Below are 72,089 nucleotides of genomic sequence, written 5' to 3'. Positions count from 1 at the left end.
AATTTAACATTAAAGATGATAGACAAGGGGACAAGACCCAGGGCAGGATTTGTTGGAGTATCCTTGTGATGTAGCATACAAGCCAAGAAAACCCTAATTATGTGTCTAGTAATAGAACCACAATCATGGATAATAAATAAAAAAATCGCTCGTAAACAACACATTGTATACAAGATTAGCAACCGAGCGAGCTGCAAATAGTTAACAATCAACAACTTTTTTTTTTAAAGGCAAGTTGGGGTTAGGCAGACCCCATCAGTTACTATTCAAACGTACCACTGGGTTTTGAACCTGCAACATCCCACCACAAAGAAACGTGCACTAACAGCTCCTACCAACTGCATGCGCTTTCTCTATTCGAGGCTTATGAAGCTTCTTGGAGGATTCTGGCACTAGCTTTATAAGAGGCAAAGAGAAAGTCCCAATCAAGAAACCTGTTTGGATGGCAGGAGCTACAAAACATTCTGCGTTGTAGAGGGGGAGCTAGGAATCAAGCGTGTATAACATGGTGATTATAATACGCGATTAAAAATTAATGGTTCAGGCTGTTTGATTTGGAAACCCCATGGTCCACATGGTAGGTATCATCAACCTTATGTCCAACTTAACAACAGGGGCTCAGCTTGTCTGGTAGGATCAGCTAGTGCACGTCACCTTGTGTTGAGACATTGCAGGTTCAAAACCCAATGGTATAGTTATATAACTGGTACCGCCCAGGTGGTATCTCATGTGGGTAAGTGGGGTCCTGTGCCAAACTGAAGGCCCAGGTTTGAATCCCTCTGCCACGTGGGGCTTAAGAGATATCTGGTAGGGGTCTGCCTAACACCAGCTTGCCTTTAAAAAAAAAACTTATGTCTAATTTGTGGACCATGGGGTTCCAAATCAAACAGCCTACAACATTCATTTTTAAGTCAGGTATTGTAGTTGTCATTATACACTAACCAATACGGCTTGCTTACCATTTTTATATACTGTATGGATAGTGTGATCAGGAGGAACAAGCACAAGTCAACCCCGCCAACGGGGGCTCAGCTTGTCTGACCGGAGCAGCTAGTGCATGTCACCTTGTGTTGGGGCGTTGCAGGTTCCAATACCAATGGTATCATTGTATAACTGGTAGGGGTCAGTCTAACCCAGCTTGCCTTTAAAAAATAATACAAGTACTTTGTATATATGTTGTGTAGGGGTGGTTGATGTGCCCTCCACAACCAAAGGATAAGTATGAGTGAAGCTACATGTGATGTTTCCAAACACCAATTTTTCAAAACTAACAAAGCCTACTTGACTTCCCTTACTCTTGTTTGGTGTAATTTCTTAGCAACTTGTCAATTTCTCTTGAGGAATGGACTCATGTTGTCATCAATGACACATTCAACACTTTCAATTCGATCCCCTCCTGCAAAATTTGTCTAATGCCAATATGTGCAGACACTTGGGAGACAAGCCAATGGACCAAGTAGCACGTAAAGGGACCAACGGGTCTCTGCGTGGTTGATAGGAGCTGTTAGTGCACGTCTCATTGTGGTGGGACGTTGTAGGTTCAAAACCCAATGGTACGTTGAATAATAACTGATGGGGTCTGCCTAACACCAACTTGCCTTTTAAAAAAAAAACAGTAGCACATAAAGGGCCCGTTTGTGTAGCATGGAAACCTTCGGGCCTTCGTTGAAACACATGCAACCTCATGCATTTTTTGTGCGGCCCACCGTCATCATGTAAACGCGAGCGAGCTCCTCCTACCTCGCAAAAAGAGGAGCTCGTTTTCAAACGTCTACCCCTACTTTCCAGGGGTAATGGTTACGTCCATGCAGGGTACGTAGGATAGCTAGCTTTACAGAAAGGCTGCCATGGAGCTCTCTTTCACAGTACACAAACACTCCCAAAAGGTTAATCTTACACTCAAACTTATGGCAGTGGGATGCCCCCACAAGCATCATAGAGTCACTTTGGCTTTGCGTCTTTGTCTTAAGGATGTGATTTGGATGAGTTTGTTTTTTTCAGAATATATATATAAAGATTTGCTACAACCGTTTGTATGTGTAAATGACCTAGCAAATAGTGTTTTTCGTTTTTGAAAGAACACATCTAATACCTAAGATGTGATCTACATGTTTTGTTTAATGGGTACTGACATTTGGATCGCCAGAGTTCGACATGCATGTATACAGGTTTTTCCAGTGACCCAAAAATCAATGGCCGCGAAGGCATCAATTATTTTCAACTCATAAAAACATGATTTTTTGTCGAAAAAACATGATGCAAGAGTAGATTCATACTAAATTGAGCATGATGAACACATATATATGGTTAGATTGTGTCCAAAACAACTTTTATGGTGACATTCAAACTAGATTGTAGGTAAGCGATTGTACCAAATATACACCCTATATATATATATATATAGAGAGAGAGAGAGTAGGGTTTATCATCAAACACCTAATTTGTCTAATGCGAATCAGACGAATTTGTACCATTCATCAAACGCCTAGTTTTTTCATCCAAAATGCATGATACAAGTGTTGATGTCTAGTAAATCAATCCTGTTGAACATATGTAAGGTCGGAATTTTGAAAAAAATATCAAAATCTGATAAATGTTTCTTAGTGGGTAGGTTTGGGAGTTTTTCTATTGGGTAGGCTTTTATTTCCCTATATATATATATGTATATATATGTATATATATGTATATATATGTATATATATATATTTATGTATATATATATAGAGAGAGAGAGAGAACTGCCTACCACCAGCGAATGTATGTTTCCTGGCTGTTGTTTGCAAATCTGACCTTGCAAATGTGTTGGGTATGGTCGGTTTCTAGGAAATGACACTTGGATCTTTGTTTTTTCAATAAAAACATAATTTTTTAAGGATTGAATATTTATGAAAATTGTAGACCATCACTTTTTAAATGTTATAAAATTTTACTTGTGTTTCGCAACCAGATTCAAAAGTCGATTCCTATAAAATCAAGCATGTAGATCACATATGTATGGTCAGATTAAAAAAAAAAATTAGAAAAGACCCCTTCAAATAGCCTGCTAAACTAGTGATAGGCTAGAAAATTGATAGGCAGCTACCACCTCTCTCTCTCTCTCTCTCTCTCTCTCTCTATATATATATATATATATATATATATATATATATATATATATATATAAAGAGTAGAGCGTAGGTGCTTAATGATACATGCTTAATGGGTTATTTTCTGCTCTTTCGGTATTTTTTTTTCGTAGTTTCGACCCCATAAAGGTGTTGGGCATGGTCGATTTACGAGGAATCCACACCTGTATCATGCGTTTTTGATGAAAAAAATGATATTTGGAGCATTCAAATTTTACAAAGATTTTGGATCGTTGATTTTTGAATCTTATAAAAACCTACTCATGTGTTGGAATCGAACACTTCAATAGCTGATCCCTATAAAATCAAGTGTATAGATCACATATATACGGTCAGAATTTAAAAATAAAACAAAAAAACCTGAAAAACCCATTAAACATGTATCATTAAGCACCTAATCTCTACTCTTTATATATACTATATATATTATATATATATGTGTGTGTGTGTGCATGAGAACTAGAGTGTGAATTGAGATTTTCTTGATTTTTTTGTTATTTTTCTTAAATTTAACCGTATGAATGTGATCGGAACACTTGGTTGTATAAGGGCCAACTCTTGAATCGTCCCATTTATAAACATGACTTTTTAAGGTTTGTCATTCAAAATTTTTATAAATATTCAAGCATTCCAAAAATCACGTTTTTTTTGTGGAAAAGCATGATTCAGTAGGCGATTCCTAAGCAAATGAAGCGTGTTGAACACCTATGCAGGGTGGGATTTGCCAAAAAAAAAAAAAGCGTTTGTAAATCACTACATCACGCCAGTTTTCATATTTGTTGTTCTCATATTCTGGTGAAATGGGACCCACAACTGCACTTCTAGTAAAGTCCACAGACATGCTTACTAGACGTCTGAAAGTTTGAGGGCCCCCCCAAACTTTAGAACCTCTCCCCTTTCCAAAACGACGCGACTTGGATCTCATGTTTGTCAAACTCGATTTGACAATTGCTAGATTATGACAATTTGTCCAATAAACCTTTGTGAATGCCTTTACAATCTCTCTCTCTCTCTCTCTCTCTGGGAAGAAAAAGCAACTGCGATATTTCATAATAAGTAATTATTCTAATTGCCTATGTTTTGTTTTCTGTTGGGTTCAAGGAAAATTATCAGGTCTAGTATATATATATATATATATATATATATATATATATATATGGAAAAACTTGCCTATGTTTTGTTTTCTGTTGGGTTCAAGGAAAATTATCAGGTCTAGTATATATATATGGAAAAACTTAGTATAAGTTACCACGTATAGAGTTAATTATTGCAAGAAAGTAAAAAGTAAATTCAGGGTCCTAGTCAAAATGACAATAAATACAAATTGCTGTTTTTTTATTGTTGGCTGCCAATTTCAGCAGGGCCTTAAAAGTTTACGGCCAGATAAGCCGTGTCTGGCCACCTTGACAGGATGTCATAAGTTCAAAACCCATGAGTGGCGTCCTTTGCCGCAACGTTGAAACTGGGTGTACTCCCCGCTGGGCAGGAGAGACTTCAATGCTTTTGCCAACCAGAAACCAAACAACGGTTTTCCTTTGTTAAATGCGAAAAAAATCTGCCAACTGCCTCTTTTCCCGTATATTTAAAAGGCCGTTGTGGGAGACTCACATAGTATGAAGGGTAAATATTTTGTAAATTTGATAGTATATATATATATATATTTATTTATTTATTGATGATGAAAAATCCTCACTGAGAACCATGTCACTTAATGAGTTGGATGCTGAGTGGAATCACAGACACCCAAGCCTTTATAGACCCCACAGGTTAAAAGCATGCAGCAAAAATGATGTCTTAATTACACATCAAGAGATGAACTTTTTCATACTTGTTTTGACTCTACAAATAGGGAGGAAAACGGGTCAGACTTTTGACTAGGACCCGAACCAGATTCAACCTGGGTGGTTATGATGGGGGTGGGACAACAGCCTGCTTGATACATACGTTTCAAAAGACATGATATTTTTAGAGAACTAGCTACAAGTAAAACTTGAGGTTTTCTTTAAAAAAATTTGAAATGTCTCTTTTAAAAATTAAATGATCATCTTAATATAAAGTCGAGAAAGTGGATTCTTTTTTTTTTTGTCAATTTATGTCACACAACACTTGTGATTCTTCTGATTTCACACAATAGTCATCCTTTGAAAATGCCTTCATGAAACAGTCTCCCCCACCTTCCTTTCCCGTTTTGGAGTCTTACAAAAGTAAACCCCAAAAAGTCGGTCAACTCTTTCACTTGTTGCTTTTGTTTATGTTGTTTTCATGGTGTCGTTACATGCCATTGTGTGAAAGTGATGAATAAAAAAGTAGTTGGTAGGCCTGCAAGGAGAAAAAGTAATACTCATGCATTTCATTACTATGTTCTCTTAGCAGCCTGCCTTATTCAGAGAGAGAGAGAGAGAGAGGATAGGGAGGCTGGCAAGGATACTTTGCCATGCATGGTTCTGTGATCGGGGGGGGCGATCACTTTTTAAGAAAAGTGGGGGTAGCAAAATCCTGTTTACGAGGGACCTGTAGCAACCAAGAATGGTGGCAGCCGAATTCTGGTCAGAAATTCTTTTTGTTTTTTTTGCTCGCTTTTATCAGAAGTTTGATGGCAAGCACAAATAAATATAAAAATTAAGAAAATATTTAAAAAAATTTAATATAACAAAAAGCCGACTTTTACTTTGTTTTTTGTTTTGTTTTCCAATGCCCGCGAGGCTTTGCTCATCTGGTTAGGGGCAGCTCATGACATCCCAAACTAAAGAGTGTGTCACGAGTTCGAACTCAGGGTGTATGTCCCTCACTGCAAGATCAAAGCTGAATGTACTACCTAGTGGGAAAGGGGGCATAGTTTTTCCATTGTTTTTTCATATCTAGAAATTGCAATACAAATGCAAAACCATACCAATCAACCATATGCCATAATGTCTCTAATGTTGAATACTGCTTTTGTACCCACACTGCAAGTCCTTGATGGAAAACTTACCACTTAGGTTGCTTGGCGACCAATGAGAATCATTATATTCATCAGATGATACATATTACAACACATTTTCTAGGCAGACTAGTGTTGCACTAATATTGATTTTTACAATGTTCTATTTTCTGGTAAGATAACACTACTAATTAATGTGTTAGCAACTTGATTAAATGCTTTTTTTTCTTTATTATGCACCAGCAATTTGATTGTAAATTTTTTTTGTTTCATCTGTTTGTCTCCAGCAAGTCATGTTGCTAGTACAATCTTGTTGAAATCTGATGATCCAAGTTGTTTTAACTCAATCTGATGTTGTAGATGTGTTTAGCATGTTCTAATTAGTGGGAATCAACCCCTTGAATTGTGTTTTTCATGTTCTTTTGATTTAGATTTTTTTTTTTTACATTTATAACCATTAAATTTTCAATCACAGAAAAATCCTAACTCGGTGTTGTAATCTGGCGATCCAAACTCCGATCTTGACTAAGCAAAGCATGTAGATCACATCCATGAAGCCAAATTTTTTAGAGATCCAATCCCTTGGGGTCCGTTTGCTTGCCACGGAAATTGTGTTATTTCTGCGAAAACTCATCGATGGGTGTGCAATTCTGCAGGGCCCACAGTGACAAAACAAACACTGAAAACACAATCTGCATGGAAAAGGAGGTCGTTTTAAACGCTGGACCCCTTTTTTTCCATGAAAAGTGTTCCTGTGGAGGGGAGGGTGTCCGACTTGTTAAGAAAGCAGCGTACAAGGGAAAAAAGAAAGATGCTAAACAAGACAAGAGGTACGTGGTTCGGCCAATTGGCCTACGTCCATAGGGCAAAGCAAAGGTCTCCTTTCTATTATATTTTTACATAACCCATGTAACAAGTTTAAATACTTGCGCTCAGGAAAAAACGGATAGAGAAATGTTTATCTCTAGCAAAAGCTTTAGTGAAAAAAACGGATAGATACGTACGGTTTTCCAATACTCCCTCTCAAGTTGAGCGGCGGATATCTATTTGCCCCAACTTGCTAACATTCAGCCAATGTTTTTCTCTAGCAAGAGATTTAGTGAAGATGATCAAGGTTGAGGTATTTTTCAATAGGATAAGGAGTGGATGTTGAGGCACTATAGGTGTAAAAATCCTTGAGTCGAGTGGAAGGTATGGATACACGAGTACTTCGTCTGGGCTCGATTTGGTCTGATGGTGAAATGGAGTCCGAGGTATCGGTATTAAGGGTCGCACTATTGGGAATGACGCCAATAGCACTATGGGTGTCGACGTTGTGGGGATCAAGCTCAGGATGACCATTGGTATTAGGCGACTTAAGGAAGTTGAGGATGTCATCAATCGGCTGAATGTTGGGTAGTGTTAGACTGTATTGATTCTAATCTGATCTACACTCCCTCTTACCACGATCGGGTTCAAAGAAGGCTTCTCTTTCAAAGAATTTCACATCTCTAGATATGTATATTTTGGAACTTTCATGTTCAAGACACTTGTAGCCCTTTTTGATGTTGGAATATCCTAAAAATATGCACTTAAGGGCCCGCTTTTCAAATTTGTTTCTCAGTCCTGCTTGAACGTGTACATAACACTTACATCCAAAGACGCGAGTATGAGATAGGGATATAGGCTTGTTAAGAAGCATTTTCATGGGAATTTCATCCTGAATACTGTTGTTGGGTAGGCGATTTATCATATAACAAGTCGTGGCAATAGCCTTTGTCCAATAAATAGGAGGTACATTCATGTGAAACATCAATGACCGGGCTATGTTAAGGAGGTGCCTATTTTTTTGCTCTGCCACTCCATTTTGCTAGGGCGTCCTAGCACAAGAATTTTGAGGAACAATACCATGCTCGTCCATAAAATTTTTCATAATAAGGTTGATGTATTCACCACCATTGTCTAAGCGCACCCTTTTAATTTTGCCACCGTACTGTACTTGGATCATACGATAGAAGGTTTTGAAAACTTAAGGAACCTCATCCTTCCCTTTTAAAAAATAGATCCATGTCACCCGAGACTTATCATCAATAAACGTGATATAGTATTTGTAACCCATGTAAGAGTCAACGGGTGTTGGGCCCCAAACGTCGGTATGAACCAAATCAAAAAATATGTCACTTCTATTTTCTGATGATTGAAAAGGCAATCTAGTAGATTTAGCAAACTCACAAGCATCACAAGCATGCATCATCAAAGGTAAATCAGGAAATCAACTATGCACCACACGGTTAGACGGGTGCCCAAGTCTAAAGTGCCATAAATCAACCATGTTTCCTTGGCAAGCAGTCATTCCTCTGTCAGGTGAGTCAAGAATGTATAGCCTATTACGTTCATATCCTCTACCAATCTCCTTCTTCGTCAGGGTGTCCTGAAAAATAACACCTTTAGAAGAGAAAATAGCAATACAATTTAGCGCTTTAGTGATCCTGCTGACATACATTAAACTTGAAGGAAAACTTGGCACATATAAAACGTCAGATGGTTTGTCATGATCCAAAAAATGTGAAGTTCTGATTCCTTGAACAAGAACAGACGTGCCATCGGCTATAAACACAAGTCTATTAAGGGATAATTCGATATTAGTATCATGTTCAAGTTTGCCCGTCATGTGATTGGTGGCTCCTGTGTCAACGATCCATCCCTAGTGTTCTTTTCCAGTGAGAAAGGCAAGATAGTTACCTGATGGTGCATCCTTATCAACGATTGGCAGTTGCGTAGAGGCTAAGTGGGCTTTACTCATTTGTTGGAAAATTTTTGCAAGTTCTTCCATTGTAACTGTTTGGGCCATCTCACGCTTTGTGCTTTGCATATTATCGCGTACGGGTCATCCCTTGAGCTCCCAACACCTATCACGTGTATCTCTAAGCTTCTTGCAATAGTTGCACTTGAACCTGGATCACATTCTGGCTTTTTCGATATTGTTGTCTTTCTCCCTTTTGTTGTGGGCTATAGCAGTCTGCATTGAGGGATTACTGGAAAACAAATTAACCCGAAATGCCATTTTTTCTGGTTCATTATCAGTTGCCTTAACGCTGGGCTGCATGACTTTTCATCTTGCTTGTTCTCGCTGGATGATGGAGCAAACCGTGTTGAAAGAAGGTAATGGTATGGTCATGAGAATCTCGCTTCGGATGTCATCATAATCATCATGAAGTCCGTCAAGTAAACCAAAGACTTTATCATCCTCTACATGTTGTTTTGCAATGTCAGGATCATGGGTAGTTGGGCGATACTGGATTAATTCATCCCATAGGCCTCTAAACGTACCAAGGTATTCATGGAAAGGCTTTGTATCCCATTTGAGAGACGCAATCTCATGTTGAAGTTGATATACTAGAGCCAAATAATTCTTTACGCCATATACTTTTTGTAGAGTTTCCCAGATCTCTCGAGCAGTTTCCAAAAACAAGAAACTCTCGGCGATGTGTGGATCCATGGAATTCAGTAACCATGACATCACCAGATGGTTTCTAGACTCCTAATTTTCATTATTCGGATCTTCCTTGCTTGGGGGGTGAATCTTACCATTGACATAACCCAGCTTAGATTTTCCACTCAAAAATAGAGTAGCAGCCTTTGTCCATCCAACGTAATTGGACCCATTCAAGCGGATTGTAGTGATTTTGAGGGTTGGGTTTTGTTCTGCAATAAGGGCCTTGGTTGACTCGCTGTAAACTGGGGTGGACCCGTCTACCATAGTGAAAGGGGAAGCAAAAGATCAACATGCTTAACGTAGTTCTGGTACCATGTTAAGAAAGCAGCGTACAAGGGAAAAAAGAAAGATGCCAAACAACGAGACAAGAGGTACGTGGTTCGGCCAATTGGCCTACGTCCACAGGGCAAAGCAAAGGTCTCCTTTCTATTATATTTTTACATAACTCATGTAACAAGGTTAAATACTTGCGCTCAGGAAAAAACCTATAGAGAAATGTTTATCTCTAGCAAGAGCTTTAGTGAAAAAAATGGATAGATACGTACGGTTTTCCAATACGACTCTGTTTCTGAAGAAGAGGAAACCGTGAAAGAGGTGCCGCGACTTCGGCTAGTGATTATTATGATCACATAAGACGAGATTCTTAATTCCTTAATTTGTAATCCTGTTCTGAATTTGCTGTATATTTGGTACAGCGTCTTACTTCATTTCAGTGAAGCCATATCTGCCTCCAAGTTATCAGAACCTAACGCCTGTGCATTCAAGGTCACATAAAGAACCCATAGTTCTGGTAGTTAGCCATTATGTTAAATTTGACTCTTCGTCCACTAGCCTTTCTAATCCAAGATTTCTGATGAACCGCTTTGCTGGATTGTGACTGTAAATGTCCAAGCTCACCGACACTTAGAGATATGAACTCGAATCAACCTTAAACCCGACCCGTACCCGATCCATTTCGGCCTCAATGTGGAGGAGACAACTATTGGGGTATCAGTCATCAAACCACTTTTAACATGTTGACCATGAGTCTTTCAAATCAAACAGCCTGCACCATTTATTTTAATATTAATTACTATAATTGCAACATACACAGCTTGCACTTACATTTTTATAGACTGTTGAATGGATATATAGCGTGAGGGGGAGCTACCAACCAAGCACAAGTCAACCCCCATCAAAGTGTTTGAGAAAAAAAGAATTTGGGATGTATGTTTTCTGGGGTGGTGGTTGTGGCTTCCCACTCAAGGGATAAGTACGAGTGAAGTTTCCCACGATGTTTCCATTTCCACACACCAAACGCCTACTTGACTGGATCTGTTTGGTGGTAATTTCTTATCAAGTATTCAATTTCTCTTCACAAATGGGCCCATATTGTTGTCATCAATGACACATGCATCAACTCTTTCAATTCCATCCCATCCTGCAAATTAACTCTACTACGTACCAATATATTGCAGAGGGTTTGGTTGACAAGCCAGTGTAGTGAAAGGTGCAGGATGTTGATTTTGTTGCATGTAGCAGTAGGACGCCCCCACACGCATTGAGTCGGTGCTGCAACTGTGAGACTGTGATTGTGACTTGTAAAGCTTTGCGTGTTGCCAAACTGGTTTTGACATCCCAACACTCTCTCTCTCTCTCTTTGGGGGTGTCTTGGAGGACACTGATCTTGGATAGTGCAGAAGGAAACCTGCCCCCATATTTCCTAGTTTAGTAACTAAGTGCAGCAGATGAGGCATGAGGCCAACATTTTTTGGGGAGGGCAGATCAGCTCATATATTGAAAATATTCATTGGTTATATTTCATAGGCCCCTACCACTTATACAAACGATACCATTAGGATTCGAACTTGCAACCACCCAACACAACATGACATGCACTAGCTGCTCCTCCCACTTCACAGTCCAAGATGTTTATTGGCCCATTCTCATGATTCCATAGTGACATTTGTGGTAGAGATTGAATAGAGAAGGTGTATATATATGTTGTCAAACTTCATATATCACCATCATTATTAAGCCTTTATCTCAAAAGGCATGAAGTTGGCATTTCGAGTTGTCTTTCTTGCTTTCTGTCTCAGTATAATTTACTTGGAAGTAATAAATATAGCTGTGGATTGCATTTACTGCAAGAAGTTAATAGAAAGTTAAGTTCAATTAAAAACGAGTCTCAATAAAGTTTTCTGTTTTTTTAAGACCTCATGGACATGTCACAACCTGTATTTGCCGACTTATATGTACTTTATTTTCATATTCTCTTTTTCATTATTTTTGTCAGTTTTTTTTTTTTGCTTTCTTTGTTTTAAAATTCACCGACAGAAAAGATTTCTTCTCACAATTATTTTATCAAAGTATCGTGCATGAGGCTTTTCTTTGCAACGGGGAATCTCCAGATTGATATCTGGCTTCGATTTTAACTTTACTGCTAAGTAACTCCATTTCTTACAGCCAATTAACACTATGGCAATTAAATTTCAGTGGGTCATTGGACACAAGGTATGAAAAGCCAGAATTTCTCATGAAGGCCACAGAAATTGCATTCCTAGCTTCCCCAAGGAAAAACATGCGATATTTATGAGAAAAAATCACAAAAAATACGACGAGAAATCACCTTAAAGTTTGGATGGCAAATGTTCCATAAAAATAAAATTGATTTTTTCTTTAAAACTCAAATATCGTGTTATTTATGAAAAAAAAATCACAAAAATACGATGTGACATAGCCTGACAATTTTGGATGGCAAATGTTCGATAAAAACATTGTGATTTTTTCGTAAATACACAAATATCGTGTTATAAACGAATCTATTTATCATGAAAAGATCATGTGTTTTTTATTTATAAATATATTTTATTTGTATTTTTATAAAAAAAAATTGCTTTGTTCATTATTGCCGATATTTTGCTGGAAAAAAACAAAGTTTTTTATTGCAATTATTTTTTCTTTTGCAGGTTTTTGGCCTCCGATATTTTGCGACGGTATAGGCTCCCTATGAACGGATGTACCTTGCGATGTTTTCACCGGTGCATACGGCCGAGGTACCGGCAGAAAATCGGCTGATATGATGCATAACAAATTGTAAAAAATACTGAAAAAATAACTTTTTGAATATTTTTTTTTATTATTTTAATAGTTTTAACACATGTTACGTTATGATTGATACGGAATAATTTTTTATTATTTTTGGGCCAATACAGAACGATTCAGTTGAGTATCAATATCGGCCGATACAACTGAATCAATGGCCAAGGGCCGATGCCAATACCCACAACATTGTGAGAAACTAATGAGGATCAGAGCTCTGCCTGTTGTACTTAAGTTATGGTAGCGTCCTCGATCCAAGACTAGAAGAGGGATCCGAAAAGACATTATTTATAACCAATAAATTTGGAAAAAAAACAAAGAAATAAATAAAAAATTTGTGTCCAGCTATTTCACTACCACAGAAAAGAAGAGTCGGTGAGGCATAAGACGCGTTGAGTTTCAAAGGTTGGTTTTGGTTTTTCATAAAAAACAAAAAAGACAAAAAAAGAAAGGTTGGTTTTGGTTATTAATTGCTATAAATATGTCAATGTAATTATTATTATTTACATTTCCCATTATTTGCTTTTATAAAATAAAATTATTTTGGCAGCTTTGATTGTCTCTTTAATCGTACACCAGTGTGTACTTTCTGCAGGAAGCTAGCTCATTATGTTGTAAAAAAAAATCACATCAAGCCCAACCATTCACTCTTAATTCAAGTTCAGTGCCAATTTTTCTTGAAACCCTCACCCAGCTCAAGATGGGCTAGACCGAGCTGCATTTTGCAGACCGGCCATAATGAGCCCAGTGCAGCCTAACTATATAATCAGGCTCGACTCTAGACCAACTCAATTAAAAAAAGAGTGGTCCCGAGCCCGATCAATTATTACACTTAAAGGGTTCGGTAAAAGCTTAGCCAAACCTTAGGCTCCGCTGTAGGGGCAATTTGTAAATGTCACCAAGTTGACGAGACATTACAAGTTCGAAACCTATGGGTGGCATCCCTTGCCGCAAGGTGGAAGCTGAGTGTACTCACTGGTGGGCATGGAACCTTAAGGGTTTTACTAACCGGAGGCCAGCCAAGGTGCGGTCAGTGATGGGAGGGGGTTTTCCTTTGGATTATCCAAAAAACAAAATTTGCCAAAAAACCTTAGAATAATTAGGTCATGTTAATCTTGGGTATGTTGGGCCTTGAGGGTGTGTTTGATGGCGTGTCTGCCCTATTTGAATTGACTTCTGTCCATGTTATGATGACATACTACTTTAGGTCTATTTCTAGGGGGGGACACGAATCGGACATGCTCAGATACGTTGACACAACTTGAAGTAGAAACATTATTTTAATGTTTGATAAATTTTGATTATATAAAAATTACTAAAATTAGTTTTTTATTTAATAAAAAATAAATTTTATTATCCTTGTGTCCTTTTTTAGAAAAAGTTAAGAAATCGAGTATCGAACCAGTGTCACCTGTCAGGTCATACTCGTATCTTTGTGAGATATCTTCCATATCAATAAGACACAAGGCATCATAGTTTTGGGATTTACTCTTATTTTATATATAAAAAAAAGAACATGTATTCTTAACGTTTATTTATCTCCAATACCTTCATTTTCTCTTATTTTTATGGGTGTAGATTAGCGTATTAAGGATGCAAATGGATCTTGTTGATCTGGGCTGAAATGATGCAAAATGGTTGGATCTTAACCCAGATTTAAACCAATGTCAGGCGCGGTATGATTTGGATTTCTATTTAAACGGAAATGATTCATCTTAATCGGAAGGATGCAAGATGAGTGGATCTCTATCCATGATCAAAATCAATGCCTGATATGGTGCATTCTTATTTGGATCCTAAATAATCTTACCAAACCTCAACATTTGGTTATCTAGCCTACATCAAGTGGACTTTCCTAAAGTGAGACATGTACCGGGCAATCGATCGGAGGCGCTCTTCTGGTCGGAAAATACGCGACGTAATTCGAAGCCCATTTATTCACAATCCAGTGTTGGACTCACAAGGTGAATTGAGCTCTTTACAATTCAGTGTTGGGACTGACAAGGTAGTTTAGATATGTAATCTGAATTTTTATGGATAATCGATTCCGAACAACCATTTCATTTACCATGTACTAGGGTAAAATCCTGGGTTTACCTTGCCTATTAGAGAGTACACCCAGCTTCGGCCCCACAACAAGGAGTCCGGATCAAGTGCCATCACATGGCACATTTTTTGTGCCTTAAGCACCTAATCGCCCTCCATCAGATCATGGGCCCCACACCTGACTGGCCCTGTCCCCAAGATGGAGGGTGATCAGGTGCATAAGGCACAAAAAATTGTGCAATGTGATGGCGATTGATCTTTTCACTACAACAAGAGATGCTTGTGATGTCCCATTTGTTTGAAAGGCCAGCTGGGGTTTGGCAGACCCCCCACAAGTTATTATTCTAACTTGTGGGTTTGAACCACAAGTTATTATTCTAACTATTCTAAAGTACCATTGGGGGTTTGAACCTGCAACCTCCCACCGCAAGGAGACTTGCAGTGACAGCTCCTGGCAACCACGGGAAGCCTCTGTTGGTAAATATTCCATCAAATTTTTTCGACAGTGAAATCTGGGTTAGTCCGACCCCTACTAGTTATACAACTATACCGTAGGGATTCGAACTTGCAGCGTCCCAACACAAGATGACGTGCACTAACTGCTCCTGCCACACAATGAGAGCCCCCTGTTCCGATCAAGTTGGTAATATGTTCACGAGTAATTGGTAATAAAAGGTTAAACCTTAGTAGGGCTTTTTTCTGGCAATTTACAAAAAATATATTAAGAATTTAAAAAAAGTTAGTGCAGGGGCAGGAATTAAAGGTTAAAAGTGGGTTTTGATCTGAAAATTTTACCTTATAAAAAATTGCTACTTTCGGTCGTCCTTATAAAAAATTTTACCTTATAAAAAGTGGGTTGACCCTTTTTAGCTTTTTTTTTTTTTTTTTTTTATGAATTGGATTGAGTAAGCCGTGATGGTGGATTTGGCCTTTTTGGTGGTTCATGAGAAGGCGTCCCCAAACATGACCAACCAACCCAAAAAGCTACCTAGTCACGCTGGCTCAGCTTATCGTGCTTACGGTCTCTGTTCATGTCAGCATAAAACTTCGAGGGCTTAACCCTTGACCACAAGGAGTCGCCAAGCTTCGGCTTAAGGAGGAGGTGACCCTCATAAGATTTGAACCTAGACTGCCCGTCAAACGGTCTAAACCCGCCATGCCACTACTCCAAGTTATAGGATTGTCAAATTTCATCCTTTTTTGCCTTCATTTGCGAGAAGGTTACTAGTCCTACTTTAAGCTTGGCCAACCAGCCTAAATTCTTCTTTGACAAGTTTACATTGGATAAACAAACTTACTATTGTCATTTTCCTCTTCTTACAAGTTATAAAAATACAAATAATTTATTAAATGCCAACTCTCCAAACTTGGGCTTGACTAATTCGACTTTGGTTGGAGAATGGCATATATGGGGCAGTGTCCTGTTCTAGGAGGGTTCACATAGCCCAAGTGGGGACACGATCAGCTGGCCTAGTACTCAAGCATAAGAGTGGAATTTTATGTGTGCACCTAGTACTCAAATGTGTTCTTCTTGATGTGAAAATGAATATACATGATATTGTAAATGCGTTTCTCGTGTTAAAAGTGTTGAAATTTGTGTTCATGCATTTTACGTATATTGAATATTTTTTATTTTTTGATTCTTTGAAAGTTCATACAAAGTAAAAGAGTAGTTGTAGATTCATGCATTGCTTTTTGCACCTGGATTTTACTTTGGTCGTGATGACTTGAATCGTTCCCAGCTTGACCAATGACCATTCTATGAAATTTTCACAAATCTCTTAAGAAAAAACAATCTGTCTCCGGTTGAATGAAAGAATCCCAACAACGTCCTTGATTGCATCATTTATTTTCTTACGATAGAAAACAAACCCCGTAACTATTCCCTTGAAAACGAAAACACGTCACGTAAACTACTATCTCACGTAAAAAACAAATCACACACAAAAGCAACACGTGTCTTGTTTCAGCACCGCAAATCGGAGACTAATCAAGTGAGGGGGACAAGGTCTCAAAATCCTACCCCCTCCATCCCCTGTAAGTCATGTCTTCCATCTCCGATCCAAACGAGTTGAGTCTGGGTGGGACCTTATTTTTCTTAGGTCCATCATTCCTAAAGAAGGATTGGGGATGGAACAAGTAGGGGGTGGCAATCGGGTCGGGTCGGGTAGTTGATGGGTCAGAATACCTCAACACGAACACGACCCGTTTATTAAACGGATCAGATGTGGCAAACACAAACACAACCCATTTATTAAACGGGTAACCCGGCACGACACGGTTAACCCATTTAATAAACGGGTCAGGTCGACATGACACGATTACACAACACGGCAACACGTTTATTAAACGGGTCAACCCGATAACATAGACACTTGACAGATTGATGGTTAGATAAGTTATTATATATAGAATTAGGGTTAGATAAGTTAATATATATATAAACAGATTGTGGATTCGTATAAACGGGTTGACCCGCATGCCTAACCCGTTTATTAAACAGGTCAAACCGGTTGGCATACCCCTAACATGAACATGACCCGTTTAATAAACGGGTTAGGCAGGTCGACCTGTTTACGTCACGAACCCATTTAAGCCAAACCCTAACCCGGCTAAGAAGCAGGTTGGCGAGTCAGGTCAGATTTTGCCACCCCTAAGGGGGAGGGGGGGGTGGAATGGGGCGAGAGAACGCGTAAGTCCATTCCTGCACCGGGGGGGGGGGGGCGGGGATTGGAATGGGGCGAGGGAACGCGTAAGTCCATTCCTGCACCAGTTTTGATTTTAACTTCCATTCCCACCTTCATCCCGGTTTCATGTCCTTCATTCAAACGGAGACAAGCGGGGGTGGGGCCCCGGTTCACTGTCCATTATTAAGTATAGTTGGTGGTGTTAGATTTTAATTTCTTTGATGGCAATCTGACGGCCGTCCTTTTATAAAAATTTGAACGATTTTGTTTGTCCCCTTATTTACATTCAAGCCAGCGAGGTACTCCCCCCACGACTCGTTAAAACACGTGCCATGAGAAACCATGTAAGATTGAGATTTCAATGCTTCGTCACCCTTTTCAATTGCTTCTCAAAACCTATTACAAGCAATAATACTTCTACCCTCAACTCCTCAAATCTGTTAACTATAAATATCATTCAAAGCCTTCCTCACTCCTCAAATCTCGTTCTCTGCTGTCCTCCCCAGAGTAATTCCAGGATCGAGTGTGGAGACCGTCAAAAGGCCCATTCTCAGGCAATGAACTGCTCCCCTTTTCCAAATTTATACAAGTACAACCCTTCTGTTTTGCTTACAGGAACTAGATTCTGTTTCTGTCTGCATTTTGAAGACCCATTCTTTTCTCTCTCTCTCTCTCTCTGTATCTCTGCCTCCCTTTGCATCTTTGTGTTACAGAGAACAGGCCTTAATGATTGAGATATTGGGTATGTTGCAGGATTTAGCAGAAGACCCAAATGGGTATGGCTTTTTCTATGTTAACAGAGCAAAAGAATGATGCTGGTAGTGACCATTGTGAGATTTCTAAGCAGAAAAGAGAGATTGCTGTGAGATCGATCAGTTTCAAAGGGGAAGACGTGGAAACCATGTTGAGGTCGTTGAGTTTCGACAGCAGAGAGGATTCCGAGGCCACCATTTTGAAGTCGATGGGGTCCGGGAAGGCAATGTTCATTGAAGGGTCCGTGAGTTTTAGGAAGAGGGGATCTGATCCCCTCCGCTTGGAGACCACCATCTCCATCGAGCACCGTGGTTTCGAGGACGAAAGGCCCGCTTCTAAGACTACGTTGGACTCTCCCAAACACGATGCCGCGGTGAAGTTGCAGAAGGTTTACAAGAGTTTCAGAACGAGGAGGAATTTGGCGGATTGCGCCGTGCTCGTGAACCAGCTCTGGTTGGTGTTCCCCCTCTGAATTCTGTGATTGTCTTCTGTTTTTGCTGATTCTGGATTTTAGGAGGTTTTGGTAATGGTGTTTGATCTCTTTTGATGGTTTTTAGGTGGATGGCACTGGACTTTGCGACGCTGAGGCGGAGCTCAGTCTCGTTTTTCGACATCGGTAAGCAGGAGAGCGCGGTTTCTCGGTGGTCGAGGGCGAGGGTCAGAGCTGCTAAGGTAGATATTGGATCAGAAGGATCATTATGTTTCGGTAGCGAATCGATCGCAGAAAATTTACCATGAAATTGCAGTTGGGTACTTTGATTTATAGCTTTTTACATGCATTTCAGGTTGGTAAGGGTCTGTCTAAGGATGAGAAGGCTCAGAAGCTGGCTTTGCAACACTGGCTTGAAGCAGTAAGTTTTTTGCTTATTATTATATTATTATTATTTCTCATGAGAAGATTCGTCCTTATAATTTGGTGTTGTTTTTCTTTTTTGGTGTTTATAGATTGATCCAAGGCATCGTTATGGGCATAATTTGCACTTCTATTATGATCAGTGGCTAGATTGCGATAGCAAACAACCATTTTTCTACTGGTAAGTAGATAAAATTCCTAATGTCAAAACCATGAATAATTGTTTTATCATGAAACTTTTGGTAGATATGGATTTCTGATTCATAATGTAAAAATGGTAGGTTGGATGTTGGGGAAGGGAAGGAGGTTAATCTTGAGAAATGCCCAAGGTGTAAACTTCAACAGCAGTGCATCAAGTATCTTGGCCCAGTAAGTGACACTGTCGACTTCTGTTGCTTTTATTCATTTTTCTGTGGTTTATTTCTTTTTTGCATCATCCTTTTCCACACTCGTACAAACTACCATGGATTTTATACTAGATTAATCCCCATTTTAAGTAAATTATTTACCACTTTCATGATAATTTTATTAGATGCACCTGTCTGAATATAGATATGCTAATTTTTACTACCAGTATTCTCTCTGTTGAATTTCAAGCTAAACACTAGTTTTTTTTATTGGAGCATGAGCATGTTTCATTAATAACTGAATGGTGGGAATGTACCTTGCCAAACAAGATTACCATTTAAAAGTGAAATAGTGTAGAGTTTAATCTTTTTGTTTAATACAGCTTTCTGCATGTTTACAAGAGAAGGATGCGTTTTTTCTGATCTTCCGTTTTACCCTTTGCATTCTCAGAAAGAAAGGGAGGCATATGAAGTGATTGTGAAAGATGGAAAGTTTGTGTGCAAGAAGACAGGAAAACTTTTAGACGCATGTGAAGGAGGCAATGGTGCTAAGTGGATATTTGTCTTAAGTACATCCAAGGCATTGTATGTAGGGCAGGTGAATATCAATGTCATTCCTTTCAAATGCAACAGTTGCATATTGACATTACTGTGACATTAAGCGTTCTATTTGGGCCCAACTTTGCAGAAAAAGAAAGGTACCTTTCAGCACTCAAGCTTTCTTGCTGGAGGTGCTACATCTGCTGCAGGAAGACTGGTTGTGTTAAATGGAATACTCAAGGTATATAACACCCTGGGCATGTATTCTAATGAATGGCTCTGTACCAGATCGGCTTTTTTCGGTGCTTATGTTTCAGTGATGATGTCTAACTTGCATCTTGTTGTTCCAGGCTGTTTGGCCATACAGCGGTCATTATCGGCCCACAGAAGAGAACTTTCAGGAATTTATGAGCTTCCTTGGGGAAAATGGAGTTGACCTCACTGATGTCAAGGTTTGTCGTCTTAGCCATGCATCTGCATTTGCCTTGTTATTCTGAACTGTAAATCTTGCAATGGGAGAAGCTGCATCTTATGTTGGTGTTACTTTTCCTTGTCCCCAGAGAAGTCCAACCGAGGGGGATGATGAAGAAATTGGCAGGGAAGGAAGCAGAGCTGGCCTAAAGACAGTCTTATCTGATTCAGACCTGTCTGTCAAAGAGACGGATTCAGTCGACGAAGAACAATCTACTGATGCCAGAAGTGAAACTGAGGCTATGGAAGGAAGCCCCACAGACCAGAAGAACAATATACTGATGCCAAATCAAGCACCTGTAAGTGAGAGATCAGAGAGTGACATTCACACCATAGGATTAGATGGCAGTAACACTGCAGCCAGTGTATCCAATTTGAGTGATGAGGAAACAGGAGAAAACTTTCAGCAGTATTCACACTTCTGCAAGAGGAATCTGTTTGATCAAGAAAATGCGGAAGCGGATGTGGATGTCGAAGTCTTGCCAAAGATCCTTCATAGGATAAATTCCAAGAAGGGAATGGTATCATACCAGTTAGGAAAACAGTTATCGTGCAAGTGGACGACGGGTGCCGGACCTCGAATCGGCTTTGTAAGAGATCACCCTTCAGAGTTGCAGTTCCGAGCACTGGAGCAAGTGAACTTGTCCCCAAGATCAACCGCAACTGCAAAATCTAGGTTTGGTTTATCACCAAGACTTACATGATCGATGGTGAGCCCTAAATCTACTAGCCCATTGATAAAAGTGGGAACCTCACTGCATTCATTCTTTTGTACAAGCAAAAGATCACACAAGTAGAGCATTCTCATTTTTTTTTCGGTAGGGGCCAATGTTAGGACCCAGATTTATACAGGTGATTTCAATTAAATGTATTATTTTAATTGGTTTTTTTGAAGAAGATTAAGAGATGAATTTGAGGATGGATGCATGAGACCATAGATGGGACTTGGGATCTTACAAGAGAGATGGCAAATAAACCAAACTAATTATTTAAGTGAGAATGCATGGTGGCACGTACGTATCTTTAAAACAACAGTTTTTATTTCATTTTTATTCGAAGAAACCGGCTCAGCCGCAGAGACCTAGCCGCGTTGGCTCAGCCTGCCCTACTTATGCATGGTCTCTGTCCACATCATCGCTAAACCTCCTAGGGGCTTACCCCGGGAACACGCCAATCTTTAAAACAATAGTTGTCTCATCATAATTCTACCACCGAGGTGGTGGTGGTAAGTGGGGTCCTGTGTCAAGCTGAAAGCCCAGGATCGAATCCCTCTGCCACATGGGGCGGCTGTTGTTCTGATATTGGTCGGCCTAACCCGAGCTATATATATATATAGGCTTCTCTATTAGAGTAATTCACCTATGAATTCATAAAGATTTCTCCATAGAATGTTGAGATGTAAATGAGTTGGATTCACACCAACATTCTGCTACTACGAAATAGAGTTCTTGTGTCTTTTCTCCTTCATATTCAGGCCCTCAATCCTCTTGAGACCCTCCCTTTTTCATCTCAAAATGGAATGGGGCTTTTCTTTTTTTGCCCTTGATGTTGTGGAAAAACCCAGCTAGATTACTCATTTGAGAAAGGGATTTGTTTTTTTTCCTCGATGTCGGAAGAAACCACTAAATTACCCCAAGGGGGTTGTCATAGTGGGACGCGGAATTGGCCAGATGGGCGGCCATGATTTGATTTTCGTGAGTGTCCCCCCCCCCTCTGCGCGAGCTGACGTGCAGAATAAGCCATGGGGGTGGGGGTCTTAACCTTGGAGTTTTATTCTAGCACTACGGCTACTGTAGGTATGACAAGCTAAGCCAGCATGATCGGGTCTTTATGCTAGGTGCAATTTCATTTTTGGATTGCCAATAGATGCAACATGGATTGTGCCTTGTTCCCACACCCTTAGTGTAAAACACCACTAGTACCACCACCTAGGGGTGCACACAAGTTGAGTTTGAGCCTAGATTGGGCGCGGTTCAAACTCGGCTCACTTTAAAATGACCCTATCCAAGCTCAGCTTGAGCTCGAAGCCGAGCCAAGCTTGAATGGCATTCTAAAAAAGTTACACATGGTAAAAGGTTTTGAGAAGGTGGGATTCGATCCAGAACCTCTTCAAACGTTTCACAAGTAACCCACCACTATGCTAGATTATGTATTTTTTGTACCCCAAAAAACCTTATACATACTAAAAATCTCTTAGATTAATGTACGACAAAAAAAAAGTAAAAGGTGCTAGATTCAAACTCAACACCTTTTGAGGAAAAGACAAACGCCCTATCCATTAAAGAAACGCTGACTTTATCATTTTATTTTGCATACATATATTATATATACTTTTACTCAAGTCTTATCGAGCTCAATAAGCCGATCAACATCGACTCGTTTACTCGTCCGAGCCAAAAAGCCATGTACAAGCTCAGCTTATTTAAAGCACCGATGAGCTTCGAGCCGAGCTCAAGCCAGCTTAGTTCGTTGTGCATCCTTACCCTCACCCACCTACCGGTAGGGAAAGGCATGACAGCCTGCCTAACATGATATTTAGCTTACATTGCCGTATGTCTTTGAGGATAGCCCATTGTAGGTACATGGACGGTGATTTGCTTTTCCAATAAGAGAATCAAATGGCCACTGAATTTTAGCTGGCTGATGCTACTTACACACAAGTCTTTTTGGCTTCTAGAACTTGGTCATTAGCTCAATTTTGAAAGATGTGAGAGTTATATATATATATATATATATATATATATATATATATAGAGAGAGAGAGAGAGAGAGAGATTAATGGGTCTGTGCTAAACCCATTTGGTGCTAAATGGGTTTTTTAGCTTCTCCGGTGCTTTTTATGCGGTTTCGGCCCTATAAATGTGTTGGGGCATGGTCAATTCACTAAGAATCAACACCTAGATCATGTGTTTTCCATGAAAAAATTGATGTTTGAATTATAAAATGTTTACAAAGATTTTGGACCCTTGATTTTTTGAACTTTATAAAAACCCACCCATGTGTTGGAATCAAGCGCTTCAAGAGCTGATCCTTATAAAATCAAATACATAGATCACATCTGTGCAGTCAAAATTTAAAAAAAAAATAAAAAAAAAAAACTCAAAACCCCATTTAGCACGCGGTTTAGCACCAAATGAGTTTAGCACTGACCCATTTATCTATATATGTGTGTGTGCGCGGTGATTTTGTACCATGATATGATACAGTAGTACATACTCCTGTTTGGATGGATATAGCCATTAAATGGTAGATTTAACCATGCAGATGTGTTTAGCATGATTTATTTGTTATGGTAGAAGGTTTTATCATGTCTAATACATCAAGATCTTATTTTTGAGTAAGTGAAAATCAACAACTCAAAATTCATCAAAATAAGGGTGGTCTAAAAATGATATAAAACTTAAATAGGACGTGTTAAACATCATCCAAAGGTTAGATTTTGCACTTAATCTTAAATACATGCTAATCAAGTCTGTTATGTATTGCTCCTGTACTTGTTGGTCCCATGACACGCACCTCAAGACCCGATTTGTTGGCATAACCCAAAGCAAAGTGTAGTTATGACCTAAGTTGGCACAGGCCAGCTGGGCAGTACGCGTCTGGCTTTTCAATTTTTTGTTTTTTGTGCCTTCAGCTATAGGGTATACCCTCCAAATTAAGACCAGAGTCTACAACTGTAGCTCGCCCAATTTCAAAAGAAACATGGGTGCAAACTCTGACAACCAGCTTCTTGGTTGAGATGATTAAGTGGGTTTTGTTTGTGATAGCTTTGCACTTACCTCCCACAGAATACTGACACCTTGATGGAATCCAATGGAGTAATTATTTTGGGCATCTAGTATCAAAATTTGACCAAGAAATTCAAACCAGCAACCCTGTCAAAAAATGAATAAATTGCAGTGACAAGCCCCATAAAAGCTTCTTGAGATGAAGTGATGCTGGTCTCTTTCATTATGTGTTTGTAAATATATATACCCTTTACTATTTTAATGAGATTGACATCTAATATTTGGGTACCAAGAAATACTTGGAATTGTGCTCCACTAAAATGAAAAATTAGGGTGCTTTTGATGACAATGCATCTCATATCCAAGGCCTGATGTGGTTTGTAGAGGCATTTCTCATTAAATTTAGGACTTTTATGCCGGATCTAGAGATCCCCAATTCTCGAATTTGTGAAGCTTAAAAGCGATCCCTTGAAATTGAAAAGGAATCCCACAAGTTTGTTTTGGACATAGGTGAGAAAGTAGAAGCTTATAAAAGTAAAAGCTGAGAAAATAGCTATAATCGTAAATCACAAGAAGTTGGCTTTGTTGATTGATCTACTTTCACAAGATTCAAGACAAAAACAGACTTTGAAAAGATGATATCAAATCATATAACTATCTTGCCTTTGTTGTTTCAATCAGCATGGTAAAAAAATGGTAAAGAATTCATTTCTTCCTTTATGGGCTGTCATTCAATATCCAGTCCCAATCAGGTGCAATCACATGGCACAAAATTTGTGCATTAAGCACCTGTTGCCCTCCATCAGGCCTTGGCCCCCCCAACTGACAGGCCTGTCACCAAGATGAAGGGTGATCAGGTGCTTAATGCACAAATATTTGTGCAATCATATTGCACCTGATCTTTTCACTTCAATATCAACTTGAAGCAACATTTTGACTTTTACCAGTTTTTAGATAGGCAAAAATTAAATGTAAAGTTTTTGAAAAAAAAAAGTTATTGTAAAACTCATGGCTTTTATTTAATGCTTGCGAGTTGGATTTGTGTCAGACTTGTTAGGTCAGCATGAGATACAGCCTAGTCCATGTGTTAATGGAGTTACGTATCCGTGTTGGCCTACTTCATAACTAGGCTGGCTCATCTACATTGATCTAGATTGGGCCAAACTTGAGTTAACGGACCAACCACCTATGGCTATGGCTAGGGGTGTCAAAGGGTCGGGTGATTCACGTGGAACCAGACCCAAACCTGATTTGAGATGATGGTAACGGGTTTGAACCTGGGCCTAATTAGACCCACCATAAGAGAAAACACGCCCACATCCTATAAGGATTACATGAACTAGACCCATACCATATCCGGCAAAATAATATTTTTTTTATTATTTTTACATTAAAATTGTGAATCTTAATCAGAACTCAGGTCGGACTTGGGTCTGGTATGAAATTTCACAAAATACCTGGCTCCATATATTAATCGGATCCTTTGGGTCCGACACGGATTTTAATTGGGCATTCTTATTTATCACCAAACCATGACCTTATAGGGATTGGTACAGGTCGGGTCTGGGTCAAACCCAACCTATTGACACCCTTACCTTTGGCTATGGACATAGAGACCCCCAAAAACGGCTCGGATCTAATATGTTTTGGAATATAAAGGATAAAAACTGAGCTTTCCTTTGAAATACAGGATAAAAATTGTCTCGCCAACCAGAAATTCCCATTTTCCATAACCATCTGAACATAAGAGCCTTGAGAATGATAGATTCGTATCCAGCAGTTGAGTTAATCTCATAGTATTCCTGAGACCAGTGAATGCTTGTCACCTTTGTTGGGACGTTGCAAGTTCAAATCCCAATGGTATGGTTTTACAACTGATGGGAGTCTGCCTAACCCCAGCATGCCTTTAAAAAAACAGTATATAGTAGTTATATACTGCCATTGCTTTATCACGGTGGAGGTCGTAAGGCTGGGTGGTCATGTCCTCAACCCGGAGTTTTACCTTGCAGGGGAGGCGGGCTCATTAAGTGACCCGATTCTCTGTGAGGGTTCCTTCATCATTAAAAAAAAAAAAAGAATAGTATATAAGACCTGTGATATAGTTCTGCAGCCGAATGTGAGCACGAGCTGAAGGATAAATGATGGCAGATCAGGTGATACAGTATATAACGGACATCTGTTATATTCAATCCCCACTGCATATCTCAATTGATGGAGATGTGCACGGCCCCACTCTCTCAGTTTCCAAGCGAGACTCACAGTTCCCAAGTGAGATGAGCGGAGGGGATAGAATATAACCGATGATTGGTCATATACAATATGAGCTGATCTGCCCTCATGATTAAATGCGATCCTGTTTTAATTGATTGCTTTGATTAAGATGCGAACCAGTGAATTTCCAAAGAATACCTCCTTTTCATATGTACACTTCCCTTAAGTTTCTACAGCAGTCTTAAACTGCAAAACTGATGCATTTTCTCCACTCCCGTTGCACAAACTTATGAGGCAGCCTTCTAGTGATTCATCCAATGATCTATAACATGTTTTAATCAACATAGCAAGGATTTGCTTCCCTTCCTCTACTGCTGACAAACAAACACAAGCACCAACAATGCAGCGCGCCAAAGAAGAATCAGACACCACATTCTCATGCAACATCTTGGAGAAGAGAGTCAACGCATCCCAGTTCAAGCCTTCTCTTACACAACCAAAAATCAATGTACTCCACAATTCATCAGGTTTAATGTGCAGCCTGCTGAAAAGGGAGAGGGCAGCCCTAGCCTTGCCGCATTTCGCGTACAACTCAACCAGCTCACTGCCTGTCTGAAATCCAGAATTGTAATCTGTTTTGATCATGTAGGCATGAATCTCCTGCCCCTGCTTCAACCCCATTATCTTGCTGCAAAACCTGATCATGCAAGAGAATCCTACTTCCTTGATAAACTTCTCATCAACGCCCGAATGTGACATTCTCCTAATGAGGTCTAGAGCTTCATTTCCTCCATTGTTGAGATTGTTATAGCCCTGAATCATAGCAGTGAACGCCACCGGATTTCCCTCAGGAATCTTCTCAAACTCCCCCCGAGCTTCCTCCATCTTCCCGCATTTCGCGTACATGTCAACTAAAGCGATCCTGATATAGCTGTCCCATTCACATCCGTCCTTCATCAGTTCTTGGTGAATTTCACATCCTTTGTCGAAATTCCGCATTCTTGCACACGATTTCAACACCGCGGCATAAGTGAAAACGTTGGGCCGGACTTTCTGCGCCCTCATCGCGTCGTACAGCCTCAGCGACTCGTCCGAGCGACCAAGCTGACAGTAAGCCGAAATGATGGCGGTCCAAGAGACCACGTTTCTCTGAGGCATATCATCAAACACTTGGCGTGCAGCTTTCAAACGCCCGCACTTGGCGTACATGCTCACGAGATTGTTAGCGACGAAGACGTCGGAGCCGAGCCCACGGCGCACGAGGTGTTGGTGAATGGTGGTGCCCATTTGGAGGTGCTGGGAATCGGCGCAGCTCTTCAAGAGGATGCAGTACAAGCTGGAGTCGGGCTGCAGGCCTTGGGCCTGCATGAGGTCCAGCACATCGAGAGCTTCATTCATTCTCTGTTCGAAGCTCCAGTCGTCTACCGAAGGCAGCACCGCGCTACCTTTCTTCGCTCTTCCGCGAACAACTGCTCTCTCAGTCGACGAGCCGAAGATGGTGGGCATGCAGAGGAATTGATGGTGGTGGGTGAATGATTCCAACCTGAGATTAGGTGGTGGTGGTGGTGGTGGTGTTGCTTTGAGCGTGTAGAGGGCTTGGGATGGTGGGAAGTACGAGCATATGCACGAGCATCCCATGGTGGTCACGGCTTGAGCTCAGGTGCTCACCATGTTGAGCCACTATAAGAGAAACCATACCCGTATCCTATATAAGGATTACATGAACCATGGATCAAAACCGGACCATATTTTTTATTTTATTTTTACATGGATCTTAGTTGGGTCTAGTATAAAATTTAACAAACCATACCTGGATCCATATATCAATCGGACCTTTTCGGTCTAACCCAAATTGTAATAGGACTTTCTCATTTATTACCCAAGGTCTAGGTCAAACCCAACCCATTAGCACCCCTAACAGCATAGGAGTTTACAGCACAATGCTTGCAATTCTGTTGTGGCATGAAAGCTATTTAAAATATGCCGATGTTATAAGTGGATTAACAGATCCCTTAGAAGATTTTGTCACATTCCAGCCTTTCGTATTTAAATTATGCCGATGCTATAAGGACGACCGATTTGTGAGAAAATTCTATCCAAACTACGAATTATCTAAGAGAACAAGAAATAAATCTAGAAATAACAAAAAAAATCAAGAAAATTGCTAAAAATTAATGAAAAACATGAAATAAACCAAACAAACTCAAAAGTAACAAATCTTGAATCCAACTCTAGTCTTCCTAATCCTAGATCTTCTCTATATTTATAAGAAAAAAATTCTAATAATCCAACATACCAATTTTGATAAACATCAATTAAGAAACTTGTTAATTCTAATTAACTATTAAATTAGAATATGAATCAAGTATTTAAATCCTAATCTAAGTAAATCAAACATACCAATTAACAAGTTTCTTGGAATATGGAAGTAGGGATAAGGTCTTTGATCCTGAACATGGTTTCTTCCAATAACGAATAAAAGAAAAGATATGTTAGTTTGTCTTGTAAGATTGTTCACAGTCCTTGTAGCGTGGAAGGAAGATGATTGACATTATGCCTGAGAGTTATAAGGGGTGTCAACGGGTCGGCTTTGGTTTAGACCTAGGTGGAACAAGACTTGGACCCGATTTTTGGGTATGCTATCGGGTCCGGACTTAGGTCTAATCATATTTACTATAAGAGAAACCATACCCGGACCCGATTAAAACTACATGAACCAGACCCAGTAAAATAATATTTTTTATCATTTTTACATTGAAAATTTGTGGGTCTTAATTGGAACTCGGGTCGAGACCGGGTCTGGTATAAAATTTCACAAATTGTACCCAGATTCATGTATTAATCGTACCTTCAGGTTTGGACCCAAGTTTTAATCGGGTCATCTTATTTATCACCATACCGGGACCCTATATGGTTTGGTCCAGGTAAACCCGACCCGTTGACACCCCCTACTGCTAGTGTTGCCGATGGGCAAAGTGAGCTAAAGATCTAGGCTTTTAGTAAGCTAGGCGCCGAGTTGTTGGTCATAGCAACAATATTCAAGATATATCACATCCTGAAAATATCCTGGTATTTTCAAGATTTAGATTGGTCTCTAAAATATCATGATAAGATCACGTATTTACAAAATATTGCTGATATTTGTCCATGGTCAAAAAATTAACTCAAGCCAAAACTTACATATAAGCTTTCATTTTCTATTTTCTTATCTATGTTCCCTTTGAAACATTGTCAAACTGCCAAACATGAAATGTTAGATTGCATCCACTCCCCTCAAAAATTATCCCTTTCACCACTTGCTTCTCCCTTTGTCTGATCATCCCTGTGGTTAGCATTTTGTGACATCTTTTGCTTGGCTGACTTCTTTTCCTGCAATTTCAAGCCTTTACAAGACCTCATATGGGCTCCTAGCTGCTCCGGTTTGAACCTCTTGCCACATTGCCTGCAAATTTAAGTAATTATTTTATTATTACAAATTAAAATAATTAAACGGTGCAGAAGGAAATTAATTAAAACATGCACAAGTTCTTGTTAATTTCAGTAAGCTCATTGGTATGCCGTTTCAAGTCTGAATTTCCTACAAGAAAGTCAGTCATAGTTAGCAAAAAATTGATGTTTGTTTTATATTTACTAAGAAAAACTGCCCTCAGTATCAGAGACCTAGTCACGTTGGCTATGTCTGTTGTACTTATTTTCGCTATCCTACCAGAGTAAAACTCTGTGGGCTTAGCCCTAATTCCCCAGAGAGTCGCCACTCTTCCGCTTGCACAAGGAGTGACACCCAGGAGATTTGAACCTCAACCACCTACCTAGTGGCCTAGATCCCATCCAACTAGGCCAAACCCCTTTGGGACAAAAAAAAAATCTAATAAAACAGGCCTTTTTCAATAAAATTTAAAGACAAAATAAAAAAAATGTCTTCTTCAACAGATTAGTAAACGAACTTGTTCTTTTGAGATAATGTTTAGAAAAATGAAAATTGTAATTGGAAAATACAATCTCTAAAAATTCGAATATGGATCCAATTGTATTGGATCGGAGTTTTGAATTGAATTAAATTAACCAAATTTTCAAAGAATAATATCTTGCATATGTCTTTTTTGCCTCATTTTATAAAATTAGAAAGAAATTGAACTTGTATATGCATTGCCGATTTTTTTTTTAACTCTTATTTTTTATGTTGTTTTTTATTTTCATCAGTATCTTTTTATAAAATTCATTTGATGTGGTTTTTATTTTTCCTTAACCGTTAAAAAAGCTAATCAGACAGCCTCAGCTGAGTTGTTATAATAAATGTGTTCAATTCCTTGCTGATGTGATCAACAATTTCACTCACGTAAGTTCCATTATTTTAATCTGTGAAATATTCTTTCCGTGGCAAGTTTATCCTGAATATTTTTGTTAGTCAATCAACTATTACGGCCAACCAAACAACAAATATAACAAAGTTTCAAATATAACAAAGTTTATATATATATATATATATATATATATAGAGAGAGAGAGAGAGAGAGAGATGTGCTTCTAAATAGTGTCATAGTTTCAAACAACAAAGTTTCAACTTTTGCTTAATCTACTCCTGCACATATCCTCTGTAACTTAGTATAAAACGTGTATTAGAGTTGGCATTTTTCATGTTTAGATGCATGTTTGAATCAATGACTCATACTACACCAAAACTTGAAATAGAAATTGAGGTATCTCATCAAATCGATTTGATGCAAAGTATGGTTTTTAATGAATAAGCAATATTGTTGAACACATCTATGAGTTGTAATTAAGTAAAAAAACATGTAAAACTATTTTTTCTAGAAACATTTAGGGAAGTTTAGGACATAAATTGTTTAAGAGTTATATATACATATATATTAAAAATATAATATAATAAAAATGCAAATAAAACTCGAAAGTTAAGAAGAATGTTGGTAGCATAGAGGAAAGAATGATCTTACGAGCAGGTCGGCTCAGGGAGGTGTCTGTGATCTGAGGAAGCTGATTTTTGATGCATGGATCCTGTTCTCTTTACCTTGCCACTTCTATGGCTTTTCCTGCAAAAGCATGATATCATCACACTTTAGCAGAGGGATCAATCCCAACCTTATTCTTCTATATATGGCTCTGTAATTCAACTTGATAAGACTTTGGAGATCTTTCTCCAAGATAAACCTCCATTAATGAATGTTTTCTTTGATGAAATTATGGTAAGAAGTCAAAATTTGTTAGTAGCACTGTTTGCACTAGAAAACTGTCCAAGGCTCTTTGAATGCCAACTGCATCCAAAAGCCACATGAAAAAATAATAGTCTCCACCTAAATGGGCCACACAAAATTTTCCACTGCCATTCAATTAATTTCTAGATGAAGGGCATCTGTGGCCAAGAAGTGGATGGCTGAAAAGCGACCTAAACATAGAATCATTTGGTGGGTCTTAGTTACATAGCCTTCAATTACTAAATCCGTGTTAAAAAAAAAATGGATACTTAACAAAGCTAAATATCTTTTTCGATGACAAGCTAAGAACTGGATCACAATGGGCCTGGTGAAAAGATCGTATGCAATAAAGCACCTGATCACCCTTCATCTTGAGACCCAAGACCTGATGGAGGACGATGCAATGTTTAATGCACAAAATGTTGAACCCCAGTGGAGTTCATGACCACATTAAAGCTACTATATTGGCCGATGAAACGAAACAGATCCAGTGTTCTTGGGATAGTACACATGGTGGACGTCCCTTATTAAAAAGAGGGAAGATCAGATACAATGTGATTGCACACTTTTAGTGTGCTGCTGCACCTGATCACAGCACATTAAAAATGTGCAATTACATTGCACTTGGAGGCCCCATGCCTTCCACCCCTCCCCAATTAAAAAGGAGTTCGGATGGGGTGCAATATGATTGCACAAGTATTTGCCCATTAAGCATCTGATTGTCCTCCATCCTTGACCCCCACAAACTGACAGCCCCTGTCCTCAATCTTTTCACATTGAAAAAAAGGTCGGTTAGGTGCAATCACATTGACACTTTGTGTCCTACTGTACCTGACCACCCTCTGTCTTTGAGATACAGTCTCACAGCAGCTGTGAGACCCAACAGCCGATGGAGAGGAGAGTGATTAGATGCAGCAGCACACCAAAAATTATGCAATGAGATTGCACTTAAAAAGGACCAACACTGATACACACCTCCCAATGAAAAGACGAGAGAGAGAGAGAGAGAGAGAGATCACCAGTCACTGTTCGCATTTTTCCTTTCTGCATTGTTAGCATTCGAGATCTCCAAACCAGTATTGTTAGCACGGCCATTCACTTTCTTCCCCTCTGAGCTCTTCTTGGTTGCATGAACATGCATCACTGCAGAGTCCTTGGTCTCCACAGCACGACAAGTAAGCAAGTTCTTCAAGAAACGAGAATATGCACCACCAACGGACGATGAACCCTTCCTCTTATTAAGCCGAGAGGTCCCACTCCTTCCTGTGGACTCATCTTTTCCATCTTCCTCTTCTACCTCCTCCAATTTCAGTTCAGCATCAACGAACTCTTCCTTGACGTCTCTATTTCGATGGGAATTCCTCTCATGTCTTCCTTGCTTGTGTGCTTGCTTGCTTGAGCGTACACTTATCGTTGAATCGTCGTCCGTTTGAGTCGACGAATCAGAGAACGAATCGGCGAGGCCTTCGCCGTGGCCGGAAGCTCTCAGATCTTCCATGCCAAAAGGGTTCACGATGTCATTGTTGGAATTGAGAGAGTTTGAGCATTGGAGCTTCTTCATCTCGTGGGTTGGTTCATATCCGGCTTGGAATGCTTTATCTGATATGCCGCTGTCTTCATCTTCCTCTATAATCGTACCAAACTTTGCCTTGATGGTGCATATGTTTGGTTTGAACACGCTTTCGTGCTTCGCGTCTGGCACAGCCATGCAAAAACTTTCATTTTCTGGACGCAAAGGTTGTACCGCACCTTGCCAGGTACTCGGTCTAATCAGTTGATGCGACACATCCACCCATTTGGGAGGAAGGGGACCCCGAGGGAGGATCAGGTGCAATGTGATTACATTTCACACTTTTAGTGTGCTGCTGCTGCATCTAATCACCTCTCATCTTTGGGATACAACCCTGCAGTAAGGATGGCAGTGGATAAGGGCAGGGGTGGTGAACAAAGTCTCCACCCTCGCCCCGTTTCAAAATCCAAACCTTCATATCCCCACCACCATCCCTGCACGGGGATAGATTTCAACCTCCACCCCCGCCTCCATCCCTGTTTCATGTCCTCCATCCCTGGTCCAAACGGGGGCGGGCGGGGCCCGTTTTCCCTTAGTCTATAGTCATCCCTTAAAAGATTGAGGACGTGATTAGGCGGGGATTGGGACGGGGACGAGGACAGGACGGGGCAGGAAAAAGCTTAAGTCCATCCCTGCACGGGGATAGATTTTAACCTCCATCCCCGTTTTAAGCCCTTCATCCCCGGTTCAAACGGGGTGAGGTGGGGCAGAGCCCCGTTGTCGCCCGGGGCACTGCCATACCTTGCAGTTGTAGGGCACAACAACAGTTGGCAGGTGATAAGCTGTATCAGCACACATTTTTTTATATTTACACGGAAAAGCTGCCAAGAGGATCTGCCTGAGTCGCTATCCTGACAAAGTAAAACTCTGTGGGCTTACCTTGAACCTAAAAAGTCAGCAGGCTTCCTACTTGCACAAGAAGTGATGCCCATGAGATTTGAACCTAAATAGCCTGACTAGTGGCCTAGGCCCCATATGCCAAACTGCTTTGGGGCGTAGCAGCACACTTAAAAGTATGCAATCACATTTCACCTAATCTTAATTTAGGATTTAAGAGATGTGCGGCATTCACTCACTAGATTGAGTATCTTTGCTATGTAATCTACCCAGTACTCTCTCTCTCTCTCTCTCTCTCTCTCTCTCTCTCTCTCTTGGGTTTGGCAGACCCAACGAAAATAAAGCATGCTGAAACAAGGAAGATTATGGGACAGGTGAAATTTAAATGGTGTATAGACATGATTTTTTATGGTAATTTATAATTTAAAAGAATTATCAGCATGAGTAGAGCCAGTCAGCCAACAAGCATTTAAGGCATGCTCTAGATGTGATCTTAATGTTTGATTTATTAGAAACTGGCCTTTGGATCATGTTTTTGAGATGTGTATGTCAGATTTTCTGAAGGTTGAAAAATCAAAAGCTTATTATGTATTGAATGTTCAACCTTAAAATAGGTTATTTTGTAGGTCTAAAAGTATGATCCAATGATCGATTCCTACTATTTTAAACATGCTGAACGGATCCATGGTGTTAGATCAAATTGGATCACAAGATTTGAAATAGTGAGTAGTTTTCTTTTGCCAATACAGAAAACTGACTGATGTAAATGCACCAAAAGTTCATGACTTGAGAAAATATTTTTACTGAAAAACACACAACCAAGGATAATATTCTACTATTGGATCTCCAGATTTTAACGTGTGAGCAGGTTTTTTGGCAATACAAAAAACTGATGGCCTGTAAACACACTAAAATTTCATGACTAAAAAAAAAATGTAGAAAAAACATAGCCAAGGGATTATAATTAGGGGTGTCAATGGGTCCGGTTTACCTGGACCCGACCTGGACCAAACCCTACAGGATCCAGGTATGGTGATAAATAATAAGACCCGGGTTCAGACCTGAAGGTCCGATTAATACATGTATCCGGGTATAGTTTGTGAAATTTTATACCAGACCAGGGCCCGACCCGAGTTTCAATTAAGACCCACAATTTTTTAATATAAAAATGATAAAAATATTATTTTACCGGGTATGGTCTGGGTCTGGTTCATGTAGTTCTTATTAGGTCCGGGTATGGTTTCTCTCCTAATGGGCCCAATACCATACCCAAAAATCGGTCTCAATCTGGTTCTACCTGGGTTCAGAGCAAATCCGACCCTTTGACACCCCTATTTATATTATGTGCATGTTGACCACGTACAATTGACCTGAAATCTCAAAGGTGCAAGTTGTTTTGACTCAATCTGACATTGTTAAAATGGTTTATTTTTTGGAGATCAATCTTTCAATCGAAAAACATGTTATTTAAATCAGGCTGTTTATTTCTGAAGCTTTAGAAAAGCTTGCTTGAACATCAAAACCAAATGATCCAAAAGCTGATCCCTTTAAAAGTTCCATGTCAAGGTTAGATTTACCAAAAAAAAGATATAAAAAAAAGAAGGCTAGGTTGATAACAGGTGAAATAAATAAAATATATATATATATGATAAAAAACCTGTTTCTACTACACAAAATATAAATAATATAAGAAGCTGGTCAATTATACACACGTTTGACCATAGCATTATATATATAGCATTGTATTATTTATATTTTGTGTAGTAGAAACAGATTTTTTATCATATCTCTTGACGTGTAAGCATGTTTTTCAAAGGCTTCAAAATCGACTGACACCAATATTTCAAAATTTCATGAGTCAGCCAGCTGTTTTAAGGTGCAATCTTTAGTAAGTGAACCGTGTTAAACATATCTATCGGGTTAGATTGAGTTGATACAACTCGAAACTATGAATTTACAACTACATTGTCTACAATCTACAATAGCAAGCAATAGATTTTTTAATTTTTAAATTTTTGTGTAGAGATATGATCTACTTGCTGGATTTTATAGGCCAATGTTTCATTCGAAACATGGGTAGGTTTTTATAGGGTTAAAAACCAAAGACCCAAAATCTTCATAAATTTTTGAAGCTCCAAATATCAATTTTCTCATCGAAAAAACATCATCCCAATGTCGATTCTTAGTGAATCAACCATGCCAAACACATCTATGCATGGGTCAGAATTACAAAAAAAACACCCATAAATCCCAAAAAACTCATTTACCATGTTTCATATATATATATATAGATAGATAGATAGATAGATAGATAGATAGATATATATAGAGAGAGAGAATATGGCAATTGCTAACCACTTTTCTAACTAATTAGACTTTTGAAGGGATTTTTTCTATATTTTCCTTAAATCTGAGCGTTCAGATGTGTTAGACATGGTCCATTTACTAGGGAACAATACATGGATCATTTTTTCGATGAAAACATGATATATTAAACCTTGAATATTTATAAAAAATTTAGACTATCGGTTATCGGAATCAGATGACTCGAGAGTTAATTCCTATAAAATCAAACATTTAGAACAGATTGGTCAGATTTAAAGAAAACGTAAAAAAAAAAAACTCTTCAAAAGCCCGATTAACAGACTTTAGCTAAAAAAATTGTTAGCAGCTACTACATTCTCTCTCTACTCTTTATATATATAAAACTCTTACCAGGTGATGAAGTTGCAGAGATTTCAGAACCCTTGAGGACGTACTCATTGTGGGATACGGGGGTAATTTGATCATCATCATGCAAGTCTTGCCAAATATAGCCTGTCTTGTACCTCCTATCAAGAATTACAGAAAAATAAAAGTTTTCAACCAAGAAATCCTATCCAGTGCAAGAAGCCCAAAAATAAAAATCATCATTCTTCTGCAACTACGATCATGGTACCTTTTATTAGACCAGGCAAAAGTGTTTGGCATCTCCTTCCCTCTTACATCCGCAAGCCACCTCTTGACATCTGCAATAACCTCATCAAGATTACAGAGATACTCATAACTTTTTTTGGTTTTCCTTATAGGGACTCATAATTCCAATTTTTATCTCAGAATTTTATCGGTGTACGAGAGCACTTTGCTCGCCGAGTTAGAAATGACAATTGATGTTTCAAGTTGACGGGACATCATGAGTTCGAAACCCAAGATATGCATCCTTGCTGCAAGGCCGAAGCTAGGTATATATACTCCCAGGCGGGTAAGGGGGACACCAACAAGGGATGGTTCAAACAATTGATAGTACCTTGAGGCGAACATAAAATCAATGGTTTTCTCCCTGCTATCGAAAAAACAAAAAAAAATATTATTATGAACAAGAAATTTGATGTTTTAGAAGATTTACCTCGCAACCGAACAACATTACAATTGGAGGTTTGGACATGTATGAGATGAGGATGCTCAATCCTTCCTTTCCTGCTCAAGAAATAAACAACATGGATGCTCCCCACTTCATCACCATTCATCCCATCCATGCTTTCCTGAATGGTGAAGTGCTCCCCCATCAAGCCAACCCTGTCATTTGCACAACTGCAACCTCTGCAAGACCAATTCAACATATAACAAGAAGTTTAACAAAATCTAGAATAGAAAAACTTTGTTTTCTTCTTTATCTTTTCTTTATAAAATTGTGAAGTTAAAATATGAGAGTGGACCTTTTCACCACCTGATGCTGATGTGCGTCCCCCTTTTTCGCTCAAAAATTTTAACAACCAACAATGGCCCCTGGATTTCTCACAAGTCACAACCAACTCTCTCTCTCTCTCTCTCTCTCTCTCTCTCTCTCTCTCTCTCTCTCTCTCTCTCTCTCTCTCTCTTTATATATATATATATATATATATATATATATATATATATATATATATATATATATATATATAGGAAAACTGAAATATGTTTACCAACTAAATATATTTGTTGGTATGAATGAAGATTTTCAAAGGTTTTTTTGCAAATCTAAGCCTGCAGATGCATTCAGTGTGGTCCATTTGATAGGAACTGATTGGTCCATTTGATAGGAACTGATTGTTGAATCATGGTAATCAGATCATATCCACCACACCCCTATTCTTCTCCACTTGAAATGTCAAATTGTTCAAACAGTGTTGTGGTTGTCAATAGGCAAGAAAATCAATAATATGATGAAAGCAAACCGACTTGCAACAATCTCTGTCTAACAAAAATCCAATTTTGTGAGATCCCCACATGATAGATGAGTCCCACCAAACAAGCAACTTGGGACATTCCATTTACAGCTGTCTTTGATTTGACTTTCTGATGGTTTTACTCTTTGTTTTTTTTTGGTAATTTACATATAGCAAATTTAGATTCAGTAGCCTCGGGTTTCAAATATTTAAGATAGACGCCTAACCTTTTAAGAAGTTGCTCACATGATTATCTGAGTTACTGTGTTTTTATGAAGTTAGTTATTTTCCCCCAAGTATATATAAGTACGAAAGTAAAGGTTACAAAGGTGGATTGCCAAGAAACTCTTCAATTCTTTTCAAAAATCATATGCTTTTTATGTTTCGTGAATAGCCGGAACATTGAGGAATATTCAGAAAGGTATTCCAATAATCGATCTGATTCTGTCTCTGTTTCTTCTCTTTGAAGAAAGGAAGGATCCCAAATAATCAATCTGTCTTTTAGTTATTGAATCTTTGTTTGATTGGTCAACCTGCCATATGTGTAATAATCTGAATCCTCATTACTAATGGAATCAAAACTCTTTGGATTAATCAAAAGGTCCTTTCAATCAGTTACTTAAACCAAAATAGATCTTGTGGAATCATATTAAAGATTTGACGATACATTCCCCACCTTGCTGAAAAAAAACTCAGCCTTGTTTACCAACCACATATTATCTAACCAAATCAAATTCTCTCACATTCGTTACTTTAAAGGAAAAAAAAAAAGGTTAAAATTGTCATTTTTGAACGTTAGCAAGAGTTAGGTGAATAAAAATGAGGCCAATGTAAATCTGCCGTACATTCGGCACCTATATATATATATATATTCTTGTGCTGATGCTGCCATCGTATACAAGTTTAAAACTCGCGAGGAGCTGATTTTTTTTTTAAGTTTTTATCGACAAAATATAAAAATATAAATATTATAAAAATAAAATAGACTCTTTTTTTCTGAGATATAAGCTATATAAATGTAAATATCATGACATTTTGTTAAATAAAGTTATCCTCCAACTTGCCCTGGGCTTGCCCAGGATCGAACTGTGTGCATATCAGTGGCTAGCTCAGTGGGTGTCCTTTTTAGGCTAGGGCACTCATTCGGGCCCACTAAGTGAATCCCATTCCTAGGAAGGTCAAAAAATAAAAAGTAAAAAAAAAAATTATCATATTTTGAAAATATGGCAATGTTCTCACTGGAATATTTCAGGGCTATATTTTCAAAACATCACCAGCAATTTATCACTTGGACTGACATAACAGAATTAGAGGTAAGGGTGGGTTTGGATTCTATGACATGGAGCAGATCCCAGGGCCTCACCTAGAAACGGCCTGGTTGGGTCTGTGCTTACACTATGTTATAGCTTTTCCTAGAAAACCCGCATACCAGCTTTCCATGAAAACTGTTCAGATTCTAGGACTTTGACCAGATGTTCAACGGGAAAGCGACTTAAGATAGGCTTAGCCAGCACGACTAGGTCTCTCATCCTGATGGTAGTTTTCCAATCCTTCATGTAAAAAGCAAAAACTGAAAGCGAGAGATATATAGGAGGCCATCTCAACTCCTAGCTCTCCTCTGATCCCCACTCCCATCTCTCAAATATGGAATCCTAAACAGTGGGAGGATTCCCCATCTCACATCTCATCTTCAGCTTCCAAACAGAACCTTACACTTATGGCATATTTCCAAGAGCATGCAATCTTTATCACCCAATTGTTAATCCATTGAATGCCATCTAGCTCTATTGAGAGCTTAGATGGGAAATGGGGCTCAGCTTATTTGGTAGGAGCTGTTAGTGCAGGTCACCATGTGTTGGGACGTTGCAAGTTCAAAACCCAATGGTATGTTGTGTAACTGGTGGGGTCAACCTAACACCAGCTTGCCTATCAAGGAAAGACAAGACTCTAGTCTTCTCAAGTAAGGTTTTAAAGTATGGCCTATGGCCAGCATCATGCCACGTCGTTAAATGAGGGACATGATTGTTGCATCAAAGGCACCCTCAGGGTACGTTTGGAAGAGAGAAAAACTCTTATAGGAAAAGAAAGTTTTGCCTATGAGAATTTTTTATATGAAAAGTTTTTCAAAAGAAAGTTTTTCACTTGTTTGTAGCATAGTAGAAAAATATGAGAAAATGAGAGAAGAGGAAGAGGGTAGTGGTGATGGTGGTGGGTGGTGGTGAGACGGATGGTGGTGGTGATGGTCAGATGATGGGTGGTGGTGAGATGTGATGAGATGGGTGATGGGGAGTGTAAAAATAAATTTTCTCTTGGTAGGAAACATTCCTGTGCCTCCCCCATAGGGCAATATTTTCTATACAAAATTATATTTTTTTACAAAAACTGTCAGTGAAAGAGTTTCTCTCGTTTGGAAGGATCAAAAAATCCTTAAGGATTTTTTATTTTGCATCACTTTTGGCTTCCAAACGTACCCTCAAAGTTTTTTTTATGATGAAAGGGCTTACGGAACGCCCTTCTGCTTTGGTAAAGATACTTTACAACCTCCAAGCATCACTGTTACTCAAAAACTAGAATATTGTAAGATAGTTGTTGATACAACAAATTTCTTTAAAAAGATTCTCTTACTTTGATCATTAATGTCTTATTGACCCCTTTTGTTTATTTATTTTTAGATAGGCAAGCTTGGGTTAGGCAGACTCCCACCAGATCTACAGCCATAACATTGGGATTTGAACTTGTAACGTCCCAATACAAGGTGAAGTGCTTTCACTGCTCCACCAGACAAGAGGAGATCCTGTAGGTGACCCCTTTCGTTTAGTAGCATTAGGTCTACTTGGCATTTTTAATATAGACTAACTAACAAACACATGAATATGACCATCACCTAGTATTCTCAATGACAGCATCTTTGAGTAGTCAAGCCCATAAACAGAACAGGTATTGCTGGGAACGTGTAGAACAATGTTGCGAGTATCGGTATGGGCGATACCGATACTCAAGTGAATTGTTCTGAATTTGCCAAAAAATAATTAATTAAAAAATATTACGTGTCAATCAGAACATGGCACATGGTAAAGTTATTAAAAAATATTAAAATTTATTTTAAAGTAACTTTTTACATTTATTAAAAAAACTGATTCAGGGGTGAATCTTATTGATTTTCTGCCGATACTATTAAGTATGGGCCGATACGCACCAATACTGACAACATTGGCGTAGTAGAATAGTAGCCTTGTTATTAGCCCCAAATCCTGAAAACTTCAAAAGCCTAAATATTGGTGTTGTCAACATATTTCATTCAAACTCAGGACGGCTTCTATTAGATTGAGAGTTCTTCAGAATGAATCATATTTTCTATATGAATGCATGTTTGTCCTTTTTCCACAAATTCATATTAATGTCCTTATGCATTTTCATAGTTTCTATTGTGTTTATGTGATGAATTTCTGAAAAGCTACCATTTCGATGCCATATTAATTCACATTTAATTAGCTAGCTTAAAAACTCATGGACTGTTTTTTTCAGACATTTGTCTTATCTTCATTGATCATTGAACATCTTTCTGGGCATGTTTGGAAGTGAGAAAATTTCTCATAAAAAATGCCTATGAGAAGTTTTCATGAGAATTACGAAAATATTTATCTTGTTTGTATAACATGAGAAAATCAGGTCAGAAAAAGGTCAAAGAGCTTTTTATTAGGGTGAGGGATGCCTTCAAAACTAAAAAAGAAAATTATAGGAAAATTTTCTCCATCCCTGAGATGATGAAATTTGTCTTGCCAAAATCAGGCCAAAGTATGCTAAATGGATCGTAAGAAGGTAGCTGAAAAAATTGTATTCTTCTTTGATAAGTTATTCCCTTAAATACACAATTTACATCTTTGGTAATTTACAACAGTTATAATTTGAATAACAGAAAACGTAAAGATAGGATAAGTCTTTCTCTTCCTCAGTATTTGTAACCGCACAGGATCACTCTTTATTTTCCAGCCTGTCAACACTCCCCCTCAAACCGGTGTATAGAGGTGAAATACACCTAGTTTGCAGATGAGATTAGTAAACTGCTCTTTCCCTAATGCTTTGGTGAACATATCTGTTATTTGATTTTGAGAAGAGATATGTTTAGTTTGAATTACTCCTTCTTGAATCTTTTCACGCACAAGATGACAATCTATGTCAATGTGTTTTGTTCTTTCGTGATAGACTGGATTTGCTGCAATTTGTATTGCAGCTTGGTTGTCACATAACGGTGTCACAGGTCTGGAAATGTCTATACAAAGATCTTTGAGAAGTTTTCTTAACCATATAACTTCACAAACTGCATTTGCCATAGCTCGATATTCGGCTTCTGCTGAAGATCTTGAGACTGTAGTCTGCTTTTTCGTTTTTCATGAAATAGAAGAATTTCCAAGAAAGGCACAACATCCGGATACTGATCTTTGTGTATCTGGGCATCCAGCCCAGTCAGAGTCACAAAACATTTTCATCTCAAGACTGCTATTACTGCTTAATAAGATGCCTTGACCAGGTTTACCTTTTAAATAACGCACCACTCTTAGAGCTGCATTCATGTGAGGTACTCGTGGTTCATGCATAAATATGTTCAAGACATGTACTGCAAAGAGAATATTTGGTCTGGATATTGTCAAATATATTAATTTTCCTACCAACCGACGATACTTGAATGGATCCGAAATGAGCTCCCACTGTGTGTTTGACAGAGATAGATTTTGTTCCATTGAAAATTCTACCGGTTTAGCCCCCAACAGACCCATTTCGTCAAGAATCTCAATGGCATATTTTCTTTGAGATATAAAAATTTCTTTTCTAGATCTTGCTATCTCAAGACCTAGAAAATATTTCAAGGAGCCAAGATCCTTCATATGAAACTGGCAATTCAAATGTTGCTTGAGTGCAAGAATCATATTGTTATCATTACCTGCTAAAATCAAGTCATCAACATATACGAGCACCACAATGAGCTTGTTATTCTGAGCTTTAGTAAACAAAGAGTGATCTGCTTGAGATTGAGTGAATCCAAACACCTTTAGTGTTGAGAAACTATATTTTGATGACACACAATATGATACACTGTCATATTTGATTTAATATGATATGATAATATGTCTTCTTGAAAAATGTTATATTATGACTGGATATGCTTTGCCATGTATCTAACGAGTATTTGATGCAAGAATATCTCACCCAAAAAGGATGGAAACCTTTTGTTCAAGTACAACCATGGTGCAATCATACTCCTTGAAGAAAAAGCTTGATGAGACATGCATTCCTAAAGATCATCTAAAGAAATCGGCTACCTCAAGATGAAGACTTTTTTTCTTCTTTAGAGTCATATGTAACAGAACCTTCAGAAGCATGCATATTACATACTTCATCATAAAAGTCACTCATTCCCAAAAGCTTTATGTCATAAAAGTATACGATAGTTTCAAAAAGGACCTTTTTGAAAACCAATAATTGTACCTTCTTACAAACCTCTATGGAAAAGGTATTTTGATATGATATATTAGCTCATGATTTCAAAAAGCAATAATTGTACCTTCTATCATGTATAAGACAACTTGAGAAGAAATAAAAAGAAATGATTTCAACTATGTAAGAAAAAGACAAAACATAGAAATCGGCTAGACAAAGAAAAACAAATATAATATGTTTTGAAAAGACTTTAGTTACCTTTTTACAACTCAAGAATGTCGACTTACTTGAAGTCATCATTCTCTTTGTAAAACATTAAATACCTCCTCTACAACTCTTTCTAGAAATAACTATTTTAATCCCACTCAAGAATGTCGACTTGCTTAAAGTCTCCATTCTCTCTGTAGATATTGAAAAATGCATCATAAAGCATTTCTTGATATGACTATTTACAAATAAAGATCTCAAAGCATTTATTGTACTTACACTCATTTAAGTAAAGAAGTGACAATTTCTAAATAAAATACTTAAGTACTACAAATCATTAATTATAATAAAGACAAAACTACATGATGGCTTACACATCCAACGTTCAATGTACTATTATAAGAAAAAGACTTTTTACATAAAATATATCATACCTAAAATATTACAACGACTAGTGTACCCCAAATATTACTTTTATGGAAAGAAGACTTTTTCGAAAATCCATAAAGAAGTTTTTTGAAATGACTTGACATCTCACATTCCAAAAATACTATCATTTCAAAAAGGCAACGACTATTTTTCTAAGGCTATATAAACACAATCAAATTAATTATTTCACAAGGACATGTGAGCTTGCAACGAGAAAAAATCCTATTTGATATTTGAAAGAGAGCCTTGAAAAAGAAAAAGAAAAGAAAGAGAAAAAGTCAAGAATAGCTCTTTGACAAATAGTATCTTCTAAGTGAAAAAGAACAGAACATTCTGAGAATCCTTCATTCATGCATTCATATCATTCTGAAGGTTCTATAGGAAGTATTGTAACTTTCTGTTATTCACTATATTTCTTCTTTGTTGAAAGAAGTAGACCTCTGTGAAAGAGGGTGTGCCCCTTTTCTGTTGAGAGAAGAAGACCTCTGTGAAAGTGGGTGTGTCCCTTCTCTGTTGAGAGAAGAAGACCTCTGTGAAAGAGGGTGTGTCCCTTCTCTGTTGAGAGAAGAAGACATCTGAGGAAGAGGGTGTTGTACTATTTATCCGGTAACTCGGATGTTATAGTGGAAAGCTCAAGTGGTTTGCTTGGGGACTGGATGTAGGTTTGGAAATTGACCGAACCAGTATAAATTATGTGTTTTATGTGTTGTGCCTTATTGCATTTTTATTTTTATTTTATCGATCATTACAGAATTTCACTATTCACCCCCCCCCCCCTCTAGTGGAATTTCATTTAGGACTTGCGAGAATTTTTCAAACCAATTCCTAGGTGATTGCTTGAGTCCATATAAGGAGTTATGTAATTTGCACACAAGATTCTCCCCCTTTCGAGCAAACCCTTGCAAAAGAGTCATATATATAGCCTCATGTAAGTCCCCACGAAGAAATGCATTATGAACATCCATTTGGTGCAATGACTAGCCTTGGACTGCCGCAACTACAAGAAGACAACGGACAATAGCCAGTTTTGCAACAGGAGCAAAGGTCTCGTGATAATCAAGTCCCTCGTGTTGTGAATAGCCTTTAGCTACAAGACAAGCTTTGTAACGTTCAACTGATCCATCTGAGTGATACTTGACTTTATACACCCATTTACAACTGATAGGCTTAACACCTGTAGGCAATATAGTGACAGTCCAAGTGAGAGTATCCTCAAGAACCTGTATCTCAGACTCCATGGCCTGTCGCCAATTCAAGTCCTTGACGGCTTCATGAAAAAAATGAGGCTCATAGATAGTGGAAATAGCACGAGAGAAATTTTGGTAGGCAGAGAAGAAGTTAGCAAAAGACACAAAGTGAGAGATTGGATAACGAGTGCTATGAGCAAGCCTTACCGTAGATGCCAATGATGAAATAGGTGAGCATTGAGTAGTGGAGCAATAAAATTCCCGCAATCTGATAAAAGGTAGTCGTGTTCGAGTAGAGTGTCTAGGTCCAAGCTCCAAATTGGGTTTGGTAATGGGAGATGAAGAGGTGGTATGTTCAAGGACCAGTTCGATTGGGGAGGGTGGATCACTGGTGGATGGAGGGAAATGAGGTGATAGTTCAGGTGAACGGTTGGAAGGTGAATCTAGTTCAGCAATGGTCAGAGGCAACACAGTTGAAGAGGGTTCCTCTATCGAGGACAAAAAAGGGAAACTTTGCTCTTCAAAAATGACATCTCTACTAGTAAACACTTTTTTAGTTTGAAGATCAAAAACAAGATAGTCTTCTTGACCAAAAGGATAACCTAAAAAAACACATTTTGTTGCCCTGGGATGAAATTTTGACTTAGGGTTTAAGTTTGTGGCATAACATAGGCAACCAAAAACACGAAGATGAGAAAAGGTGGGTTTTTTATTATACAACTTTTCATAAGGTGTAAGCCCATGTAAACGAGGAGTGGGAGTTCGGTTGATTAGATATACTGCTTTTTTAACACATTCGTCCCAAAATTTTAATGACAGATGAGCTTGAAAATGAAGAGCTCAGGCAACTTAAAGAAGATGTTGATGCTTTCGCTCAACTACGCCATTTTGTTGAGGGGTGTTTGTACAGCTGTGTTGATGTAAAATACCAAGTTAGGACAGGAAGGTTATCATATCATGGGAAAAAAATTCACCTCCATTATCTGAGCGAACAAATTTAACACAAGCACCAAATTGATTATAAACCATACGAACAAAATCTTGTAAAAGATATTTGGTTTTATGTTTGTGTCTCATTAAATAAACCCAAGTACATCTAGTGTAATCATCTACAATACTTAAAAAATAATGTGCCCCGCTTAGAGAGAATTGAGGATATGGTCCCCAAATATCACAATGAATGAGTTCAAACGATGAAAGTGTAACAATAGCATTAGATGGAAAAGGTAAACGAGTTTGCTTAGAGCTTTGGCAGATTTCACACAAACAAGAATGAGTCATATCAATAGAATTATCATACTTAAAAAAGAGACTATTCCTAGAGGAAGCTAGATGACCAAGTCGCCAAAGCCAGAGATTGAACGTAGATGATGATTGTGAGGAGGTTGCATGCACAAGGCTTGGTTGATCAAAAAAATATAGACCAGCTCTTTGCTCACCCATTCCAATCGTCGTCATCCTGGTTAGATCCTGCATACCACACTGATAAGAAGAGAAGATAACAGAACAATTTGAATCATGGGTGAGTCTGTTGACCGATAAAAGATTACATTTAAAGGATGGCACAAAATAAACGTTTTGTAATGTAATCTTAGGTGAGATAGCACATGTGCCGATATGAGTGGCGAGTGCAAATGAACCATTAGGAAGACGAACTTGATTTGCAGAATCAAAGAATGAAGCATTATCTAACATATCAATGGATGACACCATATGATCACTAGCACCGGTGTCAATGATCCATGATTTATTAGGAGGAGATTGGAAAGAAAGACTCATACCAGATAGGTGGATGGAATTTATGGATGGCTTTTCATTGACTAGGGTCAAGAGTTTATGATACTGCTCCATTGTCAAAGTTGGAGCTATGCTTGAGGAATCACACTTGAGGATGTCACTAGAGTGCTCCTTAGATGCATGAGACATAGCGGTTGTGAGTCTTTGCTTTGGTGACTTATAACCTTGAGGAAATCCATGGAGGAAATAACACTTTTCCTTCATATGTCATGTTTTGTGATAGTGTGAACAAACCATCTTTTGACAAAAGTTTGGCTTTCCTCGTCCTGAACGTCGATCAAACTCCGGAGTGTCTCCTTCTTGGTCCATAAAGGTAGCTCGTCCAAAAGTAGGTGGAAGTGTGCGGGTTTCCCTTTGTTTTTCTTCCTGCAATACTAAAGAATATACCTTTGCAAGAGAGGGCAGTGGTTCCATTAATAGACTCTGTCTTCGGACTGCTCCATATGAATCATTCAGTCCCATAAGGAACTGAATTACTTTTTCTTGTTGTTGATGCTCAATCATTGTCTTTATGCCTCCACAAGAGCAAGTAGGCGGCGGAAGGTAAGATGAGAGATCGTCCCAATAGCTTTTCAATTTCGTAAAATAAGATGCAACTGAAGAACTATCTTGCATCAACCTGCAAATTGCACTTTGAATCTAATAGATTCGAGGTGCACAACTCTGAGAAAAATGTTCTTTCAAATCATACCATACTTCTTGAGTAGTCGATGCATATATGATGCTCTCAGCCAGTTCCTTGGATAAGGAATTGATGATCCATGAAAGGATCATATGATTGCATCTGACCCATGATCCATAATCTAGAGAGTTTGCTTCGGGTTGTAGGATCGATCCGTCTACAAACCCGAGCTTGTTTTTGGCACTTAATGCCATTACCATGAATCGGCTCCATGTGACATAGTTATCTCCAACTAATGGTTGGGACACCAGCATACTGCGGGTTATCTGAATAATGAAGAAAGTACGGGCTTCCTCCTTCTGGAGATGCGGAAGACTGGGTTTTTCCATCAGCAACTTCTTCATTGTTGCTCATACTGTCTGATCCCAGATGCAATCTTCTTTTCTTTAGCACTTGAGATGATGAGAACCAGTACTCAACATCTTTATTTTACCATGGCTTTGATACCATGCTAAATGGACCGTAAGAAGGTAGCCGAAAAAATCGTATTCTTCTTTGATAGGCTATTCCCTTAAATACACAATTTACGTCTTTGGTAATTTACAACAGTTACAATTTGAATAACAGAAAACGTAAAGATAGGAAAAGTTTTCCAAATCTATGGCTCTTGCATATCCTTCGTATCTGTAACCGCACAAGATCACTCTTTATCTTCCAGCCTGTCAACAAAGTAAAGACATGTTTCTTTTAAAAAAATGTATATTGTTTGAAACAATTGGAAAAGTTGCCACTTTTCCTTTGTGACTCACAAATTTCCCACTCCCAATGGAAGCAAGAAAAAAAAAACTCATAAGAAAAGAAAAGTTTCATATGAGAAGCTTTGATATGAAAACTTTCAAAAATGAAAATCTTTTGCTTGTTTGTATGGCATGAGAAAAATATTCTGGAAAAATGTGAGAAGCCACTCTGGTGTTGTCATTGAATTCGTGAGCCCTTGGAGGAAGATAGGGAGAATGTATGGTTGATGAAGCTCCCTTTCAGAGAGAGAGAGAGATGAAAATGGAGGTGCATGGGAGGAAGGCAACAGTGTGGCAGCTGATGGAATGCGATGCTTTGAGGGGTGAAGGGTTGCCCTAATGCAAAAAGAAAGCTTTTGATAAGAAATTTTCCTCCACCCAGTGGAGGAATTTTTCATGTAAAAAATGAGTTTTTAGAAAAACTTTCAAAAATTTTCTCATTTGGAACATATGAAAAAGTTGTAAAATTTTCGTTCCTACTATTTTCCTGCTTCTAAACGTGAATGTGAAATGAAATTACCAGGAAAGAATTGTCACTGGCATCCTCTATTGCATAGGTGGATCCTACAAGCATATATACATTTGAAGGGAGAAAATAAATTGAGGAATAGATTTTGTTTATTTCTTTGTGAACATATTTTCCATAAATAACAGTTATCATTTGCCTACTGTAGGCAACTGCTTTCTTCACTTTGATATGATCTCCATTACTAGATCTAGTGACAACCACTTGACAGCCTTATTTTCCAAAATGATGTCAAAAATACCTTTAACACGATTGAAAGTTATGGTTTACTCTTCTGAATGTGAAAAGCCACTTACTTTACTGTTGACAGCGGAAAAATCTGACAAGAAAAAACAGGATACTGTTCAAACCACTGAACTGTTGGATCAGCAATGAAAGACCTGAGTGATTGGACATAATTAGCAGTTTAACTGTGTTTTTTCAGTCAATGAAGAAAAGGATATGTGAACCATTTGAGATATGCAATAGTTTATGCAGTTTCAGGTCTATTTTATTTATCTACTTTTTATACAAAACCTGTGAATGATGGACAAAACCACTGAACAAGCCGGACTGTAAGGGAAGGATTTCAATTGAGAACTGAGATATACAATGGTTTGGAATAGTTTCTAGGGTTTATTAAAAAAGTCTGCCTTTAAGACTGAATTAAAGGAGGGAGAAAAAGTAGAAGAAAGGTTAGGATGAAATGCCTATATGTCCTTCAATATCACCAGCATTACCCATTAAATTGCTATTACAATAACACAAATGTTACAGTACTGCCATTATCCTTGGTCTAACACAAACTTACAGCTTACTGCACCATAAAGCAGGAAGAACTAAAAGAATAAATGCCGACTTCGACTATAGTCTGTTGTCAGCAGGTCGGGTTTGGTTCAGACCCAGGCCTGATTTGAGATACTGGTACTATGTCCAATAGGACCCACCATAAAACCATACCGGAATCCTATAAGGATTACATGAACCAGACCCAGACCATACCTAAAATAATATTTTTGTATCCTTTTTATATTGAAAATTTGTGGATCTTAGTTGGAACTCGGGTCAGTCCTGGGTCTGGTATGAAATTTCACAAACCATACCTGGCTCCATATATTAATTGGACCCGAAGGGCCCAACCCGGATTGTAATCCGACCTTCTTATTTATCACCAAACCCTAACCCTATAGGGTTTGGTACGGGTCAGGTACGGGACAAACCCAACCCATTGACACCCCTAGACTTGATCATATCAGAAAACCAAGAAAATTAATTTGAACAAAATTGCAATATCTTAATTATAGTTTATTGCTGTAATTTTCAGACTTAGCAATTAAGAGACCAGCCTAGGCCAAACCTGGATGTGGTTCAGCAATAGCCCACTTTTATAATGCATTGATTTGGCCAAGGCCGGCTTGCAAAGAACTACATTAACAGATATTGGTGCTTAACTACAAATAATTACCTCCAACCATAGTCACAAATATCGGTATCGGCTATATCCTGGCGAGGCTATTTCTGATAATATAGGTTTGGTGATAAATCCCACAAAAATCTTGAGGCTTAATATATATATATATATATAACAAAAATAAGTAAGAAAATGTCATGTTTAGATAATAAAATACATATATAATAAAACAAATAAGTGAAAGCTGCAAAATAAAGAAGAAAAACACATTTAAGATGTAGAAAATAAATAAAAACAGTAACAATAATTGATAATATTGTGATATTATCAAATTGGCGATATTTTCAAAATATCATGATATTGTACCTATAATATCATTTGCTGAAAATCTATGTCACAAAGGTGTGGATGCAGATGTGGCACTTTAAAAAAACTTGGGTGCGGAGGTGCAGAGAGGGGGTGTGTGTGTGTGTATATATATATATATATATATATATATATATATATATATATATATATATATATATATATATATAATTTTTAATAGTTTTAAGTTAACACTTCGTGTATGTGTGTGCATTTATGTATTTATATATATATAATATTAGATAAAAATGGACTTAGATTAAGATTAACTGAATCTACTTTTGGATAGAAATGGACCTCAATGTGGTTAACTTCACCTAATACAAAGGAAGCTGTGTCCAAGTGTCGCACCCGACTGGGTGCGGGTGCGGTGCCCTGTTAGAAGAGTCTGTGTTACATAGCTGAAAATACAGCAATAATATCGCGATATTCTGAAAATATCGCCGATATCTGTGACTATGCCTTCAACCCAGATAATATACCTTCCATTGAAAATATCAAAGCTTGTAGTGGTCAATGACCTGATAGAATATATGCAAATTGTCTGGTAGGAGGACCACTTAAAGAAGCAGAGCTTCTGTCTGAAGGGTGTCTCTGAAAAGAATGCCCGTTTGCTACTATTGATTAAAAATATTGTACTTACACAGATTTAGCAGGATAAGAGATAGGAGATCTGGCTGCAACCAATGCTCAAGATCATTTTCATTCTCAAAATCCTGTTGGATGCATACAAGTCGAAACTCTATAAATATCAACAACCGCCAGCAGCTTCATTTGGTTTGCCTTCATTATCAAGTATGCCACCAATGAGTTCTAAAAACAAAAAGCGTGTCATCTTTGTCAGTGGTCTTAAATCTGCCAAAGCTATAGCAATTTACATGTAAAGAATCGATAAACCCAATTCCGAGAAGTCCTGGCATATCAGAATCTCTCTCAAAGCACAACTTAATGACAAAACTCCAAAGTTCAGTAAGGAAAGGTTCCTTAACTCTTACACTTGCTAACCAAATAGTTCCAAAACGTGTCATTCATTTGATCTTCCTTGAACCAGATATTGGTCTGAATGCTGCTAAAACTACAGCCAATTTACATGTAAAAAACCCAGAGACCAACGCAAAGAGCTCCTGGGGTGTCAAAACAATAGAGGTATTTCCTGAGAGATACTTTGATGCTAGGACTGTGGAGACCAAGCCCAACACTACAATTGGTATGGGTTCCTTAGCTCTTAAAAGGACACGCCAAAGGTTATCCAATCCAAATAAAGCATTGCTACTCACGACTGAAGAGGGTGCAGATAGTCCATCCACACTCCTCTGAAGTAGGAACAGATAAAGGAATCCAAAGATACCCCCTATCAGAAAGATGGATACAGTTCTGTCACTTGTTGAAAATGTAGAAGTAATATATGTACCTCCTGCGATAAGCATCAAATCATAAAGCAGCATTGAAAGCTTTAAATCTCCATACTCCCTCATGCCATCCTCCAAGAACGTTCTACTTTTTGGTAGAGAAGAAGATTCTTGCTGATGAATGTTTGGCAAATCAAATGGGTTGGCACAGGATAGCTCAGTTACTTGGCATGGTCTCAGTTCAGCCATGGAGATGCCTTCACCCTCCCCAATGGTGATATCCACATTTCCAAAATCATATTGCATTCCACTGTACAGGTTTGTTTTCTCCACTTCGTTGCTCAACGGAGATTGGTTAGTGGAAATGACTGCCAAACTTACACCTCCCAATCTCCAATTACCTGAACATAAAATAATTTATGTAGTCATTGCACAGTAGTTAGACATGTTACATACACACACCCACACAAAACAAAAAGGTTTTTAGAAATAACCAGAACCTGATTCAATGCCAACCCAAAGTGCCTCAATTTTATTTAGTTTAGGTCCTCGAAAGGTAAATTGATCCACAGAACCCCTTTGGAAGCAAACCTGATCTACAGTGCCCATCTCCTCCAATTGGTTAGGGTTGGTTGATGACACTGATGGTATTCTCTGTAATATTGAATCACCATTTTCATCAATCAGACAAATTAACACTGCAGAAGTTGAGTCATTGAGACCTGAGTTTAGATCAGCACTTGTACACAGCCGAATTGAATATAGCGAACAGAATTCATCAGTTCCAAATTGAAAAAGTAATTCTTCTGATGAAAAAGGACAAGTATTCATTTCTTTTGCTGGCAGAAGACGCAAGGGCTGTGCAAAACGACTAAAATCTGGAACAAGATTGAGGCGCTTGTTAGTTTTGCAAAATACCTGTTCTGATAAGAAAAACTTTGTTGAACAAGAATATCAAGCTTTCAGGAGAATAAAGTCACCAACTAAAATTTATCCATAATGTATGAGCAACTATCCTATTATTGACAGCTAGGTGCACAAGCTTTACTCCAGTGACCAAATTCTACAATTATTGCCAATTATGTAAGAAGATAGGCTACAATCAGTTCAATGTCTTCTTAAGACCACAAAGCCTATCAGATTAGATTCTAGATACTAATACAGAAAACCCAGTGTTACAACAACAGAAAGGTCGCCATACTAAGATGAAGCACTTGGTAAAGAAAGTGACATAAAGCCAATAAAAACTATGACATGAAAGTTACCATTACCTATGTATTGCCTTGTCAATGACATCTACGACAACAATCAGTTGTGTCATCTGTAGCTATTGCCTATTTAGATGCAGAATTGGAGATCTGTAGTCACAGCATTCAAATAATGCTTGCAATGATTTTAGCATATTGAATCACATATTACTCCTTAGCAGTAGAAAACACCATTCACTTGTCACATCTAGCAGAGAGGGTAAAAATCATCATGGCAGTTTGGTATGTTTCCAACATCTTGGATTAAGCACTTCCTCATTTACATACAAAACCTTCGGTTATCTTGCTTTAATAAAACTGTTGAGCTGCTACTGAATCCAACAAGGTTGAAGAAAACGAGCATACCACAATAGTTTTGCAGTGTATTCAAGAGAAGATTGAAGACCAAGAGATTTTAGCATAGTTCCTGTCCAGACAGAGATTAACAACTTGTTTGGTAAATCTCTTACATACTTGGGATATTGTTTTTCTGAAGTCCAAATTTTGATGGTCAATGACTATGAGAAGAAAGAATTTAAAACACAACAAAATTGAACATGCAACTTCATCAAAGCAATGTTACCCAAAGATAACAGACAGACCAGGAGTATGAGATAGAGAAGTCAAGATATATTTGGAAAATAAGAACCATGATGAACTCAGCCTCGTGAAAGATCAAAAGGCTGAACTGGTAGACATGGAATTGACGATGGTATAGAGAATCTGCTGCAGAAGATTTACCATGATAATACATCAAAGTATTACTCACACTCATTATTTTAGAATGGCTTTTTTCTTTTTCTTTTTCTTTTTCTTTTTCTTTTTTTAGACTGGCATTACTCTCACACTCATGCTCATACAACCACCGCAAGGTAGCTGAGTGGAAGTGGCCAGTCAAATACCCAAATGAGAATAGACAAATTAATCTGAAGAAAACAAAAACAAAGAAAGATCTATTATAGTTCAACTTATAATCAAATAGTCAACCTACATTGTTACGCTAGACGATAGAATGCAAATTTGCAACTTAATGTCACCGGTGAAGGTAACAGAACTGAGGCGCAAATCATACAGCTGCTTTCCGACGCTCAACACAACCCAGAAACCAGTCTTAACAGAAAAGCTTCTTTTAAATCAATCTTTTGAAAGCAAATACAGTTCAAAAACGAGAAAGAGAAAAAAAAATAAAGGGAACTCCGAGATAAATGATTTGTCGAATGCCAAAGAATGTACCTGCTCCATTTTGTTTGTTCAAGTCAAGATAGTGAATGTGATCAAGCTAATATGCTGAAGATCAGAGGTAGGAGGGGTAAGTAAGTTTCTCCAATTCGTGACATTGCCAATCACGCCCATCTTTCAGAGCTGAATGGTAGAATTTATGTTAACGATCATACACTTTAATACTGAGAAAATCACAAGAGGAGCAGGTAGTGTGCGGGCAGAAAAGAATCGAGTTTCCGTTATGGTGTTATGCAGAACATGTTGGATTAACCACCACGATTAACGTGGTGGTTATCCACAATGTGGATACATCCCCATTGAGGGATGATCATGCCGATAAATCAGCATGAGATAAAGGGGAACGGTGCATAACCGTTCCCACCTTATGCATATATAAGTACAGGGTATCATGAGCGACCCTGTGTGTGAAAAGGAGATCGAAGGTCTACTCACCGACTGCATACGGTAGCCTGGGCTCGTGAAGGGCTGCAGTCCGACTGAGCAGAAATTTCGGCGACTAACTCCGGCGACCTCCGACCTCCGTAAATGGAGGCATCAGGTACGCTGTCTACTGTTTTTCTTCTGTTTTGTTTTTTGCAGGGTCACTGCCATACAGTGACGCCGTCTGGTATGACGCCTCGCCGGAAGAAAAACCCCGCCGGACCCGACATTGGGTTATGGGCCCACACCCCGCTTCCGTTGTGCGGGGTGTGCTCCGGTTTTGACCAGAAACGCAGGTCACCGTGGGGTGACCCTGCTGCTGGTCACCGGCGCCTGTCGCCGTTGGGCGACAGTATAATAATAAAAAAAAATAATACTTACCTCTGTTTTTTTAGGGGGGGTTTCCTGTCGGCGTGGATCCCGCCGGCGTCTTCTTCTTCATCCGCCATTAGGAGGCTGCGGGAGCCGTCGCCGGCGACTATTGAGACGCCGGATTTCAGAAAACTTCTGCGGCAATCCGTTTTTGGCCGGCGGATGGTTGCTTTCGCCGGAGTTGGAGCACCATCTGATGGCGGCGTTGGTCGCCGGCGGATGACGGCGTTGGTCGCCGGCGGATGGCGACGTTGGTCGCCGGAAGGCGCCGGCGTTGTTTGCCGGCAGGCGGCGGCAACACCCAGCAATTTTTTTTTGAAAAAGGGCGAAATGGGTTTCTGTAAACCCTAATTCGACCCTTATTTTTGTTTTTTCGGGTCGGGTTCATTTTCTGAACCGGACCCGACCACCCGAAACCGATCCATAAAGTGATTCGGATCGGATCAGGGTTTCGGGTGGGGACCCGCTCGGGTCCGACCCGGATAAGGTAAACCCCGGGTCAGACCCGGATCCAGTTGTAACCGGGTGTGACCCGGATCCAGTTGTAACCGGGTTCGACCCGGATCCGGTCCGTACCGGGTCTGACCCGGATCCGGTTAGAACCGGGTCCGACCCGGATCCAGTTGTAACCGGGTCCGACCCGGATCCAGTTGTAACCGGGTCCGACCCGGATCCAGTTGTAACCGGGTCCGACCCGGATCCAGTTGTAACCGGGTCCGACCCGGATCAGGACTGTGTCGGGTCCGACCCGGATCCGGATAACCCCGGGTCTAACCCGGATCCAGTTAGCAGTCGGGTCTTACCCGGATCCAGAAGGGTCCAGGCACTATTTGGCCTGAACCGGATCAAGGACTGACTCAGTCCCCTTCCGGGACCGGTTCGGAGCCATTTTTGGCCAGTTCCTTCCAGTTTTTCACCGGTTCCGAGATGCTAAGACCTTGTTTTCTTAAATATAAGAAAATATAGGGGTTTTGGCATACGGTTATAGGGTTTTAATGAACTTTTGTTCATATTTGACCCGGTTCATAAAGTTCTGAACCGGTTCGGACCCTTGGATGACCGGTTCGGGGTTGTTTCAGACCGGTTCAGAGTGCTTTAAGACCGATTCGTGAAACATATGACTGGTTTATTCAGTTTAAAAACCATTTCGAGGGTCATATGTCTAGTCCATTCGGTTTACGGACTATTTTAAGAAATTATTTTATATTGGCATTAAGGATAGTCAGATAACTTGGTGTATTCATGTCACCAAAGTGACTGAATACACGTATGTTGTCAAAATATTATACTATCATATGGTTTTAGTCAATATTAATGTTGTACTTATATTCATTAAACGATAGACGGCCCAAAGGTAGTTTTATCGTGTTTGAAATTTAAGTAGGGTAGAATAAGGTAAATGTGTCGAGATACATCACACATGAGTATTCAAAGGTACCTTGTGTTGATGGTCTATCTTCACAAGAACCTTAGTTTTACCGAATATGGTCGGTAGGCGAAGTGGTTTCGCGTGTCGGAGCTCTTACCAAAGTAGGACTCCGATGACCCCCTTCACTCGCCTGGAAAGAAGCATATCAAGGGCCTTTATTATTTTGCTTTTTCCACTAAAGTTTTAGTCTCGTATGAATGCTTCCTGATACGTGTCTTTTGTCATGCAGTTTCTAGTTCTGTGATTTTAGATGGCTCTAGCTCTATACCTTTTCTAGATGGATCCAATTTTAGTGATTGGAAAGAAACTGTTTTATTTGCATTAGGGTATATGAATTTAGATCTGGCCCTAAGGATAGATGAACCCGCTGCCCTCACTGATCAGAGTACTGTTGATCAAAAGATTGCTTTTGAGAAGTGGGAGCGCTCGAATAGACTTAGCTTGTTGCTTTTGCAATCTAAAGTAGCTAACAACATTCGAAGTGTTATCCCACAATGCAGAACAATGAGGGAATTCATGAATGTCATTGAGGCAAAGTTTGTGAGTTCAAACAAGGCCAGAGCCAGTACCCTGATGTTAAAACTGATATCTATGAAATATACTGGAGGGGGAAACATTCGCCAGCACATTTTGGAGATGAGAAACATAGCGTCTCAGCTGAATGACATGAAGCTCACCATCTCTTATTCTTTCCTAGTGCATTTAGTTCTAACGTCTTTACCCTTGGAATACGGACCTTTCAAAATCTCGTACAACACACATAATGATGAATGGACATTTAATGAACTTATGTCCAAGTGTGTTGAAGAAGAAGAGAGGATGAAAGGTGAGAAGGTGCAAAGTGCACATATGGCTTCTCATACGTCCAAGGTAGGACCAAGGAAGAATGCATTTAAGAGAAATGCTACGAAGAAGCCAATTGGGGATAAGTCATCCCAAGACAAGCAATCTAACTCTGCTCCCATAAAGTGCTTCTTTTGCAAGAAGAAGGGACACATAAAGGCAGATTGCATAAAGTACAAGAAGTGGTTGGAAAAGAGAGGTAATTTGTCATTTGTTTCTCATTAATGTAATTCATTACAAATTCCTGAAAATAGCTGGTGGATTGATTCTGGTGCTACTGTTCATATTTCCAACTGTCTACAGCTGTTCCTGAGCAGAAGGGAACCAACAATGCATGAGAAAAGCATCTATTCGGGAAACAAGATGCGTTCACATGTGAAGGGTGTTGGAACCTGCAGGATTACTCTGGATACGGGCGTAGTTTTAGATCTTCATGATGTCTTTTATATTTCATCGTATAGTAGAAACTTAATTTCAATTTCAAAGTTGGATAAATTTGGATATTGTTTTAAGTTTGAAAATTCCAAATTGTTCATATTCAGAAATTCAATTGAAATTGGTTCTGCATCAGTTTATGATGGTTTATATAGATTGAATGTGAAGATCCAAACTCAGGAGTCTTTGACTTCTGAATACGCATTGGTTGAAAATAAACGTAGCATGAGAGATGATAAATCTTACATGCTTTGGCATCGAAGGTTAGGTCATATCTCTGAAAAGAGAATAAAGAGACTGGTAAATGAAGGGATCTTGCAATCTCTAGATTTTACTGATTATGACCCATGTGTTGATTGCATAAAGGCTAAGCATACAAACACATATAAAGAGGGTGTCAAACGCAGTAGTAAGATATTAGAAATAGTCCATACGGATGTATGTGGACCGTTTTCCCCATATTACACAGACGAAAAAATATTTTGTCACATTTATTAATGACTATTCTCGGTATATATATCTCTACTTGATTTTCGAAAAATCTGATGTTTTTCGGATGTTTAAGGAATTTAAGAAAGAAGTAGAGAAACAAACCGATAAAGTTATTAAAATAGTCAGGTCTGATAGAGGTGGCGAATATTATGGTAGGTTTACTGAGATGGGGCAAAGGGAAGGACCATTAGCGCGATTTCTTAAAGAGGAAGGCATTGTGCCTCAATATACCATGCCTGGTAGTGCCTATCAGAATGGTGTAGCTGAAAGGAGAAATCGTACGCTTAAAGAAATGGTCAGGGCTATGTTGAATTATTCAACACTTCCCATAAAGTTGTGGGGTGAAGCCTTAAGGACTGTTGTGCATATTTTGAATAAGGTTCCTACGAAATCTGTGCCTAAAACTCCTTACGAGTTGTGGACAGGTAGGAAACCATCATTGTCTTATATGCACATACGGGGATGTCCTGCAGAGGCTAAACTATATAACCCCCACATTAAAGTCTTTGATCCAAGAACAACCAGTGGATATTTCATTGGTTATCCAGAAAGATCAAAAGGGTACAGGTTTTATTGCTCATCTTACTCACCACAGATTGTTCAAACGGATAAGGCTAAATTCCTAGAAGATGGTTCAGTAAGATTAAGTGCACTTTAAAGCATTGGTTTTGAGGAAATACATGATCCAGTTTCATCACCTGTTAAGGAAAACATCGAAAGATACCACATTGTTATTCCTAATGATGGTGTAGTTGATAATTCAATTATTAATGCACAAATCTAAAGTGAACCTATTGTGGACAATGCGGAAGAGCACGAACAGGATGATCAGGTTCAATCTGAGCCTGAGGAACGACCTGTTTGGAGATCCACAAGGATTAGGAGATCTGCCATACATCCTGATTATGTGGTGTACCTTCAGGAGCCTGGTGATTTCATATATATGGATGATGACCCGTTGACTTTTATGGAAGTTGTTGAAAGCAAACAATCTTTGCACTAGATTGAAGCCATGAAAAAAGAGTTAGACTCTATGGCTAAAAATCAAGTGTGAGATCTTGTCACATTACTTAAAGGAGTAAAGCCCGTAGGGTGTAAATGGGTCTTTAAGACCAAGAAGGACTCCAAAGGTAACATAGAGAGACATAAAGCAAGATTGGTTGCTAAAGGATTCACCCAAATGGAGGGCATTGACTATAATGAGACATTTTCTCCTGTCTCAACTAAGGAGTCAATGAGGATAATTTTGGCCCTCGTAGCTCATTATGACTTAGAGCTACATCAGATGGATGTGAAAACAACATTCTTCAATGGGGATCTGAATGAAGAGGTATACATGGAACAACCTCTTGGTTTCTCTGAAAATGATTGTTTGGTTTGTAAGCTTAACAAATCAATATATGGACTTAAACAGGCCTCCCGATAATGGTATATTAAATTTTCCCAAGTCATTGTGACTTTCGAGTTTACAAAAAACATTATTGATCAATGTATATACCTTAAGGAAAGTGGGAGTAAGTTCATTATATTGATGTTGTATGTGGATGACATCTTACTTGCAACCAACGATATGAAGTTACTTTCAGAGACAAAACAGTTTCTTGCATCACATTTTGATATGAAAGATATGGGTGAGGTTGCTTATGTTCTTGGCATTGAGATTCGTCGAGACCGAGCAAAAGGGTTTCTAGGCCTCTCCCAAAGATCCTATATAGAAAAGGTGTTAAAGAGATATGGGATGGAGAATTGTTCTCCTACTTCAACACCCATATCAAAAGGTGACAAGATGAGCCTAAAGGATTGTCCATAGAACGATATTGACAAAGCACAGATGAGTGCTTATCCATATGCATCAGTTGTTGGCAGCTTGCAGTACGCGCAGACATGTTCTCGACCAGATATTTCTTTTGCAGTAGGGGTACTTGGCAGATTTCAGTCTAATCCAGGTTTACCCCATTGGAAGGCTGCCAAGAAAGTCTTGCGGTATTTGCAAGGGACAAAAGACTATATGTTAACGTATCATAAAGTTGACCACCTCGAGGTCATTGGCTACTCAGATGCGGATTTAGGAGGATGCCTTGATAGTAGAAAGTCTACTACTGGGTATGTCATCTTACTTGCTGGGGGAGCGATCTCTTGGAGGAGTGGAAAGCAGACGACCACTGCTGCCCACACCATGGAGGCAGAATTCATTGCATTGTACGAGACTACTTCGCAGGCTATATGGTTAAAGAACTTCATATCACAGTTAAAGGTGGTCGATTCCATTGGGAAGCCACTGAAGGTATACTGTGATAATGAAGCTGCAGTGTCCTTTTCGAACAACAACAAAAATACTACGTCATGCAAGCATATGGAATTGAAGTATTTTGTTGTTAAAGAAAGGACGGAGAATCATTTAGTGCATATTGTCAATATTGGTACCAAAGAGATGATCGTTGATCCTCTTACTAAAGGGCTAGCACCGGGATTATATTCCGAACATGTAATGAGGATGGGATTGTTAAACTCTTTTTGACATATGCATATAAATAAAGTGATCACTTTCAGTCTTTTGATTCTCATTTTGGTTGTTGTTAATCTCCTAAGGATTAGAGATTCAACTAAGGACCTTTAGAATAGAATATAAAGGTCATTCTATTCATCAAGTTATTTTCATAAGGTTTTCTGGTTAAAAAAATTTATCGTCGGATCAAGTGGGAGAATGTTGGATTAACCACCACGATTAACGTGGTGGTTATCCACAATGTGGATACATCCCCATTGAGGGATGATCATGCCGATAAATCAGCATGAGATAAAGGGGAACGGTGCATAACCGTTCCCACCTTATGCATATATAAGTACAGGGTATCATGAGCGACCCTGTGTGTGAAAAGAAGATCGAAGGTCTACTCACCGACTGCATCTGGTAGCCTGGGCTCGTGAAGGGCTGCAGTCCGGCTGAGCAGAAATTCCGGCGACTAACTCCGGCGACCTCCGTAAATGGCAGCATCAGGTACCCTGTCTACTGTTTTTCTTCTGTTTTGTTTTTTGCAGGGTCACTGCCATACAGTGACGCCATCTGGTACGCTGCCTCGCCGGAAGAAAAACCCCGCCGGACCCGACAGAACATTCATCACCACTCTCCCTTGACTAATCACAGTAGCCAAGTTTTACATCCGGCGAACGATTTTGCGTCGAACCGAAATCCCATGAATACACCATCATCAAGTGTTATCTAAACTACATGGGGTCGGCTTTACGAGTCCTATTTCTCCATTCCTGTCAATCTGGAGCTACAACCTCGATCGCTTTACAATCTTTCATGTCACCTCTAACTGCCTCCTTTCAAGCCTTCAGTAGTCTTCCTCTTTTCCTAGCTCCTTCTACTTGTATCACCATGAGGATGATGATGAATACATCAAGAAATAAACCACAGTCTCATTGGTTATCCCGAAATAAAATCATCATGAAAAAGGGGAAAACTGCAAAATGTAACATGATCATCAATGAATTGCAGTATTTGGCATGAGCTGGCAGACTAGCATTCTTGCGGTAACCCAAATGGAGAAGGGTACTAGGCAGCTTTATTTTCAAAGTATAAGCTTGGGCAATCAAGAAAAAAAGGGGTTCAATTCAAAATTTGGTTCACCTTGAAATTGGGATGAGGATGTTGCTCTCGAATTGGAGACGCGGAATCTCAATCGACCCGCGGGCAGACGAATCATCATCATCCTCCTCCTTCTCCTCTTCCTACAGCTCTGGTTTGGTGGTACCACCATATGATGCCTCAGATTGTGCAGCGAGCGTTCACCGTAAGCGGAATCCTCCACCACCATCATTGGGTGATTCAAACAAACGACTCCCATCCTTCCGAATAATAAAAAACGAAACGAAAAGGCCAACGGGGTCACCAAGAAAGGGAGATGGCGTCGACTGTAGGAGATGAAAAGAGCTCTTACAGTAAAAGATTCAGTGACAAACTATTGCACCGTCGTTAAAAAAACTATGGAATCGTTAGCGCAGAGAAGAAGAAGGCAAAGGGACGGAACAATCGGACCGCAGAGAGAGAGAGAGAGTTGATTTTTTTTCCTTTTTCTTTTTTCCGGCTGCAGTCTTTTGCAGAAGAATAAAGTTGGAATAAAAAGAGAGGCAATATAAACAGCATGGGAATATTCAACACCACGACGATAAAATATCTACTTGTGCAAGATCCTGCGCTACGTCAAAATTTGTAAATATTGTGTTTTATTACGGTGTTAATATGATAAAAAAAATCTGATAATTTTATATCGTCACATTTTGCAGTTTCACATAATTTTTATGAGAGCAATTTTTGTTAAAAAAAACACTCTGGCGTATGGATGTGTCCGTGGCTTTCATGTGTGGTGTGAGTTACCTAAGGCAAGGTGATCGTCAGTTCCACACAAGATTTTTCCTAATTTCCTGGAGGGTTCCTCGTAGTAAAAAACACAATTTTAGCAAATATGTTTTCTTTCCTATGTGTTGTTACATGATATTTTTTCAAAAATTTAAAACGTCACCAGATTCATAATTACTAATAATTCTTTTTTTTTTTAACATGAAGAAGTTGCACAACTCCGCCTGTGTATAACAGTTTAGTTATCCACTGCTGGTCCCAAGCCCGGATAAAGGAGGAGGGTTGCGGTAGGCCTCTGACAACGAGCATAAAAACTTAGTCATACCCTATGAATATGAACCAATATGAGAATTTTGTTGGGGCATTCTCTACTGAGCGACGCGTTGTACTCTATAGGCCCGGAGGCAGTGATAAATGGGCAAGGGTTGCTAGGTCGTCGCCCGGAAGTGACGCGTCACACCGGCGCCCGGGTGTGGTGTCAAATAGGCAAGGGTTCCCTCACTTTGTTGGACGGGGGAGGGTAAAGAAGTTAGTCCAAACTATAAAATTAGGTTAGCCACTTGGAACATAGGATCTTTAACTCGTAAGTTGGTAGAGTTAGTAGATGTTATGTGTAGGAGAAAGATTGATATTTTATGTTTACAAGAGACCAAATGGGTAGGTGAGAAAGCAAAAGTGATAGAACCTTGGGGATATAAGATTTGGTATATAGGAATAAATAGGAATAGGAATGGAGTAGGGATTGTTATGAGTCGTGAGTTTATAGATAATGTAGTTGAGGACCGTAGGAAGGGTGATAGGATTTTACTTATTAAATTAATATTAGGTTCAGAGATTATTAATATTATTAGTGTTTATGCACCTCAAGTAGGTTTAGATGATTCCATTAAGCGTCAATTTTGGGAAGATTTAGATGGAGTAGTACAAGGGATATCTTATGGAGAAAGGCTTTGCATCGGCGGTGACCTTAATGGGCATGTAGGCAGTAGTAGGGATGGATTTGAGAGTATCCATGGAGGCTATGGTATAAGAGAAAGAAACGAAAGTGGAGAAAGGATTTTAGATTTTGGTGTGTCCTATGATATGATCTTAGCAAACATTTGGTTTAGGAAGAGAAAGTCTCACCTAGTAACATTTAAAAGTGGGTTAATACGAGTCAGATAGATTTTTTCCTACTTAGAAAGAGAGATAGGGGTTGTTGCATCGATTGTAAGGTTATACCGGGAGAAAGTGTAGCTACACAACATAGAGTCTTAAGTTTAGATCTTAGAATTAGAAAATGTCACAAAAGGGATAGACATAGGATAGATCCTAGAATTAAGTGGTGGGCACTGAAAGGAGCTAAACAAGGAATGTTTGTAGAGAAGGTAGTTAAGGAAGCTGATTGGTGTCTCGAGGAGGATTCAGAATCAATGTGGAATAAGATAGCGGGTGGCATGAGAAAGGTGGCTAAGGAGGTATTGGGTGAGTCTAAAGGCGGTGCACCGCTAGGTAAGGATACATCGTGGTGGAATGAGGATGTCAAATTAGCTATTAAGGTTAAAAGAGAGTGTTATAGAAATCTAAGTAAGAGTCGTGATAATGAGAATTTGAAGAAGTATATGATAACAAAGAAGGAAGCTAAAAAAAGTAGTTCGGAACGTGAGGGATAAGATATATAAGGAGGTTTATGACAAGTTGGATACCAAAGAGGGCGAGAATGATATTTATAGGCTTGTAAAGATGAGAGATAGGAAATCGACAAATCTGGGTATGGCTAGATGTATCAAAGATGAAACGCAAAGGGTTTTAGTCAAAGATGAGGAGATTAAGGAGAGATAGAAAGATTATTTTGATAAGCTATTTAATGAAAGTCATGCTCAAGATCTTGGAGACTTGTCCATTCACTTTCATGAGATGAATCGTGACTTCATGCGCAAGATTCAAAAGAAAGAAATTGCAGAGGCTTTGAAGAAAATGAAATCAAGAAGGGCAGTTGGCCCAGATGGTATACCTATCGAGGCTTGGAAATGCTTGGAAGAGAAAGGTTTAGAATGGTTACTACTTATTGAGAAAAATAGAGAGAGGAACAAAGATTTGTATATGGTTTTTATTGATTTGGAGAAGGCATACGATAAAGTACCTAGGGACGTTCTCTGGTGGACAATGATAAAGAAAGGTGTTTCTCTCAAGTGCATTAGTATAATTAAAGATATGTATGAAAGAGTAGTAACCAATGTCCGCACTTGTGGAGGGGTGACGACCAATTTTCCTATAATGGTTGGGTTACATCAAGGATCTGCTTTAAGCCCTTTCCTATTTGCTATAGTGATTGATGAGCTTACGAGATCAATTCAAGAAAATGTGTCGTGGTGCATGTTGTTTGCTGATGATATTGTTTTGATTGATGAGTCTAAAGCTGGGGTTAATGCTAAGTTAGAATTATGGAGACAGACATTGGAAGCAAGAGGTTTTAAGTTGAGTAAGAGTAAGACAGAATGCATGGAATGTCGGTTTAGTAAGCAACAAAGTAGTGATGGGAGTGTAGTGAAGCTTGGTAAGTAAGAAACACCGGTGGATGATTGTTTCAAATATTTGGGATCTATCATTCAAAAATATGGAGAAATTGATGGAGATGTAAATCATAGGATAAAGGTTGGGTGGATGAAATGGAAAAGTGCAACTAGAGTATTGTGTGATCGTAGAATGCTATTGCGGTTGAAGGAAAAGTTTTATAGGACGACTATTAGGTTTGCTTTACTATATGGTACGGAATGTTGGGCTGCCAAGAGACATCATATTCAAAAGATGAGTGTAGCTGAGATGCATATGTTGATCAGATGGATGTGTGGAAATACAATAAAAGATAAGATTCAGAACGAGGAGATACGTAAGAAGGTAGACGTCCCACCCATTGAAAATAAGATGAGAGAGAATCGTTTACGGTGGTTTGGACATATTCGGCGAAGGCCTAATGATGCTCTAGTTAGAAGGATGGAGAAATGGGAAAATATATTAGTTAAAAGAGGTCGGGGTAGGCCTAGGAAGACATGGATGGAGGTGATAGGAAAGGATATGAATGCTTTGAACCTCACCAAGGACATGGCATTGGATAGAAATGATTGGAGGAGAAGGATTCATGTGGAAGACCCATAATGATTTTCTTTCATATCGCCGACCCCAATTGTTTTAGGATGAAGGCGTAGTTGTTGTTGTTGTTGTTGTTGTATGAAGAAGTTGCACCCGTCAACAAGATCTAATCGCACTAGCTCAATCTGCTTTACCTACGGTCGTCATGCCGGCAGCGAAAAACTGAGGCTAGAACCCCGACCCAGGGCCTATGCGAGATGTTCGAGTTTCACTCAAGGTTTTTCTTAATTTCTGTAAGGGTTCCTCGCCGTAAAAAAATTAATTTTATCAAATATGTTTTCTTTCCTATGTGTTGTTACATGATATTTTTTCAAAAATTTAAAATGTCACCAGATTCATAATTACTAATTTTTTTTTTTCTATTTGTAACCTGAAGAAGCTGCACCCGTCACCAAGATCTAATCGCACTAGCTCAATCTGCTTTACCTACGGTCGTTATGCCGGCAGAGTAAAACTTTGAGGCTAGAACTTCCGAACCAGGGCCTATGGGAGTTGTTGGTTTGCACAAAGAGAAGACCTCATGAGAATCGAACCTTGACCCTCTTCTAGTGGCCATAGCCCCACCCCACTCTGCCAACTCCCCTTGTGGCTACTGAGAAATCCTTGAGAATGAGATTTGTCTTTGGTTGTGCACAGCTAAATTGAGATCAGGTGCAATGTCATTACACATTGTAAGTGTGCTGCAGCACTTGATCACCAACCATCTGTTGTTGGCCCCATAAGTGACAGGTTGTATCCCAAAGATGATGGGCAATCAGATGCAGCAGCACACTAAAAGTGTGCTGTTACATTGCACCTGATCCCACCTCTAGAGAGCCTGGGAGCATCTAAGATGTTCATGCAAGGCAAGTGATTCCACACTTGTATTTGTAATGCATTTTGCAAACCCTGGTGACCATGAGCAGCAGCTCTGCTAGTAGCAGCAGTTGTTATTGTTGTTGCCTAAACAGTAACACATTTTTGGGTCTAAGCTCTAGAGATTGTGTTTCATAATTAAAAAAATTTGTAGAATCTATGATATCATGTTTTAATTTTATATTGAACCCAAATCTCACATTAAATCATACCCCTATCTTTGTGACATAGTTTGTGAAATTTAATACCGGACCCGGGCCCGACCCGAGTTCCGACAAAGATTCATAATTTTTCAATGTAAAAAGATAAAAAGATATATTATCTAATTGCAGGTGTTGCTGGACATGAGCGATTAAAATATCTAGGCTTCGCAGTTGTGCAGTTAAATGTCTCGTTACATTTTTCATTGATCATTTTGGTCACTGACTAATGCAACTCTCAAACTCACTTAAGTTAATTAAGGTTGAACCAAGGTTTTCAAACTAGGAAGCGGAAGCAGAAAATGATACAGGAAGCGAAAGTGAGAAGCAAAGCATTTTAAAATTTATAGGAAGCGAGAAGCAAAGTATTAATTTAAAAGCAAAATATTAAAAAAATAAAGTAATATGGTAATCGAATAGGAATCAAACAAGAAACAAATAAAAACTAAAATAAAATTGATTATTCTTATATTTCATGATTTTTCAATAAAAGAGTTAATTTTTTGTTAAAATCTAACAACGACGGTTACTAATTTAAAGAAAGTACATAGAAAGTGAGTCAAAGTGTGAGAGAAAATACATGAAAAATATGAAAAAAAATTGTGAGAAAAGCATATAAAAAACATAGACCATGTGTGGAAAGCATAGAAAAAACATGGAGGAATAAAAAATTTTATGAAGTTTTGGAAGCAAGAAGTATCGCGCTTCTAAAGCGAGTTCTCAAAAAGCAAGCTTCTCACCTACTTAAGAAGCTTTAGATAACTATGGGCTGGACTGAGAATTACAAAATCCTATAAAAGTGTGGAATGATCCGGTCGATTATGATTGCACACATATTTATGCATTCTCCATCTTGGGTACAGGCCTGTCAGTTGGGTCCCAAGTCTTGATAGAGTGCGATCAGGTTTTTAATGCACAAATTTTTGCCATGTGATTGTGCCGGATCCGGACTCCATAAAATTTGGTTGTGTCAAATTATTTTTATTCCGGAATGAGATAGCTGAGATGGTTAGGTCATATTATCATAACTGAGGAGACTTGGGTTGGAATCCCTCATCTTATTTTATTAAAAAAATAAAAGTATTCAAGTTGGTCCTGCGATGTAAGCAAGTTACAAACAAATGCTTGGGCATGACTCAGCAAAGCTTGGACAGGGCCGAATCGCAAATCAAGCCTTTCACTTGAAGGCTCAAGCTCATCATGGGCTCACCAAGGTTGAGCTTCAGTACCTGTTTGTTGCATTAAAATGAGCCAAGCCCTAATCTGTGGTCAAAGATTAGTTAGGCTTAAATAAGTTCAACAATATATATAGGGCAATGCATCCGTGTTAAACGAATTATACTAAATGAAACATGCTAGATGGGTTTTCAGCTTTTCCGTTGTTTTCATGTAGTTCCAACCCTATAAATGTGTTGAGCATGGTCGATTTATTAGGAATTTGCACGTGGATCATGTGTTTTCGATGAAAAAAATGATATTTTGAGCCTAAAAGTTTTACAAAGATTTTTTACCATTGATTTTTTTTAACCTTATAAAAACTCACCCATGCTTAGGAATCAAACACTTAAGAGCTGATCCCTATATAATCAAGTACATAGATCACATTTGTATGGTTAAAATTTTAAAATAAAAAAATAAATAAACTTCAAAAATTCATTTAACATGTTTCATTTAGCATATTTCATTTAACACTCATGTATTATATATATATATATAGAGAGAGAGACTATAACAATGCAAAATTTTAGTCGGAACTCAGGTCAGGCCCAGGTCTAGTATGAAATTTCACAAACTATACCCGGCTCTATATATTAATCAGACCCTTCGGGTCAGACCGAGATTCTAATCGGACCTTCTTGTTTATAACCAAACCCCGACCCTATAGGGTATGGTATGGGTCGGTGGGTAAAACCCAACCCATTGGCACCCCTAATTAAAGACTCCCCGCATTGTATAGGCAAGACCGTAAGAAAATATGGCAGCCCCTTCTCATCTCTAATTAAGGGCAGATTTTTGTTTCTTTTTTTTTATATAGGTAAGCTTGAGTTAGGCAGACTCCAACCAGTTATACAACTATGCTCGTGCGTATCAAAGTCATGACATCACAGCCTCCCACCCAAAACATGGAACGCTCACAATCCCTTCCAACTAGAGGTGCCAAAGGGTCGGGTTTAGTTCGGACCCAGGCAAAACCAGATTTTCAGGTATGGTGTCGGGTCCGAAAAATGGTTTAATTGGGTCTATTATAAGAGAAATCATACCCAGACCCGATAAGAACTACATGAACCAGACCCGCACCATACCTGAAAAATAATATTTTTTTATCATTTTTACATAAAAAAACTGCTGGTCTTAATGGAAACTGGGGTTGGGCCCAGGTCTGGTATAAAATTTCACAAACTATACATGAGTCAATGTATTAATCGGACCTTCGGGTCCAGACCCGAGTCTTAATCGGGTTTTCTTGTTTGTCACCATACCCAGACCCTATAGGGTTTGGTTCGGGTTGGGTCCCCGTAAACCAGGCCTGTTGACAGCCCTACTTCTAACCATATGAGCAGAGGATTCATGGGTAGGTTGGATTTTTCTTGGGTAAACCATAAATTTTTATATGAAAACCCCATATTTTTTGCTTTTTTTTGTGATATTTCCCAATGTATGAATCGACAATTTTGTAATCCCAATCATTAGCAACCTCAGTTCAATGGTAGAGTGAGGATGATCGGGGCTATATACCGGTAATCTTACCATTTTGGTTACAACATACATCAGTTTGGTGACCAACTTTCACAAGATTAAACTGAGATGCGTTCTTAGGTGAGAATTGCATTTTCTCATGTTTTGCCAAACTTGAGAAAGTGTTGTGATTGTGATTTGCAACAACAAGAAGCTAACAAAATTCTAGAATCATGGGGCATTGCAAACGTCTCTAACTTTTTTTTTTCTGCTTTCAATGACGTTCTCTCTCTCTGCAACTTTTTTTGCGGCAATCTGTGGGCAATATGGATTAGTCAACCCATCTCTCTCTCTCTCAACCAGTTGGTCATTGCAACAAATGGTGAATTATTTGGCGAACTTGGCTTCTCTCGTCATGGTGGTCCGTATGAATGACTCGCACCAACGCTATTTTTCGGCATATTCCAGCAGTGTTTAACAAAATGGTGAACCTTATTTTGGCGGACGTATACGCCATTCTCCGCATCAACATCCCTGATCTGCAACACCATCTGCCTCCAGAGACCATTCATGATCCAGGGTGATGCTCGTCGCCTAACTGTATTTGTTTCTTGTTTCTTTTTTCCTTTTCCCCTTTCATCTCTCTTTTTCTTTTTTTTCCTTATTTTTGGGGCTCCTACGCATGTCTTGGGCCCGTGTTTGGTTATCCTGTAGGTTCAATGTTGACAGTTATAGTTCGGCTCTCTCTCTCTCATATGTCATTTCTTCTTTTGTACAATAAATTTGCCTATCATAACATATTTAACATAAGAGGCAATTGGGCTGTAAGACAACAAAAGAGGCAATCCATAGCTGGACATGTATGACAAACTGCAGCTGTTTTGAACTGCAAATCCCAATCTAAGGAACGAAACCAAAATTATCAATTATGTACAACAAGAGTCAAGACTCAACAACATTTGCTCCATTTGACATTTGCCAGCAACAATACAACATTATCCAGCCCAAACAATAAAAAATCCAGATAGAACCAAGAGAGAGAGAGAGAGAGAGATGGAAGTTGATAAAGGTGCAGCTGTACATTGCGTTAAACGGAGACCCCCTTGGTCAGGTGCAGGATACATTGTATTTGTGCAATTTGATTGAATCTGAACATGCATCAGACTAACTGTGGAGCCCATCATTAAGAAGAATGGGTGATCAGGTGCAGCGGCATATTTTTAGTGTGCAATGTGATGGGGGTGCAATATGATTGCACAAAAATTGTGCATTAAACACCAGATCGCCATCCATCAGTTCTGGTGCTTAATGCACAAATATTTGTGCAATCATATTGCACCTGATCTTTGATCACTAGTCCGATGCCCTTGTACCAGATCGTTATTTTAAAAAAATACGCAGGGGCAGAAACGACCTTTTCTTTGAGAATCTAGAAAACAAGAGAAGAAGGAAATAAAGAGACGAAGAAGACGACGGGAAGTCAGGGACCGGCGATGCAGAGGAACCGCTTGATGCTACCGTGCCTCGCCAGCCTCATGTCCTGGCCCAGACGGTTTTCCGGCGAGAGCTTTTCGCCGGAGAAGCGGCTGTCTCGGTAGCCCAACTCGATATCTGGGAAGGCGGAGTTATGCCGGCGGTGGCGGTTGTTGCCGTCGTACCACCCTCCGACGGTCTTCTCCGGAGGCGGTGGTGCGGATGCGGTGAATCCGTTGCTCTCAATGAGATGGAATTGGTGGTACTGGTGATAACTTGGTGGGTTGTCGTAATACCTCTTCGCAGAGCCACCGTCGGAGAGGCACCGGTACTTCCGCCGGACGTTGTGCCTCTTGATCGTCCGGTAGAAGAAAGGAATCAAACCCTCCATTGCCATCCCAGAGAGAGAGGTAGGGGTTTGGTGGAAGAAGGGATCGTTCTGCCTTGTTCCCTACGTGTATTTATGAAACCTGTAAGCCTAAACGTCTCTGACTTCTTCTCCTTCTGACATTAACTCTGAAGAGACGTAAATAACTTTGCACAAAACCTTCCGTCGCATTTATTTACATAAAGAAAATTGGGCTAAGAAAACCGTATGGGGGACCAGCTTTGGTGGAGGTAGGTGGCGGAAGGAACCATCTTCGTAGCAGCATTCTACCTAATCTCAGCTAAAAAAAATAAAAAAAAAATCTTGAAATATCTTGCAAAACTTAGATTTTTTTTAAAACAAACATTAATAATATATATGCAGTTGTTACTATATCCCATC

At 39.0% G+C, this 72,089-nt stretch overlaps 5 protein-coding genes across 7 annotated transcripts; 1 reads left to right on the top strand and 4 right to left on the bottom strand.

The window, feature by feature from the left end:
• The first annotated feature begins 18,112 nt into the window (after positions 1-18,112).
• On the top strand, positions 18,113-21,186 carry LOC149830451 (calmodulin-binding family protein). The gene is made up of 9 exons (XM_090015821.1): positions 18,113-18,540; positions 18,645-18,759; positions 18,873-18,938; positions 19,033-19,121; positions 19,222-19,309; positions 19,739-19,885; positions 19,976-20,068; positions 20,178-20,279; positions 20,388-21,186. Exons 1-9 carry the CDS (start codon positions 18,113-18,115, stop codon positions 21,000-21,002), a joined length of 1,743 nt encoding a protein of 580 aa, XP_089871947.1. The 3' UTR covers positions 21,003-21,186.
• A 5,273-nt stretch (positions 21,187-26,459) lies between these two features.
• Positions 26,460-27,875, bottom strand: LOC149830450 (pentatricopeptide repeat-containing protein At2g03880, mitochondrial-like). The gene has a single exon (XM_090015459.1). The coding sequence runs from the start codon at positions 27,873-27,875 to the stop codon at positions 26,460-26,462; it is 1,416 nt and encodes a 471-aa protein (XP_089871585.1).
• A 1,507-nt stretch (positions 27,876-29,382) lies between these two features.
• LOC149830449 (uncharacterized) lies at positions 29,383-32,947 on the bottom strand. Its single transcript, XM_090015820.1, has 3 exons — positions 32,467-32,947; positions 31,190-31,285; positions 29,383-29,679 (listed from the first exon to the last, which is right to left on the bottom strand). Exons 1-3 carry the CDS (start codon positions 32,943-32,945, stop codon positions 29,511-29,513), a joined length of 744 nt encoding a protein of 247 aa, XP_089871946.1. The 5' UTR covers positions 32,946-32,947; the 3' UTR covers positions 29,383-29,510.
• Positions 32,948-48,285: 15,338 nt separating this feature from the next.
• LOC149830448 (uncharacterized) lies at positions 48,286-62,708 on the bottom strand. Of its 3 annotated transcripts, none has more exons than XR_016433666.1 (5): positions 62,259-62,708; positions 52,645-53,022; positions 52,207-52,545; positions 51,439-51,608; positions 48,286-48,435 (listed from the first exon to the last, which is right to left on the bottom strand). XR_016433666.1 is itself a non-coding variant. In XM_090015819.1 (5 exons), the coding sequence occupies exons 2-5, from the start codon at positions 52,921-52,923 to the stop codon at positions 51,547-51,549; spliced, it is 594 nt and encodes a 197-aa protein (XP_089871945.1). In that variant the 5' UTR covers positions 52,924-53,022; positions 62,259-62,708; the 3' UTR covers positions 51,391-51,546. The 3 variants fall into 3 exon arrangements, 2 of the variants coding, with proteins under 2 accessions (XP_089871945.1, XP_089871944.1); XM_090015819.1 differs by lacking the exon at positions 48,286-48,435 and having other exon boundaries at positions 51,391-51,608; positions 52,645-52,798; positions 52,885-53,022; XM_090015818.1 differs by lacking the exon at positions 48,286-48,435 and having other exon boundaries at positions 51,391-51,608.
• An 8,178-nt stretch (positions 62,709-70,886) lies between these two features.
• On the bottom strand, positions 70,887-71,750 carry LOC149830447 (uncharacterized). Its single transcript, XM_090015817.1, has one exon. It carries the CDS (start codon positions 71,715-71,717, stop codon positions 71,328-71,330), a length of 390 nt encoding a protein of 129 aa, XP_089871943.1. The 5' UTR covers positions 71,718-71,750; the 3' UTR covers positions 70,887-71,327.
• Between the last annotated feature and the right edge of the window lie 339 nt (positions 71,751-72,089).

This window comes from Nuphar pumila, chromosome 8, assembly GCF_984573655.1.
Source record: "Nuphar pumila chromosome 8, dmNupPumi1.hap1.1, whole genome shotgun sequence".
NCBI lineage: Eukaryota > Viridiplantae > Streptophyta > Magnoliopsida > Nymphaeales > Nymphaeaceae > Nuphar > Nuphar pumila.
The sequence above is the reverse complement of the archived record's forward strand: the minus strand, read 5'-3'. Positions and strand labels throughout refer to the sequence as shown.

Bases quoted from the DNA above. Each gene is read 5' to 3' on its own strand.
- LOC149830451 (XM_090015821.1), top strand. From the start codon at position 18,113: ATGGCTTTTTCTATGTTAACAGAGCAAAAGAATGATGCTGGTAGTGAC. The intron at 18,760-18,872 runs GTAGATATTGGA...CATGCATTTCAG, and splicing joins CGAGGGTCAGAGCTGCTAAG to GTTGGTAAGGGTCTGTCTAA. The intron at 19,886-19,975 runs GTGAATATCAAT...CCAACTTTGCAG, and splicing joins AGGCATTGTATGTAGGGCAG to AAAAAGAAAGGTACCTTTCA.
- LOC149830450 (XM_090015459.1), bottom strand. From the start codon at position 27,875: ATGGGATGCTCGTGCATATGCTCGTACTTCCCACCATCCCAAGCCCTC.
- LOC149830449 (XM_090015820.1), bottom strand. From the start codon at position 32,945: ATGGAAGATCTGAGAGCTTCCGGCCACGGCGAAGGCCTCGCCGATTCG. The intron at 31,286-32,466 runs GTGATCTCTCTC...ATGCTTTTGCAG, and splicing joins AAAAATGCGAACAGTGACTG to GAAAAGCCATAGAAGTGGCA. The intron at 29,680-31,189 runs GTAAGATCATTC...TTAAATTTGCAG, and splicing joins CTCCCTGAGCCGACCTGCTC to GCAATGTGGCAAGAGGTTCA.
- LOC149830448 (XM_090015818.1), bottom strand. From the start codon at position 62,475: ATGGGAGTCGTTTGTTTGAATCACCCAATGATGGTGGTGGAGGATTCC. The intron at 53,023-62,258 runs GTGAACCAAATT...ATCTTGTTCCAG, and splicing joins ATCCTCATCCCAATTTCAAG to ATTTTAGTCGTTTTGCACAG. The intron at 52,546-52,644 runs GTTCTGGTTATT...TTTTATGTTCAG, and splicing joins TTGGGTTGGCATTGAATCAG to GTAATTGGAGATTGGGAGGT.
- LOC149830447 (XM_090015817.1), bottom strand. From the start codon at position 71,717: ATGGCAATGGAGGGTTTGATTCCTTTCTTCTACCGGACGATCAAGAGG.